Source organism: Nicotiana tabacum, chromosome 15 (assembly GCF_000715075.1).
Source record: "Nicotiana tabacum cultivar K326 chromosome 15, ASM71507v2, whole genome shotgun sequence".
In the NCBI taxonomy this organism is placed as follows: domain Eukaryota; kingdom Viridiplantae; phylum Streptophyta; class Magnoliopsida; order Solanales; family Solanaceae; genus Nicotiana; species Nicotiana tabacum.
This window is the reverse complement of record NC_134094.1, coordinates 34525352-34597440: the sequence shown is the minus strand read 5'-3', so window position 1 is coordinate 34597440 and position 72089 is coordinate 34525352. Positions and strand designations below refer to the sequence as shown.

The 72089-nt window shown below is 39.7% G+C and overlaps 1 protein-coding gene and 1 pseudogene across 1 annotated transcript; one reads left to right on the top strand and one right to left on the bottom strand.

Annotated features, from left to right (window-relative positions):
- Window positions 1–34504: 34504 nt before the first annotated feature.
- LOC107813948 (uncharacterized) lies at window positions 34505–36401 on the bottom strand. Its single transcript, XM_075231457.1, has 2 exons — window positions 35079–36401; window positions 34505–34930 (listed from the first exon to the last, which is right to left on the bottom strand). The coding sequence occupies exons 1-2, from the start codon at window positions 36399–36401 to the stop codon at window positions 34505–34507; spliced, it is 1749 nt and encodes a 582-aa protein (XP_075087558.1).
- A 2648-nt stretch (window positions 36402–39049) lies between these two features.
- On the top strand, window positions 39050–44538 carry LOC142169577 (acyltransferase Pun1-like; annotated as a pseudogene).
- The last annotated feature ends 27551 nt before the right edge of the window (window positions 44539–72089 follow it).

Genomic DNA, 72089 nt, shown 5'->3' with positions numbered 1-72089 from the left:
CTGGAGGCACCTGAATGTTACCCTCTCCCACAGCTGTATTAAGCCGTTTACTAATCGCTTGCGTCCTAGTCGAAGGTATCGCTAAAAGAAAACAAGGTGAATATTAGATATGAACACTTACGACTCAACTCTACGAACGATCTAGAGTCAGGAAGAAGGTAACAACCCTAGATGTCACGTAGCCTCCTGATTATAAATGTGGCGCGCTACACATCCATAATCAAAACTCTACTAGACACGGCTCATAGACAACCCCTAGGATAGACTTGCTCTGATACCAAGTTTGTCACGACCTAACTGGAGGGTCATGACTAGCACCCGGGCCATACTTGCCGAGCACCAACGTACATTTTATCTAACCTTCCTTATTACCTTTAAGGGCCGACAAGATCAATATAAATGGTAGACATGGATCATGAACATCCAACAATGAAAGATAATGTCATGAACATACATAACATGGGATGACAAGACTGTCAAGAAACTATATATAAGGTACGAGCTACCATGAGTCGACACCTGTCTATGAGCCTCTAAAAGAACATAAGTTCTACAACATTGCCGGAACAGGGCCCCGACATACCCATAATGTCTATAACAAAAATGCATACCAAGACCACGGCAAGTCCGGAGAAGGGATCTCGCCAATAACCGCTGAACTGGACAGCCTACTATGGTGGGGGAGCTGTGTCTACCTGTCTATCAGGACCAGCAGCACGACATGCAGCGTCCACAAATAAAAAGGACGTCAGTACGAATAAAGTACTGAGTATGTGAGGTAGGAAAGCATAAGTAAGAACAGTAATGTAAACAGGGATAGGGAATATACAACCTGTGACATCTGGGTACCTCTGAGGGCTACTGACATGAAACACATGATACATACATATATATACATAAACTTTTAAAACATACGCCTTTGTGGGCATCACCATCATCATATCGTACCCGGCCGTAATAGGCTCGGTAAAACGTACCCGGCCATCATAGGGCTCGGTAGAATCGTACCCGGCCACGTGGAGCTCGGTAAAACCCAACTGATCAATGGTTGCACAATAGGTGCCGTACCCGGCCGACTATAGCGCGGCTCGATAGAGTAAAATAGATACATATATATGATGTATGCTGGACTCATTGGAATCACATTTTGAACCTTTCGGAGTGACATAAGGTTGGTATCCTTCGTACACGTTATTAGGATTAACTCTTCATCAAGAATCTTATAAGAATCAGGAACTACCAACAACATTGATAATATAAGAATAAGAGAAGTAACATCAATATCAATCGTTTCATAAGAAGGGCAGCAATGTAAGTACTACTAGCTTCTAAGAGTAGAGTATCTTTGGGAGCTCGTTCATTACATTATGTACAATCGGAGTCGTGCAAAAGAATGAAGGGGATAGCCTCACATACCTTGTATATACTGCCCAACCTCAAGCTATGCAAATGTCACGACTCCTTAGTCTACAATAAGACAAATGACACTATCATTATCATTTAAGCGTCGTAACTATTATGTATCGACCACAACCTATTTTACGATGAAACGGATAGCACCTCCCCTATTTATATGACTTCCCACAAGTCAATACAATCACCAAACAGCCCAAACAACATCATTAATAATCATATTGAGCCTCCAAAACAGTCCACCAACCAACAACATTACTACCAAGCCTTTCGATTTATATTTCACAAGTTCTAGCTTCAACGACTTAGCTGCAACTTGGATAATCTTAAATATATATAGAGTAAGAGGTTCCTTACCTTTAAACAGAAAGAAGAACTCCAATTTGACCTTAATTTTTCATGAAATATCCCTTCAATTCTGCCACAAGAACAAGGAAGCGAAACTAGCAATTAATTCGGGTTTTTCGGCACTAGAATTACTTTAGAAGACTTGAAATCACCTAGGGTTGATATTAAAAACTTGAAGGTGTATTTACAGGACATAAAACACTTAAAACAACCTCCCACACGAGCTGGAACAACACAAAAATCAGCAACAACAAGAAGAACAAGAAACTTACTAGCGCCACGGGATTCCCGACATTTGATTTGTGATGTTTGCCCTTTGTTTGGGTCTTGGATCATGAGAGAACCTTGAGAGACTGTTTTTAGGGTTATAAGGTCTGAATATACTGAAAAATAATGACTTAAAACGGGGTTGAGGTATCTTATATATGTCCATATGTCTTAAACCGCCTTTGTGGGCCCCATAGAGAGCAGCTTGGCGCACTCTCGCGAAAACGCGAATATCTCTCTATTCCGAGATCGTATCGACGAACGGTTTAATGCGTTGGAAACTAGACTCATAGATATTTAATTTGATAGGTAGATCACCCCATAATTCTAAGCACATTGGGAGAAAAATGCAGTAACGTTTGACCTAAAGTTTAAGTAAAATTATAAACGTAAGTTGCGACAACTTTTATCGACTTTGTTTCATAACTCGCTTGACTTCAAGACTTATGATGCGGATATTATATGATTCAAATACATTAAAACAAGACCTCTTGGGAAAATTAATCACCTCTAGTGTTTCCCGAAAATACGGGTTACAACATCCTTGATTCGTTTAACTTCTAATACTTGTTAACCACTCTTATACACCCTTGTATCGTTTTAGACCAATAGGATTAACTTCTTATCATCTCAAAGATAATCTCTTCTTGGATTTAGGTCGACTAACTTACGGCGTGATCTATGGTACGCGAATTTGGGTTGTAACAGTGAACTGGATTGGGGCTCTGACTTCAGCTTGCTTAGTTACTCCGATTGACTTCAAATTTTGCACACAAGTCATAATTGACATGACAGGCCTATTCCAACTTCGGAAATCAGATTCCAACCCCGATATCAATAAAGTCAACTCTCGGTCAAATTTTTTAACCTTCCAAACCTTTAACTTTCCAACTTTCGCCAATTATTGCCGAAACGACCTGCGGACCTCCAAATCAACATCCGTACACGCTCCTAAGTCCAAAATCACCATACATAGCTATTTGAATCACCAAAACTCCATTCGAGAGTCTTCTACACAAAAGTCAAACTATGGTGAACTCTTTCAACTTAAAGCTCCAACATAGGGACTGTGTCCCATTTCACTCCAGAACTCACCCGAAACCAAAACCGAACACCCCCGCAAGTTATATAATCACAATATAAAATAGAGAAGGCAATACATATTGGGTCGGGGCTAAAACTCAAAACTATCGGCCGTGTCATTACAGTTTCGCTCGCTTAACACCATAACTAAGAATATTCTGAGTTAGAATATCCTGAAAAATACAAAAACAAAGGCCAAAAGGTTATAGTGCAAGCAAGAGTGGTGGTGATTTGGATAACCGATAAAGGTTTTATTTAAGGGATGGAACAATTAAGACCCCCGGGATCATGGTCCGCATCTGCAGGCTCGCAAATGCGGAAATCCCTCGCATATGCGCTCCCACACAGCCTCAATCTTTCGTCAAACCTGCACATAATTGACCGCTTCTACGGTATCCCATCAACGGCCGAGCCCTCGCAGATGCAAAAATCCTAGAACCTGTAAATCTTCAGCAACCTCACTAAGTCCACCATTGGTCCAATCTCAACCCGGAACATGCCTGAGGCCTCCGGGACCCCAACAAAACGCACCAACAAGTCCTAAAACACAATACGAACATACTCAAAACTTCAAATCACATCAAAAAACACTAAAATCATGAATCGCACTCCAATTCAAGACAATGAACTTCCAACTTTTAAAACTCATGCCGAATCATATCAAATCAACTCTGAATGACCTTAAAGTTTGCACACAAGTCATAAATGACACAACGAACCTACTCCAACTTCCGGAACCAAACTCCGAACTGGTATCAGCAAAGTTAACTCTCGGTCTAACCTCTAAAGCTTCCAAACCTTCAACTTTTTAACTTTCATCAAAAAGCATCAAATCAATCTTCGGACTTCCAAATCAACATCCAGACATACGCTTAAGTCCAAAATCACCATACAAAGCTATTGGAACCATCAAAACACAATTATGGGGTCGTCACAAAAGTCAAACTTCGGTCAATACTTTCAACATAAGCTTTCAACCTTGGGGCTAAGTGTCCCATTTTACCCTAAAACTATCTTGGAACAAATCCAACAACCCCGCATGTCACATCACCATAAATGAACATAAAAGGCAATAAATAGGGGGAGGGAGCTACAATACACTAAACGACCGATCAGGTTGTTACATTCTCCTTCTCTTAAGCATGCGTTCGTCCTCGAATGGGTCTAGATTCATACCTAAAGTCTCAAAAGGTGTGGACAACTGCTTCACATCTCCTGTTCTTCTCCCATGTGGCCTCCTCGATCAGTTGACCTCTCCATTGAACCTTTACTATTGCTTTATTTTTTAATTTTAACTTTTGATCATGCCGATCCAAAAAGGCCACCGACTCCACATCATAAGTCAAATTTCCATCTAATAGTACCGTGCTAAAGTCCAAAGCTTGTGACGAATCACCACAATACTATCGGAGCCTCGAAACATGAAAAACTAGGTGAAATCCCAATAGACTAGGTGGCAAGGCAAGTATGTAGGCCACATCTCCAACTCTCTCAATCACCTCAGAAGGGCCAATATATCTGGTACACAACTTTCCCTTCTTCCTGAGTCTCATCACACCCTTTATGGTCGAAACGCTTAGCAGAACCTTCTCACTCACTATATATGCAACACCTCGAACCTTTTGGTCCGCATAACTCTTTTTGTCTGGACCGTACTGTATGAAGTTGCTCCCTAATCACCTTAACCTTCTCCATAGCATCACAGACCAAATAAGTGCCCAACAATATAGCCTCCCCAAGCTTGAACAGACCAACGGACAACGACACCACCTTTTGTATAGTGCCTCATATAAAACCATCTAGATACTTGACTGATAGTTGTTGTTGTAGGCAAACTCTACGAGCGGTAGAACCTATCCCATAAACCCCAAATTCTATAACACAAGGACATAACATGTCCTATAAGATCTGAATGATACGCTCAGACTGTCCGACCGTCTGAGGATAGAATGTTGTACTAAACTCAACTCGGGTGCCCAATTCTCGGTGCATTGCTCTCCATAACTATGATGTAAATATCGTGCCTCGATAAAAAATAATGGAAATGGGCACGACGGATAATCTCTCGAATGTATAGCTGAGCTAATTGCTCTGAAGAATAGGAAGTCATCATCGGAATAAAGTCGGCAGACTTAGTCAACCGGTCCACAATAACCCAAACTGTGTCATATTTCTTCAAGATCTGTGGTAAGCCAACTACAAAATCCATAGTGATGCACTCCTACTTCCACTCCGGTATCTCCAATCTCTGAATCAACCCTCCTGGTTTATGATGCTCATACTTCATCGAGAGACATAAGCAACAATATATTTCTTCATTCTTCGCCACCAATAGTGTTGTTTCAAGTCATGGTACATCTTCGTAACACCTGGGTGAATGGAACAATACGAGATGTAAGCCTCTTCAAGAATAAAATTTCTCAACTCATCAACATTTGGAACACAAATCCATCCTTGAAGTCGCATAACACCACCCTCACCAATCACCATCTCCTTAGCACCACCTCGCTGTACTGTGACCTTCGACACCAACAAGTGAGGATCATCAAACTAGCGAGCCTTGATACGCTCCAACAATGATGACTGATTCTCAACGCAAGCAAGAATTAGGCTAGGCTCCGAAACATCCAATCTCAAAAACTGATTGGCCAAATCTTGAACATACATGGCTAGTGGCCTCTCTACTACCGGTATATATGCTAAACTGCCCATATTCTAAGCCTTCCTACTCAATGCATCGGCCACTACATTGGCCTTCCCCGAATGATATAATATAGTGATATCATAGTCTTTCATCAAATCAAACCATCTCCGTTGCCACAAATTAATGTCATTCTACTTTAACAGGATGCAATGCGGTACAGATAATGCCTCCAAATCTTCAGTGCATGAACAATGGCTTCCATCTCTAAGTCATGTACAGGATGGAATGCACTACAGATAATGCCTCCAAATCTTTAGTACGTGAACAATGGCTTCCAACTCGAAGTCATGTACATGGTAATTCTTCTCATGAACGTTAAAATGTCGGGACGCGTAGGCAATCGCCCTACCATGCTGCATCAACACCGCACCAAGCCCAATATGCGACACATCATAATACATGTGTAAGGTCCGCAACCTGTAGGCGATACTAACACTAAGTTGTTGTAAGGCCCCGTAAAATTTTGCCTAAAATCCGAGGTTTCGTGGTGCCGAGGTAGAGTTATGTGATTGAGGGTTGTATCGTGATACTAACTTTGTGGGTTGTACAATACGTCGCAGAGTTGAAAGAATTATTTTGTAGACCATGGAATTTCTGATGCGAGTGCAGAACCACTTTGTGGTCCGCAGATCAGCCGCAGAGTGAAGTAGAAACTAAGCTAATTTTGAGAACCATTATGTGGTCATTTATGTGGCCGCATAACCATTTCGCAGCCTCACAATGCATCGCAGCATGAGAAAACTCAGGAAGGAGGCTCTATGGTCCATTATGCGACCGTAGAACTGATCTGCGGACCACAGATCCATCGCACACTTGTCCAGCCCTGCCCAGTTTATGGGTCCCTTTTTGTGGTCTCTTTTGCGGGCCACATACTGTTTTGTAGTTGGGTGTGTGACCGTAGACCCCGCTTTATAGAATTTATGTTTTGGAAAATTTCACTTGATCCTATTATTATAAAAATAACTTGGGGTTTATTTTGTTTGGTTCTAACTGACATTTTAGAGAGAGGAAAGTTGTCTAGCGTGAAAGGAAGATTCCTAAGCTAATTGTTCATCAATCTTTGCTCAAGACTTGGAGAATTCACAAGGAAAACTCACAAGATCTTCATCAAAGAGGTAAGGTTCCATATCATAGTCTTCAATTTCGAGTTTGGGGTAGAAGATTGGTAATGTGGTGTGTGATTCTTAGGCATGGTGTTGTTATATGTGCATGTGTGTTCTGAAAGAGCTGTGGGAAAGTTGTTGAGCTCAAAAGGGTAGATATTGGGTTGTGTGATGAAGGACTCAACAAGAGGAGGACCTTGAAAACAAAATACACACCTAGTTCTTGATAAAATTCTTAAGTGCGCTGAACCTATGATTATCTTCCTAATTGTGGCTCAATTTTATTATGTCTCTAAATAGATTAAAGTAGCTAGGCTTTTCCGAGCTGTGTAGTAATTTAAGGTAAGCTCAAAACGAAAATATGTTGCCTAAACTCCTCTTGTAGAATCGAATCCATGATGTCCTCGTAAGTTGTAATTATGATTGGCTCAAGCTCTTATGTCTCATGTTCTGAGTTATTCCTTAAACATTTAACTATTTCGAATAAACTCTGTGTCGAAAGATATATTCAAAATGTTTTTCCGAATGATCTTATAATATTATGTTATCCTTCGAGAGATTGTATTTGAATGTGACCACGTGTCGAAGTATTATGAATTTACTTAAGTCTGAATTGCTAGTTATTATGCCAGATTAGATATGTCTTCTTGTTGATAATGCATGATGATATTTGAAAATGAAAGGGGTGAACATAAAATAGGAAATACGGCCAATATGCCAAGAATGATATTGCATTTGTGGCCACTAGTGCCAATGAAATGCAAGATGAGTAACAGACTATGCAATGAGCTGAAAGTCCTTTATAAAATAAACATTTAGGAGTATCGTTACTCACCGAGGAAGGGTAGGTTGAAATGACATAACCCCGAAACTACACGTGCCGGTGTAGGTATGTATTGTTATTATTTCCCTTGTTTGGGATGAGATTGATGTGATGATATTATTCCCCTTAAATGGGATGAGATGACTACTAGCAAAGGGTGATGTCGATCCACACGCCATTGTGGTGAGATGGCATAGCCGATGGGTTTGAGATCGGACGCCATGTTGCATACATGGTGGTGATTGTTCTTGTGATTGTGATTGAGATAATATTTGAGATCTTGATAGTGATTATGATTGTGGCTAATGTCGTTGGGTGAGACGACCTAGCCGATAGGGTCATGATTGGACTCTGTGCCAAAAATCACGATGATATATCGGTGCTAAAGATCTCCCAACCTAAAATATGGAAATTTACTTGAAAACTTGTCTTGCTCCTAACTTGATGTCTTGATGTTGTTAGAGGCTCCCATTTAATCTATAATTATTCTTCCTTGCTTTATTACTCGCACTATTAAGAGGGTGTTTAGTCATTCATACTAGTACTATTCTATATGTACTAACGTCTCTTTTGCCGGAGGTGTGCATCTTTAATGGATGCAGGTGATTCCATAGCAGGCGGATTTCATTAGTGATAGCGGTACACCTTTTTCCCAACTAACTTGGTGAGCCCCACTTTATTTCAGGGTCGTGTATCTTTTGTTCCTTATGTATTGTGTTTTGAGGTATAGCCGGAGACTTGTTGTCGGTACTATCACATTACTCTTTTGTATCTATTGGAGGCTTCGTAGACATAGTGTGGGTTGTATGTTGGTGTTGCGAAAGTCAAACTAGTAATGATGTATTTGTACCACTTGTTCCACTTCAAACTATGAAAGTGTACATATTTTGAGAACTTATAAATGATGTAACTAATGGTAATGAATTGGTGTTGCTCACATGATCTTCTCCTGGTCTAATTAACGAAATATATCTTCTCTTTATTCATGGGTGAGTTCGGATAGAAGGTATTGCGCATGCTTGTTCGGCCAGATTATCTCGGTTGAGCGCCTGTCGCGCTCCCCGAAATCATGGTGTGACAAACTTCCATCCACAAATGGATGATCAGGTAGAGCAGACTATTCAGACGCTCGATGATATGTTGCGGTCTTGTGTTCTGGACTTCAAGGATAACTAGGATGATCATTTGCCGCTCAGAGAATTTGCCTACAACAATAGTTATCATGCTAGCATTCAAATGGTACAGTTCGAGGCTTTATATAGTATGAGATGTAAATCTCCCATTGGATGGTTCCAGATTGGGAAGCACAGTTGATACGGCCAGACCTCATGCATCAGGCTATGGATAAGGTTAGGATCATTGCAGAACGGTTGAAAACTACTCAGAGCCGGCAGAAGTCTTATTTGAATGTGCGTCATAGGGATTTGAAATTCAAAGAGGATGATAGGGTATTCTTGAAGGTTTCCCCCATGAAGGGTATAATGCAGTTTGGTAAGAAGGGAAGTTGAGTCCGAGATATGTCAGACCGTACAGAATTACTCAGACGATTGGTTGGGTGGCTTACAATGTTGAAGAAAGTGGTTGGAGACCCATCACTTATTGTTCCAGTTGAGACTATTGAGGTTAATGAGGAATTGACTTATGAAGAAATTCCAATTTCCATTCATGATAGGCAAGTCCATAAGCTAAGAAATTAAGAAATTGCCTCCATGAAAGTGCTATGGCAAAACCAACAGGTCGAATAGGCCACATGGGAGGACGAGGAAGAAATGAAGAAGAAGTACCCTCATTTGTTTGAATAGCTATGTATTTATGAAGTTGTGTTCTATAAAAATGGTAAGAGTTTACCTTCTATGAATTATGTTTCTCCTGCACAAATGATTCTAAGGATGTTCCTTTTTGGTAATATACTGCTCATGAGGCCACGGTTGGTGTTGTTTTCATGTTATGTTACGTCGTTGGATTATGTATATATTGTTAGGTTTGGTTTCTAGGATTCTTAGACAGGTGGACAGGCTCAATTATAGGAGAGACTCAAGAAAGATATTTGGAATTTTAGGGAGTTAAGTAAAAAATATGGAACTATTGTTGAGTGAAGTAATAGTTGAGTTACATTGGATGCTAATTGTGAACTTTGACCCTCATCCGAGGATGAATGATCTTACGTGGGGGAGGATATAAGGCCTCGTAAAATATCACCTAAAACCCGGAGTTTTGTGGCGCCGAGGTAGAGTAATGTGATTAAGGACGCGGTACGGTTTTTGTGGGTTTTATAGTATGTCGGGGAGTTGAAGGAATTATTTTGCAGAACATGGCATTTCTGCGGTCCACTATGTGATCGCAGAACCACTTTATGGGCCGCATATCAGCCACATATCGAAGCAGAACTTGAGCTAATTTTGAGGACCATTATGCGGTCTCAAACCATTTGTGGGCCGCACAACCCTATCACAGATCCAGCCTGAGAAAACGTCGGCAGGAGGTTCTGCGGTCCATTATGCGACTGCAGATCCACCACAAACCTATCCAACCCTTCCCAATTTTTGGGACCCTTTTTGTGGTCCCCTTTGCAGGTCGCATACCTGTTTTGTTGTCTGGTCAGCGGCAGCAAACCCGGCTTCGTAAAGTTTAAGTTTTGGAAAATTTTTCATGATCCCATTTTTATAAAAACATCTTGTGGTTTATTTTGGTTGGTTCTAACTGACATTTTAGAGAGAGGAAAGTGGTCTAGATTGAGAGGGGGATTCATAAGTTGATTGTTCATCAATCTTTGCTCAAGGCTTGGAGAATTCAGAAGGAAAACTCACAAGATCTTCATCTAAGAGGTAAGGTTCCATACCCTAGTCTTCCATTTCGAGTTTGGGGTAGATGAGGAGTGTGATTCTTAGGCATGGTGGTGTATCTATGTATGCATGTACTAACAGAGTTGTGGGAAGGTTGTTGGGCTCAAAAGGGTAGATATTAGGTTGTGGGATGAAGGTATCCACTATAGGAGGACCTTGAAAATACACTGCACACCTAGTGCTTAATAAAATGCTTAAGTGAGCTGCACCTATGATTATCTTCCTAATTGTAGCTCAATTTTATTATGTGTCAAAATAGATCAAAGTTGCTAGGATTTTCGAAACTGTGTAGTAATTTAAGGAGAGCTCAAAGCGAGGAATGTTGGCTAAACTCTTCTTGTAGAATCGAATCCATGATGTCCTCGTAAGTTGTAATTATGATTGGCTTAAGCTCTTATGTCTCATTTTTTTGAGTTATTCCTTATAAATTTAACTATTCCGAATAAACTGTGCGTCAAAAAATATATGTTTAAAATTTTTTTCCCAATGCTCTTATCATATTGTGCTATCCTTCGAGATTGTATTCGAATGTGGCAACGTGTCGAAGTATTATGAATTCACTTATGTCTAAATTCCTAGCTATTATGCCAAATGTTTTATGAAAGCGCAATGTGACTAAGACTCTTGTTATTGATAATGCATGATGATATTAAAAATTTAAAGGGTTGAACATGAAATAGGAAATACAGTTGACGTGCAAGAATGATATTACATTTGTGGCCACTAGTGCCAATGAAATGAAAAAATGAGTAAAAGACTATGGAAATAAGCTAAGAGTCCTTTACATAATAACCATTTGGGAGTATCGTTAGTCACGGTGGAAGGGTAGGTTGAAATGACCTAACCCCGAAACTACACGTGCCGGTGTAGGTGTGTATTGTGATTATTCCACTTGTTTGGGATGAGATTGATGTGATGAGATTATTCCCCTTAAATGGGATGAGATGACTGCTAGCAAAGGGTGATGTTAATCCACATGTCATTGTGGTGAGATGACCTAGCCAGTGGGGTTTTAATCAGACGCTACGCCGCACACAAGGTGGTGATTGTGCTTGAGATTGTGATTGAGATAATGATTGAGATCTTGATAGTGACTGTGATTGTGGTTGATGTCTTTGGGTTAGATGGACTATCCGATCGGGCCGTGATCGGACTCCATACCAAAAATCATGGCGGTATATTGGTGCTAAAGATCTCCCAACCTAAAATATGGAAATTTACTTGAAAACTTGTCTTTTTCCTAACATAATCTTGATGTTGTTTGAGGTTCCCATTGAATCTATAATTGTCCTTCCTTGCTTTATTCCTCGTTCTACTGAGAGGGTTTAGTCATTCATACTAGTATTATTCCATATGTACGAACGTCCCTTTCGCCGGGGGCGCTGCATCTTTAATGGATGTAGGTGGTTCCATAGCAGTATACCCTCTTCCCAACTGACTTGGTGAGACTACTTCATTTCAGGGTCGTGTACCTTTCGCCGGGGGCGCTGCATCTTATGTTCATTGTCGGCACTATCATAATACACTTTTGTATCTATTAGAGGCTCTGTAGACATAGTGTGGGTTGTATGTTGGTGTTGGGAAAGTCAAACTAGTAATGTTGTATTTGTACCACTTGTTCCACTTCAAACTATGAAAGTGTACGTATTTTCAGAACTTATAAATGATGTAATTAATGATAATGAATTGGTGTTGCTGACATGATCTTCACCTGATCTAATTAACGAAATAGATCTTCTCTTTATTCATGGGTGAGTTTGTATAGAAGGTATTGCATATGCTTGTTCGGTCGGGTTATCTCGGTTGAGCACCGATCGAGTTCCATGAGGTCGGGGCGTGATAGTTGTAGTCAATGCAGTCTTGAGCTTCTGAAAGCTGTCCTCGCATTCCTCATACCACCTGAATGGGGCACCCTTCTAGGTCAATCTAGTCAAAGGTGTAGCAATGGACGAGAAACCCTCCACAAAGAGGCGATAATAACCTGCCAAACCGAAAAAGCTCTGAATCTCTATAGCTGAAGATTTTGTTGGCCAACTTTGACCTGCCTCAATCTTCTTTGTATCCACCTCGATTCCCTCACTAAATACCACTTGCCCCAAGAACACCACCAAATCAAGCCAAAACTCACACTTGGAGAATTTAGCATATAGCTTTTTCTCCCTCAAGGTTTGGAGTACGATCCTTAGATACCGCTTATGATCCTACGCGTTCTGAGAATATACCAATATGTCGTCAATGAACATGATGACAAATAAATCAAGATACGGCTGGAATACATTGTTTATCAAGTGCATAAAGATTGTTGGGGCATTGGTCAGCCCAAAAGACATCACTAGAAACTCGTAGTGACCATAACATGTCTCGAAAGTCGTCTTCGGAATATCTGAATTCTGAATCTTCAACTAGTGATACATGTACCTCAAATAAATATTTGAGAACACTCTAGCACCCTGATGTTGGTCAAACAATTCATCAATGTGTGGCAAAGGGTACTTGTTCTTTAGTGTAACTTTGTTCAGCTGCCTGTAATCAATACACATCTGCATAGTACCATCCTTCTTCTTCAGAAATAGAACTGGAGCAGCCAAAGCGAGACACTCGGTCTAATAAAAAACCTTATCAAGAAACTCTTGAAGATGTTCCTTTAATTCTTTTAACTCTGTTGGTACCATACGATATGGAGGAATAGAAGTGGGCTGATTGCCCTACGCCAGGTCAATACCAAAATCAATATCCATGTCCGGTGGCATGCCCGACAGGTCTGCAGGAATCATATCTGGGAAGTCTCTCACTACTAGAACTTACTCAATGATAGGAGTATCAACACTAACATCCCTCACGAATGCCAAATACATGTGACATCCCTTCTCAAACATCCGTTGAGAATTCAAATATGAAATCAACCTACTAGGAACATAATCCAGGGAGCCTCTCCACTCCAAACTCGGCACTCCTGGAATCGCCAACATCACGGTCTTAGCATGATAATCAAGGATAGTATGACATGGCGACAACCAATCCATGCCCAAAATCATGCAAAAATCAACATGCTAAGAGTAAAAGATCAACTCTCATCTCATAACCCTCAATAGTCACCACACACGATCGATATACACGATCCACAATAATAGAATCACCCACCGACATAGATACATGAATAGGCATAACTAAGGAATCACAACGCATATCAAAATAATGAGTAAAGTATGATGATACACACGAGTAAGTGGAACGAGGGTCAAATAATATGAAGCATCCCTTTGGCACAATGAAATAATACTTATGATCAAGGCGTCAGAAGTGACTGCCTCTAGCCTTGCTAGAAATGTGTAGCAACCAGCCAGACCACCACTTGATTGACCATCCCCTTTGGGACGACCTCGAACTGCCTGACTTCCACTCCTAGCTGGCTGTACGAGTGGTGCAACTGCTGGTGCCGAAATCATATACTGCAAACTCTACATTGCAACACTGCTAAAAAGTCGGGTAATCCCTCTTGAGATGACTCAAGCCCCCACGCTTGTAACAACCCCTCCTTAGAGGAACTTGATGACCTGAGTAGCTGCTCATAGAACCTTGAACTGATGGAGCACGGTACGAACTCTGTACTAGCAATACCCTAAATAATGACTCAGCTGGGCGAGCACTGTAAGAACCCTGGCTAACTAAAGCACCATTATGAACATGATGAGCTACTTGAGTGGGCCTATACAAATGACCTATGCTATAGTGGGAGTGGCCTCCAGATAACACACTACTGAACCCACCTGAACCACAAGGCCTCTTGGCCTCCCGCTCCTCAAGCTCAAGATAGCAAACTTGCTCTAAGCGTCTAGCAATATCGGCCACCTGGTCAAACTTTGCATCTGTCCAAGCCTCTCGAGCCAAAGTGTAATACAAACTATAGTTGAGGACATCAATGAACCTCCTGATCTTCTCCCTCTCAGTGGGAACCAACCATATATCATGACGTGCCAAATCTTAAAATCTCATCTCATACCGGGTCATAATCATATCCCCGTGGCATAGCTGCTCAAACTCCCTACAAAACTCCTTTCTACGAGTCTGTCGAACAACCTTCTCTAAAAATAGAACTGGGAACTCATGCCATATAAGTGGTGTTGCGCCAGCTGGCCTGGCTAACTCATAATCTCGCCACCCATCGTTAGTATGACCCTTTCACCTAAAATTTAGAGAAGGCAATCCCATAGATATTCACAATACCTGCGGTGCGAAGAATCCGATGACACCGATCCAGAAAATCCTGAGAATCCTCTGACTCTCCTCGGCCAAACTCGGGCGCATCAAGCCTACTAAACTTCTCCAACCTCTTCTGCTCTGCATCAGAGATATATGGATCAACCTCGGCCCATGCAGTAGCAACCAACTAAATTGGTAATACCCTTGGTGTCTGATGACCCGGAGTTAGCTGCTTTGGAGTACGGGTAGCGGGAGTCTGGGCACTCCCCCAACCTGCGAGGTAGCTGGTGCAACTGGAATCAAAACTGCCTGAGCCAGGCTCATGCACACAGTCAAATTCTAGGCCAAGGACTCTTGAAGGCCAGGGATAACAGTGGACACTACTGGCGCCTGAGTTGGTCCCACCTGCTCAACAACATCTAGTACTTGCTCCTTAGCTGGAGCAATTGGTTGCTCCGTAGGTGCTGCTTTGGATGTAGTACGAGCCATACCTTCGCCTCTACCACGGACCTAGCCTCTCGCAGCCCTAATCGGTAATACTGGTAGCCGGTTTGCCAGATCCAGCCACACGTGTCCTCACCATATGTGAGAAAACCAAAGACTCAAGGTTCAAATATCAAAACTAACAAATTCGTATGACAAGAATGCAATAAAGTGAAGCTTCCTAATAGTTTGGTAGCCTCTCGAAGGTAAGTACAGACATCTCTATACAGATCCGTAAGACTTTACTAAACATGCCCATGACTCGTGAGACCTAAGAAACCTAGTGCTCTGATACCAACTTGTCACGATGCAAAACCCAACCCGTTATGATGGCGCCTAACACACATGCTAGGCGAGCCGGATATAATCATAAAGAACCATATAAGCAGGATATACAGAACTAACATAAGTCTTAAACATTAACATAACATAATAATGCCATAAAAAAATAAATTCCCTAGATTTGGTAACTATAAAGTCATGAGCTCTAATACGGAAATACAAGTCTGAAATGATCAAATATAATACTATCTGAAATAAAGACAACAGTACATAAGAAAAGAGATGACAAGACTGCGGACGAGAATGCAGGTTTATCTCGTCTCTCGATGCTCAACTCACTTAGCAACCCCGCTACTTATGACTAATCCCAACACCTAGATGTGCACATTTAGGTGAAGAGTGTAGCATGATTACAACCGACTAAATGTACCCCATCAATTATCATAACTAACCTCGGCGAGGAAAAAGAAGCAAGAAATATAAATAATATGAGCTATAACTTGTACAGTTTCATAACTTAAAAAGTACAGAACAGTCATGTGATAAAGTCGTAAAGCACATAAAGAACCATTTGCATGTGTGCACAATTACTCAAGTACTCTGCTCAGTTAATGATCCAGCACATAAAGATGATATGCAAATAAATTAGGCAAATAACCATGGAAATTTCAAGTAAATATTAAATGCAAAATCCAACTCAAACACTTGCCAGATTTTCCTCAATATTTCCATATCCGTACCAAACCAGTTATCTGTTTTCCTCAGATCCGCTTGTACATAATAAAGAAGGCACATGAGAGGGATGACCCTAGGGGGATGGATCTATATCCACACGCAAGCACGGCCAATTCAACATGCTACCAGCCTGGCATGGTCACATGCTCAATGTAACGACCCGAACAGTCATTTTGTGTTCTAGCGCAGAGTTCGACGGTTGGAGGCCTTGAGCAGCTTAACTTTAGATATTATAACTTGCACGTGTGGTCGGAATTGAAATTTGGGAAATTCATAATGGATTTGGAAAGAGAATTCTCATTTCGGAAGCTTAAAGTTGGAAGGATCTAACTAAGGGTTGATTTTGAGTAAAAGACCTCGGAATCGAGATTTAAAGGTTCCAAAAGGTTTGTATGATTATTATGGACTTGGGCGTATGTCGGGATCGGGTTTTGGATGGCCCTAGAGCATTTCGGCACCTTTGGTGGAAGATTGGCATTTTGAAAGAATTTCATAAATTTGGGCTGAAGTGCATTTCAATGTTATCAATGTCCGTTTGGGATTCCGATTCTGGGAATAGCTCTGTATGGTAATTTTGGTATTAGGAGCGCGTCCGGAAGTGGATTTGGAGGTCCGTAGGTCATTTTGGAGTCATTTGGGGGAAGTTAGAAATTTGAAGGTTTTTGAGAAGTTTGACTAGAAGTGGACTTTTTGATATCCGGGTCGGATTCAAATTCCGGAAGTTGGAGTAGGTCCGTAATGTAGAATGCGACTTGTGTGCAAAATTTGAGTTCAATAGGAAGTGATTTGTTATGTTTCGCCGTCGGATGTATAAATTTGAAGTTCTAAAGTTCATTAAGCTTGAATTGGGGTGCGATTAATGATTTCGACATTGGTTGATATGATTTGAGGCCTCGAGCGAGTTCCTATAATTTTTTGGGACATGTTGGTATAATTGGTTAAGGTCCTGAGGGCCTCGGGTGGGTTTCGCATGGTTAACGGATCAAGTTAAAGCTTAAAGGATGGCTGGAGTGCATCGGTTCTGGTGTAAGCGCACCTGCGCAAGTTTGACCGCAGAAGCGAGGAAATTGTCGCAGGTGGGTCTGGGCGAAGCTGGATAGTGATCACAGTTGTGAAGGGTTGTCCGCACCTGCAAGGTCGCAGATGCGGAGGAGTGTCGCATGTGCGAGAATAAGAGAGGAAGCCTGGGGTGCAGGTGTGGGAGTATATGAGCAGATGCGGATGCGCATCTGCACATGGTTGACCACAAATGCATAAATGGGCTGGAAGCCCTGGATTGCAGAAGCGATAGGAGACCCGCAGAAGCGGGACCGCAAATATGGTCAAGTAAGCCACAGAAGCGAGAACTGGGCAGAACATAAGGGGGTCGAACTTGGTCATTTCTTCATTTTCATTTGAGATTTTGGAGCTCTGTTCTTGGGCGATTGAGAGGAGTCTTTATCACATAACACAAGGTAAGTAGTTTATCACTTGTTGGAAGCTAAATGTAAATTTTATATGTTGATTTAAGGAGGAAAATATTTGAAAAGTTGTGGGGGTTTTGGTAGAAAACCTAGAATTTGCATTTTTGGATTTTGACCATGAATCTGGGTATGGAATTGAGAACAAATCATATATTTGAGTTCATATGATTATGGGTAATGTTTATCTTTGAAACTTTCCCGAATCTAGGCACGTGGGCCTGGGGTGAATTTTAGAAATTCATAAAATTGGGTTAGAAAATCACCTTAATGGTTAGGATGTAAACTCTTGAGCATGCATTGACTATTTTATATATAAATTGACTAGCTTCAGGTCGTTTGGCATCGAGTGGAGGATTGGAAACACAATTTTGGATCGGAAAGTGAGCTTGAGACGAGGTAAGTCTCTTTTCTAACCTTGTAAGGGGGAATTAACCCCATAGGTGAATTAAGTCAATATGTGCTATTATTGGTGGGGGCTACGTGCACACGGTGATGAGAGTCTCTGCGTAGCTACTATTATGCCTAAGACCGGGTAGTCTAGGACCCAAATCATGCAATACTTGCAATGTCTGTAACCTTATTGTTAATTTAAAATACTTAAATCATATCGAACTTGGTAAAGGAATTTTTAAAAGGTTAAACTTCTTTTTCTTGACCGTTAAATGAGAATTGGCATTTCCTTGGATAATTTCTCCTTAATGAATTATTCATTTGAATGTTTGAATGTGTTTTTCTTTCGTGGAGCGGGTCGAATGTCTCGGCAGATTAAATAGATGCATCTATGGTTCACGTCGTTCGACTGTCGATAGTGCACATTTTACATTTACATGTTGGAACGGGCAGTACGACCTCGACATGACTTGTGCATGAAGATCTTCTGAACTAATAATAATTGATATTGTTTCCTTGGCTTGAGATATAAATTGTTAAATGACGAAACCAGAAATGGAGACTTCCTAAATAAAGAAAGATATGCTTATCTACTTCTTGATTATTTGGCTTTCAACTGTTTCGTATAATTCTTGTTTAATTATAATATCGGCATTTTAATGATAGCCCATAGTGAGTGTCGGATTCGACCCCTCGTCACTACTTCTTCGAGGTTAGACGGGATACTTACTGGGTACGCATTGATTTACATACTCATACTACTCTTGCTGCACATTTTGTTGTGCGGACACATATATAATTAGTGGCCTTGTGGGTGCAGAGGCACGGTTAACGCGGGGACTTAGGGGAGCTATATTCCACATTACGACCCGCAGCCAGCAGAGTCTCCTTCAGAGTATTTATATTTCTTTCCTGTCTAACTTGTATTCTGGAGAGACGTTGTATTTTATTTTATTTTCTAGTTGATGCTTGTGCACTTGTGACACCGGGTTTTGGGGTGCTTAAAAACAGTATGATTTACTCTGAAATTTCCATCTCCTATTATTTAATTGAAGAAAAATTTAATATTTCAAAAATACTACAATGAGAACCAAATTAATTATTTATTGTTGTCTTGCTTGACAGCGGTGTCCAGAGCTATTATGGCCTTTAATGAATTCTGGGTCGTGACAACATGGTATTAGAGCACTAGGTTCACTTAGGCCTCACGAGTCATGAGCGAGTCTAGTAGAGTCTTGTGGATCGGTACGAAAACGTCTATACTTATCTCTGAGAGGCTACATGGTTGTTAGGAGTACTTCCTTTCGTGATTCCTCATCATGCGATTTCATTCCTTAAGGCCTATACCTTCACTTACTTCATATTCAATCTCATGCGACGTGAAGCGCTTGTTATAAATTGGCATTCGAGGGATTGCAATGGTACTACAGGTGTGGTGTATGATGTTTCTCCCTGCATATGTGATTGGACTATTATCGTTGCCTTGCGAAAGGCCGTTCTGTTGTTTCAGTTCATTAGCAGTATTACCTAAGGTTTTGCGATTTGGCATCGATTGGTATGACGATTAGTGCGTTGCTATCGCACAGTGTTTGATGTGATGGTAGGATGATTTTATATGTGTCGGGGAGGTGAATGACTTTAAGGAAGGTTTTATTCTATGCATGATTTAGAGGTTTAGAGTTTTATTTCCTCCGGAGGAAAGGCGATCGGGCTATGAGTGTTAAAGTTGGGTGGATGGATTTGCGAGACTTGGTGTTTCAAGCGTGGTGGAATTGTCATCTGTGATGTCGTGTCGTCGTCCTTGTTGAATGCGTTAAAGTTCTTTGATATTATGGCCTTCTTCAATTTGCCTTCAGGGCAGGGTATTGGGAAATGGTGCCTGAGATGCGGTTGTTAGAGATAGTGGTGTGTGGCGGCTTCGGGATAGAGTCAGTGCGTCTAATGTTGATGGTTCAAGAAAGATGATCTCCGGGGAGGCTTAGAGTTGGTAGTAATTAGCCAGACCACGTGCCACAGAGATGGATTTTGTTTTGAGGCGGTATTTGGGCAGCGAAGATGAGGAAGAATATGTGGGAGGTGTCTTGCGGTGGTTAAATTTCTAGAAGGCCAGGGGTAAGAAACGGGAGTCGGATAGTTGTTTAAAGAAGAGGGTTTGACCAAAGTGGGAGAGTGGTAGAGTAGCATATGGGTTATGTGGTAGGATAGCCGCACGTCTTGAGCAAAGTTAGAGAGATTCGAGATTCATAGTGGGCAGTGACTAAGTCTACAGACTTAAATTGGAATGTTGGTTGCTATGCAAGGAAAGGTTGGATACGACGGAGGGAGTTTCTTGATATGAAAGAGGATACAACATGATTTCGGATTGGAATGTGTTGTCGCACCTTTAGTTGATGTCCATGAGGAGTAAACGGACTTGTACAACTGGTGAATGAGCACGGTCTCACGATTATTTACTGATTTCATAATAATTATACCCAGTGTAGCGTCATTGGATGATGTCGGCATGGAGTTTCCATAGGTGGGTTATCACCTGTGAGCAGGTTAGTGGTTGCGTGGTGTTGACGAAGCTCATACGAAGAATTTCTACAGACTATCCACTAAGAGGTCGAATATGTGCATGTGACTAGTGATTCAGAGTGTACATGAAATGTTTAACCGAAAGGTTTCGAGAATTTTGGCAGGTTGATTGTGCAAGATCATGTCAACGACAAAGAAGGAATCTTGGTGGGTTCCAGAGATATGCAATTGTAGCTTCGATCTAAGTGGAGAGCCCCACCATCTAAGGATTGATTGCGTGGTTGTCTACCTATGAGGTTTGTGGTTATCGGAATATTGGTGAGTTATTACGACTAAGGAAAGAGAACATAGTGGTAAACTGAGCAAAGGATTTGAGGAATGTGTCCTATAATTGGCCTTATTGACTCATGTTCAGGCTTTGGGAAGATTCATGATTTATGCTTCGTGTAGAGGTGATTTACAAGGAAAGTGATTCAGCCGGGTGCTTCCATGAGAGGGTGTTAATGTTCTTGTGCTAGCGGAGCCTTAGAGTTGGTTTATATTCGGGATCAAATCAGAGGGGGTGACGCTCCACAATGGTCCTAGTAGAGCCAAAAGTTGAAGTGTGGTGCCTAAGGATTTCGAGTCTGTAGTATGGTTGAGTATCGAGCTTTTGCAGTGGATTATGAAGAGGGGCTTGGACTGTTCTGTGTTATCTTTGGTCTACGGTGTAACATTGGATGAATGGGATAAAATGACTTCGGATTCATAGGGGAACTATCAGAATGGGTGTACCAATTGGCGATGTTATTGTGCGCTTTAGGAGGACGTGAGATGGTTCATGGGTAAGGAGACGACATGGTCTCGTGAAATAAGGTCACCCAGTATGAGTGTATATTTGGGTTCGTGATGTTCCGAATGGGGGCTATTATTATTCCTAAGGTAAGCCCAGAGTAAATTAGAAGGGGTCGGATTAGTTAGCAGCAGTTGAATTGGCATGATGGTGGTAGTGATCAGTTCTTTCAGCTTGTTAAGTTATATACATGAGTTGCGGCAATATGTGTGAGTCTTGACGACCGTCGTGATTGATTTTGTATGGAGGCATTCGAGTATTATGGCATGTTATGTGTAGATGGATCCCAAAAGAATTATGGTGGGTTAGACCACAATTCGAGGTATGTATTTTCTGCAGTTATGGGAATTCAGTCTTGTGTCGCAATGGTTCTCCTGGAATGAGTAAAATAAAATGTCTCTATATGATGAAGTGTGTATCCTATTAGTGGTTCAGGATTTATCATGAAATTCCTGGGCTCCCGCGTATTGGTAAGATAGGTGCGGTGAGCGGCTTGAGATTTGGAGGTTGAGGATCAAGATTTCAGTTTGGTGTCGACAAGAATGTCAACTGCTCAGATGAGCGGGAAAGCATTCAGATGGTTAGAGTAAGTTGATATCGTCTTTAGTGGGACCTGAGATCGGTGTCCTGTGTAAGAGGCTTGGTGTACTGGTTGCGGATTCTTGATTTTCTTTACAGCATTAGTGCGGCCGGTGGCATGGGTGTGCGGACTTGTTACCTGGTGTGGAAGGTAGTGGGAGTGTATCCCACGGGAAGCTTTTATAAGTGTGACATGTAGTCACTTAATTGATTGAAGATTGAAACCAAGTATGGAGATTTTAGTACCATCGCTAATGTGATAATTTATGCCTGGAGGGCGCTCGGTCCATTTGGTTGTGGGCTGTGGAAGTTGTTTCCAGATTTGATGGTTATTCTTGTGTGTCATGGGAAAAGGGGGTTACTATGGACCCCCGAAAGGTTATTGGCCCAATGCGGTACGATCGAAAACAGCTTGAGGTTCGTAGATGGATCTAAATGTGAATGTGGGCTCTATATCAGGCCGGATGTGTTCATTTTTAGCATAGCATTGTTTATAGAGGAGTATTCGGGCGTTGGATGCTATTTCATCGTCAACTATTTCATGTAATACTCTATTGCGCCGTGTGGGTTGTGAGGTGATTTGATTATTTGCACTCGTATTGAGATCCCGTGTAGTTTGTGGTATTATATGAGCAGGATGATTCTCGAGATGCAGGTCATTTATTGCACCTTAGTTGTGCTTGAGTTTTGTGGCGTATGACGTTGTCTGTCTCCCCAGGGATGGTATTAAGCACTTGGCGTGCTTGTGGTCGATATTTGGGTATTTCGTAGTTATGAGCATTTTAGCTCGGTATGTATTTCCTTATAGATTATTATATGTGGATCGGGTGGCACGCCGCCACGAGTATGTTGTTTGGATTGGGTTGCACGCTGCAACGGTATCATGTATGGATTGGGTTGCACGCCGCAACAGTGTGATGTTGAGTACAGTTTCCTATATCTATTACTGTGTGTTTTGCTTCTCATTTTCCGAGGAAGGTTCATAACACCTTTTCGGTTGTTTCAGTTAGTTACGTGGGTTGAGTAGTTCTTTCCAGAGTTCGTTTCTTTATGTATCGCATTCGAGTTTGTAGCTTGTTGGCACATGGCATAATATGAGATTTTTGGCAGTGTCTGAGGTGGCTTATTGCCTGGACAACTTATACTGGGTAAGACAAGATTATTGGATCTGGGATCAGTGCGATCGGATTATATGAAGCTCATTAAACAGAAAATATCGTTATTTGGTTCATAATGAGCTAATAGTTCTTATCAGGATAAGAGACTCAATGATTTGTTGACTTGGCAGTTGGTTATGAATTTCTACACATCTCTTCCGTCGTGGCAGTATTGCAAGAGTTGGGACATGACTTATATGTGTCATGGGGTGTGTTGTGAGCATTAGATTCGTGGAATTGTGACATCTCTTCCGTCGTGGCAGTGTTGCAAGAGTTGCAACAGGACTTATATGTGTCATGGGGTGTGTTGTGAGCATCAGATTCGTGGAATTGTGACTATTATTGTCAGAGGATGTTATTATGGTCAAGTGAGTTACACAGTGCATGGTATGAATTCAGTAAAGGTATGCAATCATGTATTGGTGCATCGTGCAGTGATGGATACGGTGTTCTATGTTGGAAACGGACCTGGTAGAGGATTTCAGATGTTGGAATTTGGCTCTAAGGCTTATTTGACTAAATAAAAAGGAGAAATTGCGAGTTTGCTTGGGCTGATATGCTCAACTGGGTTGTGGTAGCACAGGTAGGTGCACGAGGTGCTAACTAGTGATTTTGGACAACTCCAGAGCAGTTCTTAGCACGTTCAAGGACGAACGTATGTTTAAGTGGGAGAGAATGTAACGACCCGACCAGTTATTTTGTGCTCTAGCGCGTAGTTCGGCAGTTAGAGGCCATGAGCATCTTCACCTCAAGTATTATAAATTGCACGCGTGGTCAGAATTGACATTTGGGAAGTTCGGAGTGGATTTGGAAAGAGAATTCTAATTTCGGAAGCTTAAAGTTGGAAGGATCTGACTAAGGGTTGATTTTGAGTAAAAGGCCTCGTAATTGGGATTTGAAGGTTTCAACATGTTCGTATGATGATTATGGACCCGAGCGTATGTCCGGATTGGGTTTTGGATGGCCCGGGAGCGTTTCGGCACCAAAGGTGGAAGATTGGCATTTTGAAAGAATTTCATAAATTTGGGCTAAAGTGCATTTCAATGTTATCGATGTCCATTTGGGATTTCAATTCTGGGAATAGCTCCGTATGGTGATTTTGGTATTGGGAGCGTGTCCGAAAGTGGATTTGGAGGTCCATAGGTCATTTTGGAGTCATTTGGCGGAAGCTAGAAATTTGAAGGTCTTTGAGAAGTTTGACCGAAAGTGGACTTTTTGATATCTAGGTCAAATTCTGATTCCGGAAGTTGGATTAGGTGTGTAATGTAGATGCAACTTGTGTGCAAAATTTGAGGTCAATCGGACGTGATTTGATAGGTTTCGCCGTCGAATGTAGAATTGTGAAGTTCTGAAGTTCATTAAGCTTGAACTGGGGTGCGATTAATGATTTCGATGTTGGTTGATGTGATTTGAGACCTCGAGCGATTTCATATCATGTTTTGGGACATGTTGTTATAATTGGTTAAGATCCTGAGGGCCTCGGGTGGGTTTCGGATGGTTAACGGATCAATTTGAAGCTTGAAGGATAGCTAGAGTGCACCAATTCTGGTGTAGTCATACATGCGCAAGTTTGACTACAGGTGCGTGACCGCAGAAGCAAGGAAATAGTCGCAGGTGCAGTCTGGGCGAAGCTAGACAGTGATCGCAGGTGCAAAGGGTTGTCCGCACATGCAAGGTCGCAGGTGCGGAGGTGTGTCACAGGTGCGAGAATGAGAGAGAAAGCTTGGGAACGCAGGTGCGGGAGTATATCCACAGATGCAGATGCGCAACTGTGCATGGTTGACTGCAAATGTGGAAATGGGCTGGAAACCCTGGATCGCAGAAGCGATGGGAGATCCACAGAAGCGGGACCGCAAATGCGGTCAAATAAGCCGTAGAAGCGAGAACTAGGCAGAACATAAGGGGGTCAAACTTGGTCATTTCTTCATTTTCATTTGGGATTTTGGAGCTTGGTTCTTTGGCAGTTTTGAGGAGTTATCATCATGTAACAGAGGGTAAGTAGTTTCTCATTTGTTGGGAGCTAAATGTAAAGTTTATATGTGGATTTAAGGAGGAAAATTTGGTAAACATTGTGGGGTTTTTGGTATAAAACTTAGAATTTGTATTTTTGGATTTTGACCACGAATTTGGGTATGGAATTGAGAACAAATCATATTATTTAGTTCATAAGGTTATGGGTAATGTTTATCTTCAAATATTTCCAGAATTCGGGCACGTGGGCCCAGGGGTGAATTTTAGAAATTCTTCAAATTAGGTTAGAAAATCACCTTAATGGTTAGGATGTAAACTCTTGAGGATGCATTGACTATGTTTTATATTATTTGACTAGCTTTGGGTCGTTTGGCAACGAGTGGAGGATTGGAAATAAAATTTTGGATAGGAAAGTGAGCTTGAGACGAGGTAAGTCTCTTTTCTAACCTTGTAAGAGGGAATTAACCTCATAGGTGAATTAAGTTAATATGTGCTATTATTTGTGGGGGCTACGTGTGCACGAGGTGACGAGAGTCCGTGCGTAGATACTATTATGCTTAAGTCCGGGTAGTCTAGGACCCAAATCATGTTATACTTCTGATGTCTGCAACCTTATTGTTAATTTAAAATGCTTAAATCATATCGAACTTGGTAAAGAAATTTTTAAAAGGTTAAACTTCGTTTTCTTGACCGTTAAATGAGAATTGGCATTTCCTTGTATAATTTCTCCTTAATGAATTCTTGATTTGACTGTTTGAATGTGTTTTTCTTTAGTGGAGCGGGCTGAACGCCTCGACAGATTAAATAGATGCATCTATGGTTTGCGTCGTTCGACCCTCGGCAATGCACAGTTTACATTTACATGTTGAACGGGTCGTACGACCTCGGCATGACTTGCGCATGATAGATCTTCTGAACTAATAATAATTGATATTGCTTCCTTGGCTTGAGATATAAATTGTTAAATGACAAAACCAAAAATGGAGACTTCCTAAATAATAAAAGATATGCTTATCTACTTCTTTATTATTGAGCTTTCCGTTGTTTCGTACAATTCCTGTTTAATTATAATATCTACATTTTAATGATAGCCCATAGTGAGTGTCGAAGTTATCCCCTCGTCACTACTTCTTCAAGGTTAGACAGGTTACTTACTGGGTACGCATTTATTTACGTACCCATACTACCCTTGCTGCACATTTTGTTGTGCAGGCACATATATAATTAGTGGCCTTGTGGGCGCAGAGGCATGGTTAACACGGGGACTTAGGGGAGCTGCATTCTACATTACGACCCACAACCAGCAGAGTCTCCTTCAGAGTATTTATATTTCTTTCCTGTCCAACTTGTATTCCGGACAGACATTGTATTTTATTTTATTTTCTAGTTGATGCTCATGCACTTGTGACACCGGGTTTTGGGGTGATTAGGAGTTGTTCAATATTGAAATTCTTAAAAACATTATGATTTACTTTGAAATTTCCATCTCCTATTCTTTAATTGAAGGAAAATTTATGATTTCAATAATATTAAAATAAACTAAGTATTAGTGTTGGCTTGCCTGACAGCGGTGTCCGGCGCCATCATGATCTTTAATGGATTCCGGGTCGTGACACACAATATCATATTCTGACCGGCGTGGTCACACGCATAACAATACAATTCGCCTAGCGTGGTCATAGGTATTACAACACAGGTTGCCCGGCATGGTCACATGCATATCCACACAATCCGCCCGGCGTGGTCACAGGAATATCAACCCAATTTGCCCGGCATGGTCAAAGGCATATCAACGTAATCTATCTGGTGTGTTCATAGGCACTCAGTGTAAACCATATTACACATAAGAAAATATACAAGAACACATGTATATGATGAAAGAATATCAGATTTCATGTTGCTGGACTTGTATCAATGACTTGCTAAAGTGTAGGCATAGGTAAAGTGTGCTATCATACCTCAAATCAGTAATTTCATTACATAAATAACAATTATCAAGTTCACTAATGGATTTAGCCTCTATGTAACCCCAAACATGGATCAAATTATTCACAATAAGGTTACAAATATGAGAAACATTACATCTTAAATTTTAACAGTCAATTCAAGGCATATTATAGCCTAAGCACTATCCCGGGTATGGATAAATACCTCGGTGCTCGCACATGAGTTCAAACCCCTCACATGTGCGCACCCATAACATGTAGCTATCATAAATAACTCTGGAAACTAGTGCCTCAACCAAGTTTAGGTACGATACTTACCTCAAGCCAACCAAATCAGTACTCTAGGAAGCCCTTCCCTCGAAAATCAACATCTCGACAATCTGAATCTAGTCAAAATAACTTAATACCATTAATAAATGCCATAGGAAGCGATTGCAAAAGATAAAGATATGATCTTTAACTCATATAAAAAAAGTCAACCGCAAGCTTGCACCTCGGAACCTGACAAAATTCACAAATTCCGGACAACTATTCAATTATGAGTCCAACCATAATGAAATCATCTGATTCCAACCACAAATCGACCCTCAAATCATCACATCTCACTCTCCAATAAACACAGCCCAAAATTCCCCAAATCCCATCTTAGATTCATGAAACTAAGGTGTAATAATCAATGGGTAATCAATATCTAACAACAAAAGTGATTAATCTTCTCTTACCTCCTCAATTATGGTGAAACTTGCTCCAAACAATCGCCCTTAGCCGAACTCCACAACTCCAAAATGAGAAAAATAGCAAACCCTTATACATATATAGTCTACCTAGCGAAACCGAACCTACAGCCGCGAAAAATCATTTATCCCCCATCATCAGCTTCTGCAAATCACACTTCGAACCTACGCTTCTTCGTCCGCTTCTGCGAACCTTCATGCCCAACACAAAGTCCGCACCTGCGCACACCTCATCGCACCTGCGCATCCGCTCTTGCATTCCGTGGTCCCCATCTGCAAACTCACAGATGCGGAAATCCCCTGCACTCTCAAACAACCTCTACCTTTCTGCGCACCTGCACACTTGGCCGCTTCTGCGGGCGAGCCCTCTACAGATGCGAAAACACCAGAACCTGTGAATCTTCAACTACCTCGCTAAGTCCACCGTTGGTGCGATCTCAACCCAAAACATACCCGAGGCCCCCGAGACCCCAACCAAACGTACCAAGAAGTTCTAAAACACAATACAACATACCCAAAGCTTCAAATCACATCAAACAATACCAAAATCATGAATCGCACCCCAGTTCAAGTCTAATGAAATAATAAAATTCCAATTTCTAAAACTAATGTCGAACCATATCAAATCAACTCAAGTCACATCAAACCAATTTCGCACACAAGTCATAAATAACACAAAAGACCTATTTCAACTCCAGAAACTAAAATCCAAATGCGATATCAAAAATGTCAATTCTCGGTTAAACTCTCAAACTTCCAAACCTTCAACTTTCCAACTTTCACCATAAAGCATCAAATCAACGTAAAGACCTTTAAATTAATATCCGGTCATACATATAAGTCCAAAATTATAATACAAAGCTATCAAAACTGTCAAAATACCATTCCGGGATCGTCTACACAAAAGTCAAACTCCGGTCAACCTTGAGACTATGTGTCTCAATTTACTCGAAACCATCTCAGAACCAATCCAACCACCCTAGAAAGTCACATAACCATATATAAACATAGAAGAGGTAATAAATACGGGTACGGGGCTACGATACATAAAACGACCGGCTGGATCGTTACGACGATCCTTTCGTGTTGTGGAAAAAGATCTCTAGTTCAGTTCAAAAAGATAAGTTTCATCCGATCCATCATAAAAGGTTTTTGATATAGCCTCTCATAATTCCTTTGCTGTTGGAAGACGGATGAAACATTTCACTAGTGATGGACTCATTGAATAAATGAACCAACTTTAAATTTTTTGATTTTAGTAATTGATGTCACAAGATTAGGGCTTCATCTGGGTATTTTATTCACTTTTCCAGTGAAATATACTGCCTTACTGTGAGCACCAATGCGCATCTCCATAAGTTGGGACCATAGCGGATAATTTATTTCATTCAATATTGTAGAGGTAGGAAAAATAGAGTTATCTTGTTGGATAACAATATTTTATGGTGGGTTTGGAACAACAAAAGATGAATCTGCTTTTTGTATAAGGTGAAATAAAGTATTTGACTACTAACTTATATTGTAGAGGTAGGAAAAATAGAGTTATCTTGTTGGATAACAATATTTTATGGTGGGTTTGGAACAACAAAAGATGAATCTGCTTTTTGTATAAGGTGAAATAAAGTATTTGACTACAAACTTCGGGTATAGGCTTCACAGTACGAAATTCGATGCTTAGTTCGATAATTCTTTCTCATAATTGGAACTGCTCTAATACCATATCGAACAATGGTATTCAAGCATATTTGTCCACTCCAATCAGAGTCGATATATAAATACAGACTTTAACCTAAACTAGAAAACACTTAATCTAGAAGAAAACAAATCCAAAAGCCTATACAGAAAATCAAATAATTAGAATACTAAATATTCTACATACAAAGAAAACAAATAATACTATAAAATCTGTAATGACCCGACTGGCCGTTTTAAACATTTAAATTCAGTTCGGTGCTTTGAAGTCTTTAGAAGTTTCATATAGTGTATTAACTTGCGTGTATCGTCGGTTTTGGTCTTCGAGTTGTTCAGAATTAATTTGGAAGAATGATTCTTAAATAGAAAGCTTTAAGTTAGAAGAGTTGACGAAGTTCGACTTTCGTGTATTTGACCTTAGAGTAGAGTTTTTATATAGCATGTTTGGCCAAGATTTTTTTTTTTTTTTTGCCTAATGGATAATATATAAATAAAATCCCAAAATGGGTCCAATGCTTACAAGATGTCCAAACTAAAATAGAAGTTGCATGAAGCTACTAGCTAATAAAAAAGATAGAAAAACTAAAATCTAATGAACTAACTATTACAACATGATAAGTTGAATGCTTCCTTCTCCTATTAGTGTACGTGAATCCAATTGTCATTGACAAATACCAACCAACACCTATCAAGCTCTCACCAGGCGCCAAGGTATATTATCCATAGGCTAAAATGAATTCCAAGCATCTCCACCGCAGAGTTGAAATCCGCATCGTCCTCCAAGTGTCGCTACTATATGATCTCCATATACAGTGGACTGATTTTGTTCAAGTATTAATCATGTGCTCACTCATCAAGATTAATGTGTAGAGAGGCGCCTGGCTCTAGGCAGGCTTTGCTAGACAAAAGCCAGGCTTGAGCTGGCTTTAGGTAGGCTTTACAAGGCAAAGGCCAGGCATGTGCTGGCTTTAGGCAGGCTTTGCAAGGCAAAAGCCAGGCTTGAGCTGGCTTTAGGCAGGCTTTGCAGGCCAAAGGCCAGGCGTGAGCTGGCTTTACGCAGGCTTTACAAGGCAAAAGCCAGGCATGAGCTGGCTTTAGCCAGGCTTTACAAGGCAAAAGCCAGGCATGAGCTGGCTTTAGGCTCGCTTTACAAGGCAAAGGCCAGGAATGATCTGGCTTTAAGCAGACTTTGCAAGGCAAAGGCCAGCCTTTGAGAATGTGCCTTTTTGTGATCTTGTAAGCTCAGATCCTTCCCTACTAGAACCTTTAATGTAGACATCATTCAAAACATTGCTAAACCATCCTCAGATTGAGCTTGAAAGCATGCTAATACCACTGAGAAATGATTCAACAATCTCCAAAAATACCATATGATGGGTTCAGCATCTTCCTTAGCATTTGGACATATCAGTTTCAGAGTCCAATATTGTGAAGCCATCAGTCTGGGGTTCTTCTCTTTGCTATCCTAATCCTAAGGTTAGGTGATTGAGATTTGTCTAGATTGATCAACCTCCTCCCTGCACTAGGCAGTTCAGAGAATGAATGAAAGTCAGATGTACCTGCAAAAGAGAACACAATGTTAGCTATAAAATCCGCCACTGAGTTTCCTTCTCTGAACACATATTGAAAGATCACATTGAAGTTGTCCTTCATCTCTATAATTTTCTTCACATCCTGTGCAATTACCCAAGGAGGATCACATTCCCCTTCTATCGCCTTCTTCATCACCAATGAATCAGTCTCGAGTATGAGAGGGTGAAAATCATGCTCCACACAATATTCCAACCCTTGAATAATAGCCTTAGCTTCACCCACCATATTAGTTGTCACTCCCAGGTCTACTGCCCTAGCATACACCACATCACCTTCATCATCCCTCACACAAAATCCTAGGGAGCTAGGTCCAGGATTGCCCTTTGAAGCTCCATCAGTATTACATTTGTACCAACCATGACAAGGAAGCTGCCATGTTACTCTTGTAGTGATCAATATAGGTTTATATCCTTCAAAGTATTGAATCATGTCTGGCCATAACAATGGAATATTAGGGATCCAAGCATACCTCACCCTTGCTAGTTGATGCAATGTCCTATTTATCTCATGAATCACCCTATTTGTGGACATTGAACCACCATGTTTACCTGCATTTCTTCTCTTCCACAGCTCCCAAGTGATGATAGATGGTACTGCTTGAAATAGTGACTTTAATTTCGGACAACACTGAGCATACCACCAATGCCTTATAATCTGCTTCAATTGAATCAATTGTACAGAAATTCCAGCAGCCCCCATGAACAAGTTCCATACCTTAGAGGTAGTAGGACTTGTGACAAATATATGCTCAATGAATTCCTCTTGGGACTGCTGACAACACCAACACCTAGACATAACCATTTGCCCTTGCCTCCTCCACATGTCATCAGTGGCTATTTTCTGCCTCCATAATCTCCACAAGAAGAAAGATATCTTGATTGGCAAACCTTTAATCCACATTAACTTGAATTCCTGATTAGGATCTGCCCTATGCCTTAATATTTGCCAAGAACTGCTAACACTGAACTTGCCTGAAGGAGTTGGCATCCAGTATGGCTTATCCCAATAACCCTCATTGCCTTCACAGTGCACATTTAGCCTTATATGTTCTGCAATTTCCTCATTGAAAGTTTGATCTAGCAGCTGATCATCCCATGTTTCCCCTTGCGACAGTTCTACCACCTCCTGAAGACCTTCATTGATTGGAAAGTCTTCAGGTAATACATGATAAAGTGCACCCAATCCAGTCCAATTTTCATGCCTAATATTAGTTATTCCACTCTTCAATTCCCATACGATCTCATGTTCTACTTCTTCCCTAGCACTCAGCATTTGTCTCCAAACATGAGACCCTCCCCTAAAATGCACCACAGTTGGTGGCTCCTTCTTGCAATATGTTGCGACCAAACACACTCACGCAAGTATACGCGGTCGTCAAGTAATAAAGTGACTAAAAGTCGGATGTCGAACCCACGAGGACTTATGATTAACTATTAACTAAATTAGACTATCCTAATTATCTAAACAAGAATTAAACCTAAAAATATTTTATTCTAAACTAATTAAATAAGAAAATATAAATAATGAACTTTGAACAGAGAAAGAGCAGATTTTAATGATATCAATGTAATGAAAACGATCTAGGGTTATGGGCTATCTAACAATCCTATTGTATTCTTCAATTGAATTGACCGACTAATTTATCTAGCTTATTGGTTGACAGGGTTAATATTGCTCATAAGAATCTGTCGAGTTCTTACTCGCCTATTCAAGCTAACCTAACGCCTATATGTCTATGGAGTTAGAATCAACAAGAACGCATTTATAATTCCTGTAAATCAACCAAGCAAGGCAATTAGGTATATGTCTATCCTAACCACGAATCCGTTCCCCGATGCCCGAGTTCAAGAACTTGCCCTACTTAATCCTATATGCAATATAGAATTCCCACTTTCGAGTTCAATTCTAGATTCGTAGATAATATTCAATTGGTGATCAAGCAATTAAATAATTAAGTGCAAGATTGAATAAATAAACTAATATGATAAATCAAGAAGTCAAAATCAATATCCGAATAACAATAGTCATGAAAGAACCACAACCCTAGAACGTGAAGTTTAACTCCACATAGACATGGTAGCCAAACAACAAATCATACAAAGAAACATAAAAATTACTAAGTTTGGTGGGAGAAAGAAGAAACTTGATGAATTCCGGCCTCCACAGCTTTGTTGTGGCTTTTTCCCTCTTCCCAATATGTTAGATGACCTAAAAGAGGCGTTTTTGGCTTATATATTGCGTACCAAAGTCGTGGGCCAAAGTTCTCCTATTTCTAATCCAAATCAGCTTCAGGGATTGATGCTAGGGTGGATGCGTCGCATCCACCTCGTCCTCCACTTCTCAGCTTCGCATGCTAGGGTGGATGCGACGCATCCACCCTTCTCTTCTACTTCCCAGTCTCGGATGCTATGGCGGACGCTATGGGCCGACTTCACTGCTAAGGGTGCACGAAAGATGTAGTTTTTCTAGGTTGGATGCGACGCATCCAACCCTTCTTCCTCTGGCTAGACCACCTTTTCTTCATATTTTGCACTCCAAACACCTTAAATCATCACACATAACTTAATTAGTCATAAAACCAATAATTAAACCATGTTGGGAATTTTAAAGATCAAATAACATCAAGAAGTGGTTAAAACATGGGTAAAGTAACATCAACACATATCGAAATATGCCAAACATCACAATACTTATTCCACATGAAATTAGACCACAAAGATTTTTTGGTCCTAAACCTCCACCATAGTTTAGCAAACAGTGCCTTTGAGACATCATTTAAGGACCTAAAACCTAGCCCCCCTTCCTATTTAGGAAGGCAAAGTTTTTGCCATAAAGCCCAGTGTCTGCTTCTCCCTTCTTCCTTTGTGCTCCAAAAGAACCTAGCAAAAGTCTTATGTAGATGCCCCAGGATGCTGTTTGGTGGATCAAGGACTGATAACATGTGAACTGGCATACTTTGCAAAACACTAGAGATGAGTGTTTCCTTTCCTCCAAATGACAGCAGTTTTCCTTTCCATGAATGCAACTTAGCCTTCACCTTCTTGATATGATCCTCATAATAGTCCTTCCTCCTTCTAGTGTAAAAAATAGGACACCCTAGATATGTGAAGGGGAATTTACCTCTTGCAAATCCTGTAATAGCTCCAACTGCCTGAAACAATCCATTAGCAACCTTTGAATACATGTAGTATGAACTCTTATCTTTGTTGATCATCTGACCTGATATCTTCTCATAGTTCCCCAACACTGCCATAATCTTGCTCAAAGAGGGAGGATGAGCAGATGTAAATATTATCGTATCATCAGCATATGCCAAGTGGTTTAAAGAATCAGACCACTTAGGCATTCAAAATCCCACAAATGACTTGTCTTCAAAAAGCTTATTCAAAGACCTGGAAAGTACCTCAGCTGACAGAATGAACAATGCTGGAGATAGGGGATCCCCTTGTTTCACACCCCTTGTCAACTTAAAGAACCCTGAGGACTGCCCATTCACCAGTACTGAATACCAGTTATTTGACATCAAGTTCCACACCATGTTGATGAAGTGTTCAGAAAATCCAATCTTCCTTAGCATATGCAATAAGTACTTCCATGAGACCCTATCATAGGCCTTAGCCATATCAAGCTTGATTACCACATTAGCTGGCTTTCCCCTTAACCTTATGTCAGTGATAATTTCTTGAGTCAATAAGATGTTCTCAAATATACTCCTACCCTTTACAAATCCGGATTGATTAGGAGCTATTAGAGATGGCAAAAAATCTCCAATCTATTATGTAACACCCTAGACAAAACCTTGTTAATGAAGTTGCTCAAACTAATAGGTCTTAAGTCAGAGAAGGTCTCAACTCTAGGTTTCTTGGGCAGCAACACTAGATTGGTGTGAGTGATGGATTTAGGCAATGCAACTGTAGCACCATGTTGTGTAAATCAGCACCAATAACATCCCAGCATGTTTGATAAAACAAGCCAGTGAATCCATCAGGGCCACTAGCACTCTCCCCACTAAGCTCAAAAACTACTGCCCTTACTTCTTCAATTGTTGGCAATCTGCTAAGTTCCAAATTCTGATCCATAGTGACCATTGAAGGTACATTATTGAGCAAGGAAAATTCGAAAGCAACACCTTCATTTGTGAACTTTCTTTGATAGAAGTCCACTGCAGCTGTAGCCAATTGCTCCTGGTCTTCAATCCATACCCTACTGCCACTTTTGATCCTCTTCAGTTGCAATTTCTTTCTTTTGCCATTGACATAGTTGTGAAAGAAACTTGTATTCCTATCTCCTTCAGCAAACCAAGTCATCCCAGCTTTTTGCTTCCAATACTGCTCCTCAATATTCAAGTATTTCTTCAATTCAGATTGAGCCTTTTGAAGCACAATCCTATTCTCAGTTGTAGGCTCTTCTTTAAACAACATCTCCTTCACCCTAACAATGTCCTCCAAAATAGCCAATTGCTTGAAGATATCACCAAATGTTTCCCTATTCCATTTTGAGAGTGCTACCTTCACCCTCTTGATATTCTGCTTGAACATCAAAAACTGATCCCCTATGAAATCAGCTTCCCAATTCTGCCTCACCACAGCCATAAATGTAGCATGCTTTGTCCAAAAGTTCAAGAATCTGAAAGTCTTGACAAAATTGGTTGTCTGCACCCCACATGTCATTAGCAATGGTGCATGATCTGATCCAGATCTGATTAGATGCTCAACTTCAATAGTTGGCAACATGTTCTGAAATGGTAAATTCACAAAAATCCTATCCAATCTCTTGAATATACACTCAGCATTGGATCTCCCATTCCACCATATGAGTGGACTTCCTTTGTACCCTTGCTCAAACAAACCACAAGAGTTTACACAAAATGCAAAATCCTCATATTTAGGAGGGTGTATTGGAAGTCCCCCTATTTTCTCATCTTCATGAAATATCACATTGAAATCCCTTCCTACCAACCATGGTAATTCCATATCACTTGCTAAATAATACAAGTGATCCCACAAATCCAACCTCTCTATTGCTGAACATTTTGCATAAACAAATGTCATCATCATGTGCTGCCCCAGGTCATGGTGAAACACTCTCACAGTCACCTGTTGTTCAATATCCTCCACTAATTCCCATTCCACCACTGCATCGAAGAACAACCATATTTGCCCATTAATATTTGTATAAGCAGACTCCATATTCAACCTCTTTTTATATCTATCAATGAGTCCCTTATTTTGAAAAGGCTCCATCAATGCAACTACACAAAAATTATGCTCCCTATTCATATTTATCACCCTAGGAAAGGCCTGTTGTGTATTCACAGACCTTATGTTCCATATTAATGTTTTGATCATCATCTAGATTAGAGAAGCTGCCCTCCTGGCATTATTCTTGAAGGTTGTGGTGGATCTTTACTCTGATTCTTCTTAGTTTTTTACCTCGTTTAGCACTAGTTGTGGGTGATAAATCCCCTTCCCTAGCCACTTGTTTGAAGTTTTCGACAGCTGGTTCATCATCTCCTTCATCCTCCATTGGATTTTGTCTCAATAAGTCTTCATCAATTGGTGTCACATTATGTGTAACTAAATCATGTAAATGTTGTAGAGGAGTCTTAGTTAGAACATTAAGATGTAGTTGCATGGTTTGATATGTGCCAGATTCCATAGGCACTTCCTCTATTTCCCCATATGCTCTTGGAACAATTGCCCGCTTATAAGCATGTTCATACTCCTTGAATTGTAGCTCATGGACATACGCCGGAACACCATCTACATAGGCCAAAATCGCTCCAGTGGCTCTAAGGTTGGGGTTTATTGTAGCTGCCTCATCAGGTGAACCTGGCTTTAGGCCTGGCGTCGCCCGCCTAACATCTGGGGAGCCTGGCTTTAGGCCTGGCATCGCCAGCCTATCGCCAGGTGAGCCTGGCTTTAGGCCTGGCATTGCCAGCCTATTGCCCGGTGAGCCTGGCTTTAGGTCTGGCGTCGCCAGCCTATCGCTAGGTGAGCTTGGATTGTTGTCCTTCTTCACCTTGTCTTCTATTGTCTTTATTTTGCCCAGCTGATCATTCTTAACCTCAACTGCATTGCTCCATAAGACCTTTGTAGAGTTTACCTCATCAAGATCCTCCATCTGCCTAGAATCTTTAAAAGTTTGAGATAGAATCGCATGACAAGATTGGTTTGTGGTCACATTGAGTTGTTTTAGCTCCTCTTTGCTAGTCCCAAACCTTCTATGAACCCAGTCGATTGTGGACTGAATCCCTGAAGGAGTAGGATCATCTTTAGAACTGAAGACTGTTTTTTCCCCCACCAAAACCAGTTGGTTGTTCTCGTTTATATCACTTTGTTCCTCCTCTAATACTGCAAATATATTCCTTATTTGAACCTTGTTTGTCTTATCTTCTTCGACCTCCATCAGTGCAAAGTTATTGTGCACCTGCTGTACACCAGCATTCACTGGCACGATTGCATTGCCAGTTTGCCCTTGTACTTGGGTTTTGTTATTTTTGTTGGTTCCCCGATTATCTCGAACTTCCTTCCACTGTGCACCTATGTTCCCGACTACTTTTCCACTCGTGAGAATCATTAAAGGGGTAATGTAATTTTTGGTTTTTCCTTGTTCATCAGCAACAGAATTCCAGTTGTTCAACTCAGCAAGATCATTCCTTTTCTTGCTGCTTCGGTTCTCAATAAGCTCGGGGTGCAAACGCCAACATTCAATTTCATCATATCCTTGTAGTTTATACTCCTTACAATATTTTGGTAGCATGTCATACTGAATTCTCACCCATTCTGTTCGAACACCACCAGAAGCTTCGTCATCAATATCCAATCGCACCTTTTTAGGTAGTTCGGCCAACAAATCGATAAGAACTTTTACTCTTGCACAACTCGGCCTAGTTTTGTTTGTAGTTGCCACGTCAAGACACACTGGCCTTCCCATAGCTGTAGCCAAAGAAAACAGAGTTTCCTTTACAAAAAAGGTAGGCAGCAGTCCAGGAAAAGAAATCTACGCCATCGCCATCGGAGTTTCTTCACCCGCCTTAAATTTTGCATTGTAGATAAGAGTACGCAATTGGTATTCGTACCCATCTTTGGCTTTGATGTAGAACGTATTCTTCGATGTGAAATTGAGGAAATCTTGCCATAGAGTTAATCTAATTAACACATGACGATCTCTAAGGAATCCGATATTACACTCACCTTTGATACCACATTGAGTTGGAATTATTCGGTGAAGCTCGTGAATCTCCGGAGAACCATATGAAAGCTTGCCAATGACAACATATTGGAGGCCTTCAATCATGTTCATTCTTAGAGTAATCTTAGATTTAAATATATAAAAAATTATTTAACAAGTATAAAAGCATTCATCCCAAAGCTAGCATAAATTATAAAGCCACCCTAAAAATAAAAAGAAATATTTATATATTAGGAGAGTTCAATAATATAATCTCAAATTCTAAGTATTAGGTTTAAAATAAGTAAGGTTATTTTGATATATACCATGTTGTGTTAAGGGTATTGTTGATAAGAACGAAAGTCAAAACTGTTTCTGCTTCTGCTTCCGGGGAGAAGCTACTTTTTTCTGCTCTCTAAAATTGCTTCTGCTTCTTTCCAAAAGTACTTTTTTCCCCACAAAAGCTTAGCCAACCACCTCAAGTTGAGAAAAAAATGCTTTTTGAGAAAAAAAAAAGAAGCGCTTTTAGGGTGGGAAGATTCTTGGCCAAACAACTTCCCAAAGCTAAAGAAACAAATTGTCAAATAACGTCGGCAAAAACCCTAAACAAAAAATTCTCTCTTTAATGACCAGTGAATAGTGCCAAACAGTACCGTGAACAGTGACTTCATCACTGTTCATCGCGGACAAGCTAGAGCTTTAGGCTTCAATGACCATAATGGCCGGCGACCAGCCGGATTTTCCGGCTGGTCTGCCCTCCCCCAGTGTTGCACAACAACATAAAACAACTAACGCCAACCCTCCAGCGATGAAGGCCTCCAATATTCTAAGATTTGTACCCCACAAGTGGTAGTTCCAAATGCGATTTAGTGGCCGCAAAAGCGGATTCACAAGCAGATTTGTATATATTCGAAGGGTTGGTTCATTTGATCACATTTTGGGATTTAAAGCTTGGTTTTGAGTGATTTTTGAGAGAATTTTCACCCATGGATTGTTGTAAGTATTTTTGACTCAATTTTGATTATTCTACATATTTTCATCTTCGATTTTGGTAGTTGTACTCATACTACACTTCTACACTTTGCGTGCAGATCTTCGAGCTGATGTTGTTGTATCTGGCGGGCGCTGACATTAAAGATGTAACCATTGTCCGATTATGGCTACCATTTGTCCTTGGTAGTTTCAGAATTGAGTTTTGTTTGTTTATATTTCATACAGATGTTGTATTTATGTTCATACCATCTTTGTAAATCTATGTCTTAGTACACTACTAGAAAACTGCCTAAAACCGTCCAGAAATACCGACCGGAATCGGTCGAAAAACTGGAAAAATCGACCGACTTTAATTAGTCGAGATTAGGCTGGTCAGTAATAAATAACGACCGAAATCGGTCATAATTTCCTACCGTTTTCGGTCGGTTAATAAAATTTCACAAGTGACCAAAAAGAAGAAAAAAAATGCACCGTGTGTGAATCATACCGGGGTCTATACTATGGCAGGATACTATTCTACCACTAGACCATTGATACATTTTGGTTTAAGACTATCTTTTATTCTATTTGTACTCTTTAATTACATTTTTGCACGAAAATAACCAGCTGATTTCGGTCGATTTTATTAAAAATAAAAAATTGCCTACCGAAATCGATTGATTTTTTAAAAGGAGAAATAACCGACAAAAGTTGGTCAGTTTCTTAAGAAAAAAAAAATCCTCTGGACGCCAAAATAGTTTCTCGCATTTTTGCGCCAAACAAAAACCGACCGAAGTTGGTCGGTTTTGTTAAAAAAAACTAAAAAAATAATATATTTTTAAATACCGACCGACTTCGGTCGGTTTTTTGACCAACCTAAGTCGGTCAGTTTGCCGCGGTCGGTTTTGGCCGAATTTCTTGTAGTGGTAGCTCATAACTTTGTACTACCAATCCTTGGGATTTTGTATAGAAGTTCTGTTATTTTACTCTCTTAGCTCTTACTATTCTCATTTTAGTTATGTTGAATGTTATTTGGCTTATCTAGTGAGTTGAATTAGGTGTTATCATGACTAGATGAATTTTGGTGGGTGACAAGATCTTACATACTAGGAAATACATTTTATAGGAAAAATCAACTTACACCTAATATATGGCTCAAGCTGACACTTAGAAATTTCATATAATTTATTCATGAACATGCATTATTCTGTATTTTGAGACGAGCTTTGTCCTTAAACCAAGTTTGCACCCCCCCCCCCCCTCCCCCCCTTTTTTTTGATTACCATGTTGGTTGAGTCAAAAAAAAATTAAAACATGGCTACTATAAAAATTTTATTGGATTTTTAAGTTCTCTGGTTAAAGAGAAATAACCTGCTAGCTATAACTGGTTAAATTTAATCATAGTATAAACATTATTTGTACAGTCAGAGCATATAACTTAAATAATCCAAGCACAATCTTTTTTTTAACTGAGATCATGTGCAAAATGCGTGAGATAGCAGAAAACTTTCCTTATTAGCCTCCTGGATTCTCTAATAAGTTAGTAAACAATACCTTCATCTGCATGTGGAATGTTTATTAAACCATTGCTTCTTGAAGATAACACTCCACATCAATTGTCCTCGTGAAACTTAATTTATCGTTATGATTGGAATAATTTATAGCCAACTTGTTTCCTTGTCATCGGTTCGCAATTTCGAATTCAATTTAGAGGCAGAAATCCATAAATAATGAGTGTCTCAAAAATATTTCCAACGCATTTGATCAAGTCCAAACACACACTTACATGCCCCTAGCCTTTTTCTACAACCAAAAACAACTTGATTCATCCTCTAAGTCATCACCTTCTCAAATAACTCATCTTCTTGAAAATTCCTTATCCAAAACTCTCGTATCTTATTATCCATATGCTGGCACAGTTAGAGATAACTCAATTATCGAATGTGACGATGCCGGTATTCAATTTTTAACCGTTCGAATGGAATATCCTATGTCAGAAGTTCTCAATTCCCTAGACTCGAAAATCAAAGATTTAGTCTTCCCTATAGGGTTACCATGGTCAAATTATAGTTTTGGTCCCTTAGGTGTGGCCCAATTGACTTTCTTTAATTGTGGAGGAATAGCAATTAGTTGGGGCTTTTGCGTCTATACCTGATTTTGGGGTCACAATTGAACTTATACCCACTTTGCAAAAAAGTTTGCAAGCGTATCCAATTTACGATCAAATTCAGCTTGTCGGGTCTGAAGTTAAAAGAAAAAATGCCTGAAGTGAAAAAATTATACTTCAAATGCACTTAAGGCCAAATAGGTCTGAAGTGCAACCAATGGTTTCATCCACTTAAGGCTGATAAGTTTGAAGTGAAAAATTGCACTTCAGATGCACTTAAGGCCAAAAAGTCTGAAGTGCAACAAACGTTTTCATTTACTCAAGGGAAATAGGTTTGAAATGAAAATTTGCACTTCAGATGTTAAGGCCAATAAGTTTGAAATGAAAAATTGCACTTCAGATGTACTTAAGGCCAAAATGTCTGAAGTGCAACAAATATTTTGTTAGACTTAAGGCCAATAAGTCTGAAGTGAAAATTTGCACTTCAGATGCACTTAAGGCCAAAAAGTCTGAAGTGAAAATTGCCGAGAAATAGAAATTTATTTTTCGAATTATAACAATCCAATATACGATTTAACACCTAAATCTACTCCAAATGAAATCAAATTTGAAACATAACCTCCAAATATCATCAGGAACAAACCTCAATCATCAATTTGTCAAAACAACAATAAATATAATGAGCCCATTTTACAATTAAGAAAAATAAGAAGAAGAAACCCTAAGAAATAGTAGAAAATAAAGCATTATAACAGCTCACCATTGTAAACATCATAAACTACATTAAAATTTATTCACAACCACCATATAAAATCATTAAGAAATATAAAATCATTAAGAAGAATAAGAAGAAGGAGAAGAAGAAAACGAAGGAGGAGAAGGGGAGGAGAAAGAGGCACGAAATTGTTTAAAAAATGGGTACAAATTAAAATATTTTTAAAAAATGGATATAGATTAAATATGGGCGACCAAATAAGACGCTCCGTGCAATTTTTACCGATTAGTTTGTGCCTATCACACAAGCTGAGTGATGCATGCAATTATTGCCACTTTTCTAGTGATTGGGCCGCAATAACTAAAGATCCAAATCTAAAACCTTCTCCCCCTTACATTATTCAAGATTCATTATTTCCATCACCACCAACTGGTCCTTTGGATTCTCCAGTAGTTTTGTCCTGCTTAGAAGGTTGTGTTGATAAATAGATCTTATAATGAATTTAATTCTCGATTTCTGTTTTAGAATTATGTAATTTTTAGAATTATGTAATGAAGGGACTCTTCTTTTTTAAGATTTTTTATGATATTTTCAACCTTAGAGCATATATTAACATTTCCTTTTCGATCGTTTCAATTGTAATTACAATTCATTTGATAACCCTTTTAGTCGATGAAATCGTAAAACTATATGATTTATTAGAAAAGGGCATAATAGTTACTTTTTCTGTATTACAAGATTATTAGTTACTCATTGGATTTCTTCTGGACATTTCCCACTAAGCGATTTATATGAATCATTAATTTTTCTTTCATGGAGTTTCTCCCTTATTCATATAATTCTGTATTTCAGGATGAACGCTTTTTTCATTCGCTATGCGCTGACTGGATGCGTACTCGCGTGATCAATCGATGGACGGGGGAATTGCGTGAATGATGAGACCGGCCTAACCTAAAGTCAAGGCTCTTCCCTCTCTTGATGGAGAATCTTGATTGACTGATACTAGGAACCGATTCGGAGAAAGAAGAAGCATGGCATGAGATAGGCGGCAGATCAATTTCCGATAGCGAATTACTTGACTCGATGGATGGAGGGAGAGCCCTCCAACTCAAGCATGAAATCAATATTGAGTCAACAATCATCGAGAGGGGTACCACCAAGCGAGATCGAGACAGCTCTAACTGTTTAAAGGTAAAGGAAAGAAAGCTTATGTTGAGTGGCAATCCAAGCTATTGCTCTACTCCCTCTCCTTATGTTATGGTAGATTTTGAATCCCTATTGAATTTCTTACTCCAGAAAAAAGAGAGAAATCAACAATAATGCACACACGTGAAAAGGCTTACCCCGCAGAAGGCAGCGGCTGGGAAAGGGAAGGGAATAGGAAGACCGGGAACGAAGTCACTCGACCAAAAGAAGGTCTTATTTGAGTTCAAAGCGAGGAGCGAGATAGAGACAGATTGCAATAGCAAAAGCCAACTCTAAGAAGCAGCTTTACTTTAAAGAGGGGCAAAAGAAAAGCAAAGGAGAGAAAAAAAAGGGAGCTTAACATATATAAATCGGTTACACATTAAAGGAAAGATAGATTCTAGTTATCCTACCTGACTACACAAAATATTCTACATGTGGTTAACAAAAGAGTCACTGGTTATTGGCCTCAAGATAGAGACGAGCTGACTAGAATCATAAGGTTAAGATAGGGCTAGGCTTTCTCTCATGGACCTTTTTATATTATATTACGATATACGACCGTTCCCCTACTTTGACCTGAAGATACTCGTTTTCCACCTCTAACTTAGCTTCCCTCAAGGCACTAATTGCTGCTGAATCAAGAGTACAGAATATCACATGTACAGAAGTTGTTAGTGCACTCTTATTCAAGTGTGCTAATAAAGCAGTAAAATCAAACTCGGGGTTTTTCCAACCATCTAAGTTGATCCAATACGCAGATTTAAGACAAATAATTTCGCCACGTCTTCCGAAATCCTTCGGTAATATTCTTTCACATTTTTCTACAATAATAGATAATGAAGGAGACATGAAGTTACATCATATAGTAAGTGAGATGAGAGAGGAAAAAGATAATTTTGTCAGCAAAGATCATGTCAAAGAAAATTCATGGGTCTCAGAAATAATGGAATTAGCTAAATTGGGAGGAGAATTGCCACTACATACAAAGGAAATTGATGAATACACTTGTAGCAGTGTGATTAAATTTCCATTCCAAGATGTAGATTTTGGATGGGGGAGACCTGCAGCCGTGACTATAGCAAATGGTCCGTAAACTAAATATTTCAATTTGCTGAGCGATCAGAATGGTGATATTGAAGCATTGGTAATGTTGAATGAAAAGGACATGTCAGTATTTGACTAAGACGAGGAGCTCCTTGAATTTGCCTCTCCATCTCAGTATTAGCTTCAATTAATATTTTGTTATAATAAGCAATACTCTATTTATTAAGTGTTGCATTGTACTCTTTCATGTTTGTATGTTCGTTTGTGGAGAATATGCGGTATTATGATAAATGTTATGATATTACTGATCTTCCTTTTGTTTCTTTTGTTTGTTTCTTTGCTCCTCGGTATATAGTGGTTTGGATCATCATCATCATCATTATTATTATTATTATGTCAAAAAATACATATAATTTAACCATTGTTATATCATATTTTAATATTTTTAATCATCTTTTGAGTATTAATTATATTACTTAATACTTAATATTATATTTTAACTAAGTAGGAATAAAATGGTGTGAAGATAAAAGGATTTGGAGCAAAATTAAATAAAATACAGGAAAAAAAGGAAAATAAAATAATAAAAAGGAGGAGACAAAAGGGGACATCCTTTGGTGTTTGTCCCCAAAGTAGAAGAAAAGCAAGTAAAGAAATACAATTCTAATACTGTGATGACCCGAAAGGTCATCTCGTGTTTTGAAACCTAATTCTGTTATCCGAAATCTTAAAAATCATGTTTTAGCCTTTCTCGATTTATGTGCGCCATCCGGGCGGGTCCCGGTGGGTGTTTTGACGGCCCCGGTGGGTCCGTATCTTAATTTGGGACTTGGACGTATGCCCGAAATCGAAATCAGAAGTCCCTAGCCCGAGATATCGAACTTTGTCGAAATTTGATAGTTAAAGGCTAAATGAATTGGAAATGTTTCACCAAAGTTTGACTTTTTGGATAACGGGTCCGTATTTTGGTTTCGGAACCCAGTATAGATCCAATACCACATTTATGACTTTTCTGTGAAATTTGGTGAGAAACAGAGTTGGTTTGACGTGATTCGGACGTCCGGTTGTGAAAAATAGAAATTTCAAAGTTTTCTTGAAAATTTCATTTGATTTGTTTTTCAATTCGTAGTTCTGGGTGTTATTTTGGTGATATGATCGCACGAGCAAGTTCGTATGATATTTTTAGACTAGTGTGCACCTTTGGTTTAGAGCCCTGAGGGCTCGGGTGAGTTTCAGATAGGCTACAAAGTGAATTTTGACTTGGTGAAATTGCTGGTGTAACTGATCTTGTTGCAGGTCTCTGATCTCGCATTTGCAAGATCAGGCATCTCAATTGCGATATTTGAGAGTTCCGCATTTGCGAGCTTCTCATCGCAAATGCGAAGAGAAGCTGGGCCACGCAGGTTTCATAATTGCAAAATAACCTTCACAATTGCGAAGTCGGTCTGGGGAACGTAGTCTTCGCATTTGCGACGATTGTGTCGCATTTGCGGTCATCTAGAGTTTGCATTTGTGAACCTTTCTTCGCATTTGCGAAGCCCAGGTCGCAAATGCGACATCTGCAGCTGATGAAATAAGAGTTAGACGGGATTTTTGGTCCATTTCCTAAATTTTCAAACCTAGAAGCACAAGCGGCGATTTTTCAAAGAACGTTTCTTCCCCAAATCATTGGTAAGTGATCTTAGACTAATTTGTTTCAATATTTCACTACTTTTTCTAAGATTTCAAGCTAAAATCTAAGGTTTTCATGGTGGAATTGGGGTAGAAACTAGGGATTTGATAAATTGGGGATTTTAACCTCAAATTGAGGTCGGATTTCAAAATAAATTATATAACCGGCCTTACGGGTGAATTGGTAATCGAGTTTTGGTCCGAATTTTGGGTTTGGACCAAGCGGGCCCAGGTGTTGACTTTTGTTGACTTTTTCAAAAAATGGCCTAAATTGAATTCTTTACAATCGTGGGTAGTTCCTAAGGCTTTATTTGAATTGTTTGGTTAGTAATATGCTAGATTCTATTATTTCGGAGGCTTGTTTGAAGGGAAAAATTGTGATTGAACTTTGAGTTTGGCCGTTGGTACGAGGTAAGTGTCGTGGCTAACCTTGACTTGAGGGATTAGGACCTAATTATCTATTTGCTACGTGTTTAGATGTTGGGTACCACGTATAGGTGAGGTGACGAGTACCTATGCATTGTTGTCGAGTTATAGCCTGCGGGTGGGTCTTATTCTTGTAATTGTCGCTTTCCTTGATCATATTATTCATGCTTAGACTAGTTAATTGGGATGTTGATCATTATTATCATGTTTACGAAGTTTTGTATTGATTGAGTGTTGAATCAAGTTGAGGTTGGTATTGTGGAACCAAATGTTGAAGTAAGATCTGATCTTGTTGTTTCTATCTCCTTGTTGTCATTGTTCATTGTTTGGTGAGGGAGAGTGTTAATGCACGAAAGGTGATGCCATGCTGTTTCTATTGACTTTATGTAAGGTTGAGAGTGTTAATGCATAAAGGATGATATTGTGCCATATTGTGAGTGTAATTCACGAAGGGTGATGGCGTGCCATGTTATGTGAGTTAATGCACGAAGGGAAATGTTGCGCCGTTTCTATTAATTTTATGGTGAGGATGAGAGTAAAAGCACGAAGGGTGATGCCGTGTACGTTTCCTTTACTGTGTTCATTGATTCTTATTGGTTCATAGTATATTTACTGTTCAAGTTATCTTTCTGCTGTGATTCCTTATCTCGCATTTTCCCTCAGCATGTTTCCCCCTCCCGATATTACCTGTTTAGTTCTTTACTGCTATATGTATATACATTGTTAAACTGTACATGTTTGATTGTAGGTGTCTTGTCTTAGCCTCGTTACTACTTCATCGAGGTTAGGCTCGACACTTACTAGTACATGGGGTCGGTTGTACTTATACTGCACTCTGCACTTTCTGTGCAGATTTTGGTACTGGCTCGGGTTGATCGAGAGTTTAGGTGTTGGACCCTCTATCCGGAGACTCAAGGTAGATCTGTCGGAATCCACAGACCTTGAAGTCCCCGTCTATCTTTCTAATTTTACTGTTTCTTTCATTCAAATAGTTATACTTCTTTCAGACTATTACTTGTAGTAAATTCTAGAATGCTCGTGAATTGTGACACAAGATCCGGGTAGTAGTAAATGATGAAGTTGTTATAATATTCGCACTCATTATAGCTTATTCACTGTTAATTACTGTAATGTACAATAATTGACTTCTTAATACTTTAATGTCGGCTTGCCTAGAAAGTGGGATGTTAGGCGCCATCACGATCCTGATGGTGGAAATTTCGGGTCGTGACAAGTTGGTTTCAGAGCACTAGGTTGCCTAGGTCTCACAATTTACGAGCGAGCTTAGTAGAGTTCGGGGGATCGATACGGAGTGTCTGTACTTATCTCCCAGAGGCTATAAAGTTTAGGAACATATTTCACTTATATTCTTCTTTGTCGTGCGATTTTGTTTTCTTAATACTGATTGGACTCTTCTACTCTTATTCTATCACAGATGGCGAGAACGCGTACCACTTCTTCAGCTGTGCAACAGCCAGAGCCTCCAGTTGTAGCTTCTACGAGGGGCAGAGGTCGAGGCCAACGTCGTGCCAGAGGCCGAGGTAGGGGCATGGCTCAGTCCAGGGCCCCAGCAGTGGAGCCTCAGGTAGCGTTTGAGGAAGAGGCTCCAGCCCAGACTGTTTCTGCCGGGCCAGCTCAGGTTTCAGAAGGGTTCATTGCCACTCCAGTGCTTCAGGATGCTTTGGTCCATTTAGTGGGCCTTATGGAGAGTGTGGCCCAGACTGGCACATTTCCCATGGCACCGGCCGTCTCTCAGACTGGCGGAGGAGCACAGACTCCTGCTACTCACACTCCGAAGCAGATGGCTCCCAAGTTTCAGACCCCAGCAGCTCAGGCAGTCAGAGTAGTTCAGCCAGTTGTTGTGGCACATGCCGGTGGAGATTGGACATGTCTTCTGAGGCTTTGTGGATGGCTATGTCTTCTGAGGCTTTGTGGAGATTGGACAAGTTCACCAAGCTCTTTCCAGTTCACTTTAGTGGTGCATCTTCAAAGGACCCCCAGGAGTATCTTGACAGCTGTCATGAGGTTCTTCAGAACATGGGTATAGTGGAGACCAATAAGGTCGATTTTGCTACATTTCAGATAGATTATTTGCTGACCAGACCAGCGGGGTCACCTTCTCTTACTTAGGACCAATTCTCTCAGCTCTTTCTATAGAATTTTCTCCCTGTCACATTGAGAGAGGAGCATCACCGTCAGTTCGAGCATCTTCAGTAGGGCAGTATGACTATTACTCAGTATGAGAACCGTTTTTTTGATTTGACCCGTCATGCTCTTCTTCTGCTTCCTACCGAGAGGGAGAGGGTGAGGGGGTTTATTGAGGGACTCGCTCTGCCTATTAGATTGAAGATAGATAAGGAGACTGGGAGTGAAATTTCTTTTCAGGAGGCAGCCAATGTCGCCAGGCGAGTCGAGGTGGTTCTTGCTTAGGGAGGTCAGGGGTCTGACAAGAGACCTCGTCATTCCGATGGGTTTAGCGGTGCCTCATCTAGAGGCAGGGGTACTTTTGGTAGAGGCCATCCTCCCAGGCCATTTCATTCAGCACTCCAGGCATCCCACGGTGCTCCAGGTGGTCGTGGCCCTCATATGACTTATTCTGATCAGCTAGCCTATAGTGCACCACCAGCTCCTATCAATGCACCTCCACTCCAGTGTTTTCAAGGTGGTTACTCAGGGCGACAGGGTCAGTTTCACGCCCAACAGTCATAGCAGCTGATGTCTTGCTATACTTGTGGTGATCCGAGGCACATTACTAGATGTTGCCCTCGTGCATCGAGCAGTTCTCAACATCAGGGTTCTTGTGCCACGGTCCCGACACCGGGTGCTGCACTGCCAAATCAGCTAGCTAGAGGTAGGGGTCATGCAGCCAGAGGTGATGGTCTGACCATTAGAGGTGGAGGTCAGGCTGCTAGAGGTGGAGGCCAGCCAACCAAGGGGCGTCCTAGAGATGTAGTTCAGAGTGGTGGGGCCCAGCCCCGTTGGTATGCTTTTCTAGCCATGCCTGAGGATGAGTCATCTGACGCCGTTATCACAGGTACTGTTTTGGTTTGTAGTAGAGATGCTTCAGTTCTGTTTGATCCGGGATCTACTTACTCCTATGTGTCATCTTATTTTGCTTCATATTTGGTTGTGCCTCGTGATTCTTTGAGTGCCCCTGTATATGTGTCCACACCTGTGGGGGATGCTATTGTTGTAGATCGTGTTTATGGTTCATGTATTGGGAGTTTTAAGACTAGTGTAGATCTCCTACTTCTCGATATGGTTAATTTTGATGTCATACTGGGTATGGATTGGCTGTCACCATATCATGCTATATTGGACTATAACGCCATGTCAGTGACCTTAGCCTTATGGGGATTTCCTCGATTAGAGTGGAGAGAGACTCCTGGCCATTCTACCAGCAGAGTTATCTCTTATATGAAGGCTCGGCGTATGGTCGAGAAGGGCTTATTTGGCTTATGTTCGTGATTCTAGTGCAGAGGTTTCTTCCATGGATTCCTTGCCAGTTGTTCGTGAGTTTCTAGAGGTATTTCCTGCAGATCTGTCGGGGATGCCACCCGATAGGGATATTGATTTCTGTATTGATTTGGCTCCGAGCACTCAGCCCATTTCCATTTCGCCATACCGTATGGCCCTGCCAGAGTATAAAGAATTGAAGGAACAATTGTAGGATTTACTTGATAAGGGCTTCATTAGACCTAGTGCCTCGCCTTGGGGTGCATGGGTGTTATTTGTGAAGAAGAAGGATGGATTAATGAGGATGTGCATAGATTACCGACAGTTGAACAAGGTCACTATAAAGAACAAGTATCCATTACCGAGGATTGATGATTTATTTGATCATCTTTAGGGTGCCAAGGTATTTTTGAAGATTGATTTGAGATCTGGCTACCATCAGTTGAGGATTAGGGCATCAGATGTCCCTAAGACAGCTTTTCGGACTCGACACGGGCATTATGAGTTTCTAGTGACGTCTTTTGGGTTGACAAATGCCCCAGCAGCATTCATGGATTTGATGAACCGAGTTTTCAAGCCTTATTTGGACTCTTTTGTGATTGTGTTTATTGACGATATCTTGGTCTACTCCTGCAGTCGAGAGGAGCATGAGCACCATCTTAGAGTTGTGCTTTATACTTTGAGATACGGCCAATTATATACCAAGTTTTCGAAGTGCGAGGTTTGTTTGGATTCAGTCGCTTTCTTGGGGCACGTCGTATCGGCTGAGGGCATTCAGGTAGATCATAAGAAGATTGAGGTAGTTCATAACTAACCTAGACCCACTTTAGCCACGGAGATCAGGAGCTTCTTGGGTTTGGCGGGTTATTACCGTCGATTTGTGGAGGGGTTTTCATCTATAACAGCCCCGTTGACCAGGTTGACCTAGAAGGGTACCCCATTTAGATGGTCAGATGAGTGTGAGGCAAGCTTTCAGAAGCTCAAGACAACTTTGACTACATCACCGGTGTTGGTGTAGCCCACAAGTTCAGGATCTTACACGGCATATTGTGATGCTTGCCGTATTGGGCTCGGTGCAGTATTAATGCAGGAGGGCATGGTGATTGCATATGCATCGCGACAGTTTAAGGTTCATGAGAAAAATTACCCTATCGATGATTTAGAGTTGGCAGCCATTGTTCATGCGCTGAAGATTTGGAGGCACTATATTTATGGTGTGTCATGTGAGGTTTTCACGGATCATCAGAGCCATTAGTATTTGTTCAAGCAAAAGGATCTCAATTTGAGGTAGAGGAGGTGGTTGGAGCTATTGAAAGACTATGATATCACCATCTTGTACCATCCCGGAAAGGCCAATATGGTGGCCGACGCATTACTAGGAAGGCAGCGAGTATGGGCATCCTTGCGTTCATTCCAATCGGTGAGAGGCCGCTAGCATCAGATTTTTAGACCTTGGCCAACCAGTTTGTGAGGTTGGATATTTCAGAGCCCAGTCGCTCAGTCTTCTTTGTTTGAGCGTATCAGAGATCGGCAGTTCGACGACCCTCATTTGTTGGTCCTTAGGGACACAGTACGACACGATGGTGACGAGCAGGTTACTGTTGGAGATGACAGAGTCTTAAGGATGCATGGTCATGTTTGTGTGCCTAATGTGGATGGTTTTCGTGAGTTGATTCTTGAGGAGGCCCACAGTTCCCGGTATTCTATTAATCCTGGTGTCGCAAAGATGTATCAGGACTTGCGACACCATTATTGGTGGAGGATGATGAAGAAGGATATAGTTACTAATATAGCTCGGTGCCTAAATTGTCAGTAAGGGAAGTATGAGCATCAGAGACCTGGTGGTTTGCTTCAAAAGATAGAGTTTCCTTAGTGGAAGTGGGAGTGTATCACTATGGATTCCGTTGTTGGACTCCCATGGACTCAGAGGAAGTTCGATGCCGTTTGGGTTATTGTGGACAGGCTGACTAAGTTAGCACATTTCATTCTTGTGGCAGTTACCTATTATTGGGAGTGATTGGTAGAGATTTATATTCGCGAGATCGTCCATTTTTATGGTGTGCCCGTGTCTATTATTTTTTATCGAGGTGCGCAATTCACCTCGCACTTCTGGAGGGCAGTACATCATGAGTTGGGCACGTGGGTTGAGTTGAGCACATCGTTTCATCCTCAGACAGACGGACAGTTCGAGTGTACTATTCAGATCTTGGAGTATATGCTCCGTGCATGTGTTAAAGACTTCGGAGGATCGTGGGATCAGTTCTTACCCCTTGCAGAGTTCACCTACAACAACAACTACTAGTCGAGCATTCAGATGGCTCCCTATGAGGCATTATATAGTAGGTGGTGCCGTTCGCCAGTTGGGTGGTTCGAGCCGAGAGAGGCTCGGTTGTTGGGTAAAGATCTAGTACAATATGCCTTGGATAAGGTCAAGATTATTCAGGATTGACTTCGCACAGCTCAGTCCAGGAAGAAGAGTTATGCCGACCGTAGAGTTCATGATGTTGTATTCATAGTCGGTGAGAGAGTGTTTCTCCGGGTATCACCCATGAAGGGTGTCATGAGGTTTGGGAAGAAGGGCAAGCTGAGCCCTAGATATATCGGACCTTTTGAGATTCTCGAGAGAGTGGGAGAGGTGGCCTACATGCTTGCGTTGCCTCCGGAGTTATTAGCAGTTCATCCGGTATTCCATGAGTCCATGCTCCGGAAGTATCACGGCGATCCGTCTCACGTGTTAGATTTCAGCTCTGTCCAGTTGGACAAGGATATAACTTATGAGGAGAAGGCGATGGCCATTCTAGCCTGGCAGGTTCATCAGTTGAGATCGAAGAGTTATCCTTCAGTCCGAGTGCAGTGGAGAGGTCATCCCATCGAGGCAGCAACTTGGGAGTCCGAGCCGGACATGTAGAGTTGATATCCCCACTTATTCACCAGTTCAGGTACTTTTCTATGTCCGTTTGAGGACGAACGGTTGTTTTAGAGGTGGAGAATATGATGACCCAATAGGTCATCTCATGTTTGAAACCTAATTCTGTGATCCGAAGCCTTAAAATCATGTGTTTATCCTTTCTCAATTTGCTGTATCGTTCGAGCATCTTACCGGAAAGCTTTTATGTTAAAAACTGATAAAAATAAGAAATTTTACCTAAAAACTTCATTTGAGTTGACTTCGATCAACATTTTTGGTAAACGGGCCTCGATTCATGTTTTGACAGTCCCGATGGGTCTTTATCATTTTTTGAGACTTAGGCGTATGCTCGAAATCGAAATCGGTATTCCCTAGCCCGAGATATCGGACTTTGTCATAATTTGATAGTTAAAGGCTAAATGAATTGGAAATGTTTGACCAAAGTTTGACTTTTTGGATCACGGGTCTGTATTTTGGTTCCGAAATCCGGTATAGGTCCAATACCACATTTATGACTTGTCTGTAAAATTTGGTGAGAAACAAAGTTGGTTTGGCGTGATTCGGACTTCCGGTTATGAAAAATAGAAATTTCAAAGTTTTCTTGAAAATTTCATTTGATTTGGTGTTCAATTCATAGTTCTAGGTGTTATTATGGTGATTTTATATGATGTTTTTAGACTAGTGTGCACCTTTGGTTAGAGCCCCGAGGGCTCGGGTGAGTTTCGGATAGGCTACAGAGTGAATTTGGATTTGCTGAAATTGCTAGTGTAACTGATCTTGTTGCAGGCCTCTGATCTCGCATTTGCGAGATCAGGCATCGCAATTGCGACATTTGAGAGTTCCACATTTGCGAGCTTCTCATCGCAAATGAGAAGAGAAGTTGGGCCACGCAGGTTTCGCAATTCCGAAATAATCTTCGCAATTGAGAAGTTGGTCTGGGGAAGGTAGTCTTCACATTTGCGAAAATTATGTCGCATTTGCAGTTATCTAGAGTTCTCATTTGCAAAAAATGCAGAAGTGTGAAGGACTTCGCATTTGCGAAGCTCGGGTCACAAATGCGACATCTGCAGCTGATGAAATAAGAGTTAGACGGGATTTTTGGTTCATTTCCCAAATTTTCAAACCTAGAAGCACAAAAAGCGATTTTCCAAAGAACCTTTTTTCCCCAAATCATTGGTAAGTGATCTTGAACTAATTTCTTTCAATATTTCACTACTTTTCTTAAGATTTCAACCTTAAATATAAGGTTTTCATGGTAGAATTGAGGGTTTTTGGGTAGAAACAAGGGATTGGATAAATTGGGGATTTAGACCTCAAATTGAGGTCGGATTCCAAAACCAATTATATAACCGGGCTCGGGGGTGAATGGGTAATCGGGTTTTGGTCCGAATTTCGGGTTTGGACCAAGCGGGCCCAGGTGTTGACTTTTGTTTACTTTTTCAAAAATAGCCTAAATTGAATTCTTTGCAATCGTGGGTAGTTCCTAAGGCTTTATTTGAATTGTTTGGTTGGTAATTTGCTAGATTCTATTGGTTTGGAGGCTTGTTTGAAGGGAAAAGCTGTGATTGAACTTTGAATTTGGCCGTTGGCACGAGGTAAGTGTCGTGGCTAACCTTGACTTGAGGGATTAGGACCTAATTGTCTATTTGCTACGTGTTTAGATATTGGGTACCACGTATAGGTGAGGTAACGAATACGTATGCGTTGTTTTCGGGTTATAGCATGCGGGTGGGTCTTATTCTTGTAATTGTTGCTTTCCTTGATCATATTATTCATGCTTAGACTAGTTAATTGGGATGTTGATCATTGTTATTATATTTAAGGACTTTGGTATTGATTGAATGTTGAATCAAGTTGAGGTTGGTATTGTGGAACCAAATGTTGAAGTAAGATTTGATCTTGTTAATTTTATCCCCCTGTTGTCATTGTTTGGTGAGGGAGAGTGCTAATGCACGAAGGGTGATGTCATGCCGTTTCTATTGACTTTATGTGAGGTTGAGAGTGTTAATGCACGAAGGGTGATGTCGTGCCATAATGTGAGTGTAATGCACTAAGGATGATGTCGTGCCGTTTCTATTGACTTTATGTGAGGTTGAGAGTGTTTATGCATGATGGGTGATGTCGTGCCATATTGTGAGTGTAATGCATGAAGAGTGATGTCGTGCCATGTTATGAGAGTTAATGCACGAAGGGTGATGCCGTACCATGTTACGAGAGTTAATGCACGAAGGGTGATGTCGTGCCGTTTCTATTAATTTTATGGTGAGGATGAGAGTAAAAGCACGAAGGGTGATGCCATGCACTTTCCCTTTATTATCTTCATTGATTTTTATTAGTTCATAGTATATTTACTGTTCAAGTTATCTTTCTACTGTGATTCTCTATCTCGTATTTCCCCCAGCATGTTTCCCCCTCTCAATATTAACTGTTTAGTTCTTTACTGTTATTTGTATATACACTGTTAAACTGTAAATGTTTGATTGTAGGTGTCTTGTCTTAGCCTCGTCACTACTTCGTCGAGGTTAGGCTCGAGACTTACCGATACATGGGGTCGGTTGTATTGATACTGCACTATGTATTTTTTTATACAGATTTTGGTACCGACTCGGGTTGATCGAGAGTTTAGCTGTTGGACCCGCTATTCGGAGACTCAAGGTAGATCTGTCGGCGTCCACAGACCTTGAAGTCCCCGTCTATCTTTCTGTTTTTACTGTTTCTTTCATTCAAACAGTTGTACTTCTTTCAGATTATTACTTGTAGTAAATTATAGAATGCTCGTGAATTGTGACGCCAGATCCAGGTAGTAGTAAATGATGAAGTTGTTATAATATTCCGCACTCGTTATAGCTTATTTACTGTTAATTATTGTAATGTACAGGAATTGACTTCTTAATACTTTAACGTCGGCTTGCCTAGTAAATGGGATGTTAGGCGCCATCATGGTCCCGATGGTGGGAATTTCGGGTCGTGACAAACAAAACAACGAATTTGAAGGAAAACGTATTGATTTCAGCGCTCGGCCAACACTGGCCTTGACCCTGCAATACAGGATTTCTCCTATTACATCCAGGACAAGGTTTTTTCGGCCCTACACGATCCCAACTCGTATAAAGGGGATTGTAAACCTATTTTGTAGGATATCTATATACTTTTGGGAGGAGAACACACCACTTTTGAGGGGAGAATGCAAACCACGCTTGGAGGAGGCTTCCAACTAGTTTTTCTTCTCTTCTCTTCCTTTAATTTATAGTTTATTAGTTCTAGAGTTGTGGTGTGGTACATAAATGTTATAGTTTGAAACATGAGCTATTCTTATTAATTTGTCATATTGGTTTATTTATTTAATTTTGCTTAATTATTTGATTGCTTGATCACCAATTGATTATTATCTACGAATCTAGGATTGAACTCGGGAGAAGGAATTTTAGATTGCATATAGGATTGAGCAGAGCAAGATCTTGAACGTGAATTACGGGGATTGGATTTGCGGTTAGGATAGGAAAATACTTAATCGCCTTGCTTGGTTATTATACATGAATTATTAATGCGTTCTTGTTAATCCTAATTCCATAGGAATATAGGTTTTAGGTTGGCTTGAATAGGCGAGTAGTACTTCCGGAGAATACTACGATTAGTATTAATCTTGTTCATTTGTTTGTTTCTTTGCTCCTCGGTATTTTGGGCATTGCGATTTAACCTCGTGTTAATTCTATTTCCGCTTTTATATTAAATTCTGTCTTCTTATTCTTATTCTTATTATTATTATTATTATTATTATTATTATTATTATTATTATTATTATTATTATTATTATTATTATCATAATTTGTTGGTTTAATATCTTAATAGTAGTCTTCGATGTTTTTCTTCAAAATTATTGACCTTAAACCTTCATTCTATGTCTGAAGTTATCTATTATTTGTGCTCTGTGAAGATAAAAAGATTTGGAGCAAAATTAAACAAAACACAGGAAAAAAGGAAAATAAAAGAATAAAAAGGAAGGAGACAAAGGGGGACATCCTTTGGTGTTTGTCCCCCCAAGTGGAAGACAAGCAAAAAAAGAAATACAGTTTTAACACGGCGAGGAATTCGAAGGAAAACATACTGATATCAGCACTGGCCTCAACCTTGCATTACGGGATTTCTCGAATTACATTCGGGACAAGGTTATTTCGGCCCTACATGATCCCAACTCGTATAAAAGGGATCGTAAACCTAATTTGGAGGAGATCTAACATTCTTTTGGGATGACAATACGCCACTTTGGAGGGGAGAACGCAAACCACGCTTGGAGGAGGCTTCCAACTAGTTTTTCCTCTCTTCTCTTACTTTAATTCATAGTTTATTAGTTCTAGAGTTGTGGGTTTCTACATGAATGTTATAGTTTGAAACATGAATTATTCTTATTAATTTGTCATATTGGTTTATTACTTCTATCTTACTTAATTATTTGATTGCTTGATCACCAATAGATTATTATCTACGAATCTAGGATTGAACTCGGGAAAAGAAATTTTAGATTTCATATAGGATTGAGTAGAGCAAGATCTTGAACCTGAATTACGGGGAATGGATTTGCAGTTAGGATAGGGAAATACCTAATTCCTTGCTTTTTTATTATACAGGAATTATTAATGCGTTTTTGTTAATCCTAATTCCATAGGAATATAGGTGTCAGGTTAGCCTATATTTTGGGCCTCTCATGACCTGACCTCTTGGAAGTCTGAATTTGAATAGGGGAGTAAGGGTTGGTATTATGAGGAATATTATCAATTAAGGGAATATGCAAAATGACGTTGTTTACTAACAACGTTGGTGAATGATTGGTCTATGGAGAGAGTTGATCTTGCACAAGAAATTGACAGGTTTGCCTTGGTTGTGCACAACTTTGGGCATATTTGATTGCAAAGGTTGATGTGTGCAACACCCAACAATTTAGTGATGAGTTGTGTGAAGTTGAAAAAGATCTTCTAGGCCAAATTGAGGAGCTAAAACGAGAATATTAACCATCAGACCATGTTCTTGTTGATAATGTCGAGGTCGAGGGAGTATATATTATTGAGGATATAAAAAATAATGCAGTTTTGGAGTTGGGGCATGTTTATCCTCTTTTTCTACATTATGTTTGGATGGAGACATGAAGATCAAACCTTTGGAGAGATGTATAGATGAATAACAAGACCCTTACATTCTTAAAATTCACGATACCAAAAAGACAAAACGAAGTACCTCACTTAAGGGCCAAAAGGGAAAGATGCGATATTTATTGCTTGGTTCCTTTATTTTCATGCCACCGCCCAAGGAACATGACAGAAAAATTAATGCATAATTGGGGGCGAAATTCATATCCTCAGAGTGGAGAAAAAAGTGATAAAGTTGGTGTAAGTTGTGCCACGACTATAAATAAGGCGCTTGTTGGAAGGCAGCCAAATTCTATTGCTTTTTTTTATTGTGTTAGTTTTATAGTGTTATTTTTTATAATTTGCAGGAGTAGGAGCATGAAATCAAAGTTATTAGGCGTGTGCAAAAGCGAGCATAGGGTTGGAACTAAGTGTGGGGTTGATTTTGGGCATATTTCTATATGTTTTGATGTTACTTTACTCATGTTTTAACCGGGCTTTGGTGCTATTTGATGGTTAAATTTTCCAACATGTGTTTAATTATTGGTTTTATGACTAATTGAGTGTGTGATGATTTAGGATGTTTGGAGTGCAAAAATATGAAGAAAAGGTTCTCTAGCTATATGAGAATAGGGTGGATGCCTCGCATCCAACATATGAAAACAAAAGTGTATTTGGTGCATCCTTGACAGTGAAGTCGGGAGAAGGCATCCGCCTTAGCATCCGCACCTGGGCACATCAGGGATGAAGGAACAGAGAGTGGATGCGAAGCATCCACCCCAGCATGCGATGCTGAGAAGTTGAAGCTAAGGCGGATGTGAAGCATTCACCCCAGCATCAATCCATGAAGCTGAGTCGGAAAAGGAAAAGGAAAATCTTCGCCCACGAGTTTTGTATGCAATATATAAGCCAAAAACGCCTCTTTTAGGTAATCTAACAAACTTGGAAGCGGAGAAAAGCCATCACAGAGTTTGGAGACTGTGGAATTTTTAAGTTCTTTTTTTCCCTTCTTATGTTGAATTTTATGTATTCTTGGGAATTAATTGATATTGCTACCATGACTATGCGTGGCTAAACTCTTTTATTCTAGGGTTATGATTTTATATAAATATTGATATTCGAATACTAATTTGACGAGTTACTTTATCATATTGAGCTATTTATTCATATCCCGAGTTTAATTATTTTACTGCCTAGCTAACAGTGAAATACTATGCATGAATCATGAGTTGAACTTGAAAGAGGTAGTTCTTGATTGCAATAGGGGTGAATAGAGCACGATCTTGAACCTAGTCATAGGAGAATTAATTTACAAATACATATAGAAATATACCTATTCGCCGTACTCAGCCACTTGTGCAAGAAATTATTAATGCGTTCTTTTTATCTCTAATCTCAAAGAAATAGAGGTAAATTGAATAGACGAGTAGAATTTGTCAAATTTCTACGAGTATTATTATCCTTGCAGGTTAATAACCCAGGTAAAATAATGAGTCGAGTCGATTGAAGAATTCAACAGGATTGTTATCCAGTCATAACCCTGGAATATTATTTCTCATTGTATAATATTCTTCGTGCTAAGTGTGTTAGTTCATTAGTTTTTTATTTACTTGCAATTATAATTAGTATAATTAATCAAACAAAAACCAACTTGAAATTATTATTGTCTTGATAAATTAGAATTCGCTTAATTTAGTTGATAATTAATAACAAGTCCTCGGGGGAATGATACTCTACTCACTCTTTATTACTTGATTGGCCGTGTATACTTGCGTGTGAGATTTTGGGCAAGAAGTTTTTGGTGCCATTGCTAGGGACTTCGAAATTAATTGTTTCACTAGATCAAGCTTTTACTATCTATCAAGTCAAGTTTTAATTTTTAATTTTGTGTTTTCTAGTTTTAGTATAATTTAGTACATTTTTACTCGTGTGAGATGGCATATTTTAATAAAAATTGGTTGAATGTTGGTTATTCTTATTTTTGTGATCGTTGTCCATATTGTGGAGTACCACACTTATGGCAAAATTATAAAAATATTTTCGGGAACGAGTTGGGTGGATCATCTCAATCTTTTGCGTGAAATATTTATAATATATGTGGTGGTCAAGGTGGACATCGGGATGGCTGTCCTAATTCTTATTATCCTTCCCCGAGCTCTTATTATGATTTTTTTAATAATGTTTCTGAGTTTGATAGGAGCAATGATGTGGGGGATGTGGAGCATGTTGCCTGTATTATGGACATGGTGAGGCAAGTAGCCGAGCAACAAGATAAAAATCAAGAAGCTATAAAGAAAATTAGTGCAAAAATCACGAGAATGAAGGCCTGGGTGGAGTAATTAGCTGAAAAGAGCGAGTTCCCACAAGAAGATAACTTTGAAGAAGCAGATATAGTGAGCCAATCTTGGCTAAAGGAGCAAGCTCAACTGATGAAATTTCATGAGTTTCTCCGTAATGCTCTTTCAAACATGGCAAAACAGTTGATAGAAGGAAGAACTGAGCTCAGGTAAGAGCTAGACCAATTTGACTCAGATATCCATGACCTGCATGCTCAATTGAATAAAAAGGTAGAGGCGTTTGATGCCCAACAACCAATTGTTATGGATACTTGCCAGCTTGTGGAGTAAAAAGAGGAGTTCCAACCATTCATCAAAATTATTATTGATGACGCCAAGGTTGAGGAAGTTTGCAAAAGTGAGGATATCAAAAGTGGAGCGATTTTAGAGTTGGAGCATATTGGACCTCATTTTAACCACTTTTCAACATTACGTGGGATGATGATATAGGAATCGATCCTTTCGATCCTATGAAGGAGTCAAGGAATGAAGAACAAAGTGCATATACTCTAATTTCGCTAGGCCAAGAAGACAAAATGTCATTCCTCACTTAAAGGTCAAGAAATGCAAGATGCGGCATTATTTGCTTGGTTCTTTTGTATTCATAGCACCACTCCAGATCCATAATCGCAAGATTGACTCAAATTAGAGATACAATTTATATCTTCGAGGTGGAAGAAAAAGTGGTGAAGTTGGTATCGTACCCCTTTTTCTCGCGAAATTGGGTTTTGACATATTACAACTCTTTTGGATAGAAGATAGGGTATTAAGGAAATAAGAGTCACCACCTAACGATTATTGAGATGTGCTAGGGCACCTATTATGCAGATAACTCAGTTTGACTAGTCAGCATCACCAAAGATCGGGTAAGGGCTCAAATTACCTGAAAGAGAAGGTGTTAGACGCTCTTCGAGGTCCACAACTGTGGGTCCCGACCAAACTTAAAACTATGTGGATTACAAATAGGTAGGATAAACACATAGAGTAAGGATCAAAAGAATTCATTGGCACAATGAGAAGTGAGTATTACAGGAATATAACTATTATATCAATGTTAGATGATTAGACGAATAAAGGAGAGGAAATGGGGGGTCCTAAGTTTTTTAGCCTAAAGGATTACCCCGTGCAACATAAATAATATTTCGTAACTCCCTTGAAATAAGGATTTACTCATATTATTCAGCATGTACAAACTATCATCTCCTGCTACCCGATTACTATGTTTAAGTTGTTTACCTAAAGCGTTCTAATTCAATTCTAAGTCGTACCTTATGTGTGCACTACCCATCCCATGCCTACGGTCCAGGAGGCATTGGACCTCTATTTAGGTGGTTCTAGACTTTACTTAGGCTGCTCAAAATGATAAAAACTAGGCGACATACAAAACAGGTTGGACTTCAGGTAAGGACAGTTAAGGGCTCAAGTTAGCCTCCACACTTAAACAACAAATGCATGCAAACAGGTTCTCACATTAAGCGTTTAGACAGTCTCAGGACTGAGATAAAATTAGAGATCGTTAAGCCCTATAAACATGATTTCTAGATGACCATGGACTCAAACAGGCAGGCATTTTAAGGCGCCACTTATAAACATGATTCCTAAATTGAATGGTTATTGCATGCTGATTATTAAAGAAATAAGCTATTAAACCTATTTACATGATTTCTAAGTGATTATTCGCAGTAAAGGACAATGAATAGTTTGGAAAATACATAGCATTGCTAGTGCTTTCTAATAGTGACGTAGTTAAACGATAAACAACGTTTGAAGAGTTTAACATTAAAACGAGTGGTGATATCATATAAGCAGGATTTCTAAAGATTGGCGATTAGAACTGATTTCCTATATTTAGTCCCTATAGACATGTTCTTTAGGTGAGCATTATAATAGCAACAACGATCAATTGATTAAAATCCTACATGCATAATTTCTAATGCATTTGGAAATGGTTATGCAAATTAAAGGAGTTTTCCCTTCCTATAGGCATGCTATCTAGAAACACGTAGCAATAGACATAGAAATAGATGAAGCATTTGAACTCATGTTTAATGGTAGACGAGTAATGTTTGTGTGTGATTGTCCTAATGGCATGATTTCTAACAGTGCAACCAAAATTGAAAGGCATATATATAGCAGGTTGGATAAATAAATCATGTGAATCCTATAGGCATGCTGGCTACCCATTCATGCAAACATTAGGCATACCCGTTTTCTCATTTTACTAATACCCCAATTTTTTATTACGAAGTTATTACAGGCCCAGTAATGAATGTAATTACAAGGAATTATACAATAACAGTGGATCTATAACAGGTCCAAAAGAAATACCCAACATTGCTTGGGCCTTCAGCAAATCTCCTTCTTCACTAAATTAGCACACCCCAATTAGCAGGGAACCATATTCATTAGCACAACCTTAAAATTACAGGGAAAACCCAAGACAAAACAAGACAGTCTAAATTGACCGCATGACCAAACATTGGGTTGCCAAAAATTACTTTAACAAAATAGCTTGCACGTTCAAATAATAGAATAAGGAAAGAATTGGGTGTCTAAGATAACTCAGGTATCAGAAGTAAGAGGATGGCCAAAAGACCCCAAGCCTTACTATGTTAGAGTTCACAAGGGCCTCAAATGGACCCCGATCAGTGCTCACACTAAAGAGTGCAATAGTAAGAGCCTTGGTGGCCTTGGCTTTCAGCCGGCCAAGAATGCCAAACTTAGAATGATATAGCTAGCAAATGGGATTGAGAGAACATGACTCAAGTACATCATTTGAAGAGATGGACTCGCATTTCAGAAGCAGACATAGCAGAATTGCTCAAAACATAGAACATGCGAGTTAAGAGATTCAACAAAGCTTAGAGGACAGGTTCAACACTTAGAAAAATAACACATTGGCAGACAAGTATTGAAAGAGTCAAGGGAGAAATAGGTTTGCAAGATTACAAGATCAACGGGGTTATCATAACAAGTCTAAGGGGATTAAATATTAAGGGTCCAAGTTATGCTAAGGATTCATCACTAGATCATAAGACAACCATGTTAAACTTATATCATGAAGCAAAATAATATCTGACATGGTGAGGAAACATAAATTGAGGCGGCCATTCTAAAGGTCCCAAATAATCACTAAGGCTATAGAATTATGCAAACCAAAACATGCTGAAGAACACATTGACAGGGAAGCAAGTCAAATGTGATAGTGAAGACCTTAAGCTAGATTAGGACTAATTACATATGCAAGTCAGCCATTACAGGAATTCAAAACAGGGGGCAGGCAAGCTTATGTCAAATAGCATATGTAGCCATCAACACAGTAGACTATTACGAACTTAAGAAGGTCTAGATCATTCAAGCGAAGCATGTCCAGATAGCACACCTCAAAACTGGCTGCTTTTGGGGTAATACTAAAGAGGTTTCAACACAAGTGTAAAAAAAAACTAAAATATTTCACATATAAGTAGCTCGGAATACATTAGTTAATCGAACTTAAGAGAGTCCAAATTATTCAAGTTAGGCATAAACAAATACATATTTCAGAACTGGAAATTTAGGTAAAATCAATGTTAAAGAGGTTCAGATCATGACACAAGTTCAATGCCAACAAAGTTGTACTCAGAGATGGTCTAGAAAACATATTAGGTCACGAAATTTTAGAGATGCAAATCATGAACATAGGAGAATGACATTGCAAAAGCTAAGAAACATACCAGTTATTAGTTGAAAATAGACAAACAAGGAAGAAAAAATTCCATAATATTCTGAAAAACAACAAAGGACAGTAGAGCCCAAGATCTTAGTGCGTCAGAGTTTTCAAGGGCTTCGAGTGAACCCCGGGCAGTGCTCGCATCAAGAAAGTTGAAAAAATCGAATTCCGGTGGCCTTGGCTTTCAGCCGGCCAAGAGCCAAAGTAGAGAATGAGAGAATAATGAGAGAATAGAGTAACAACTTTTAGTTTTTAGTAAAACAAGTGGTAAAACTCTCAATTAATGTCTGTCCAAAAGGGGGATAGGGGAGGGGTTTATATAGTGTTAAAATTGAGACGGACGAACAAGGAAAACAGTCAATCAAACCTAAATAAAGAAATGAAATATCGCATGCAGTCTATAATAGAACCAGTAAAAGAAAAATTGGAATCCAAACCGTAGTTGGAATCGAACTTAGGGCAAATCACTCGCAAGCCCCAATCATGGCGGAATCAACAGAGATATACCATACATAAGAGAGATTTTTTCTTCTCCAGTGCATAGGACCACAATAGAACCCAGACCATAGAATCAAAGCTGGATCTGGCTTGCCATAAGTTAAATGGTAAAGAAAGTTACCATAAAATGAGTAATAGTAGCAAGAAAAAGCAAGTAAACCCGCGTATAGACGCGTATAAGGAAAGAATAAGAAGGGATCTCCATGGTCGGCTAGGGTTTAGTGTGAGAGTGGAGATGAAAGAATACATGGGCGGCTGGTGAGGGGAATGGGGTTAGGGTTTCTAGGTTGGGTTAATTAAAAAGGGGGAATAGATGAGGGCCGTTGATCTTGAGTGATCAACGACCAGGATTATAACTGAATGGGGCGGGTCATGGAGATGGGTACCGACCATGTTTTAGTAAAGGGGTTATTTTGTTTGGGCTTTGGAGGTTATTGAGCTAAGGTATGGGTATTGGACCATTGAATTGGTCCGGAATTGGCCTTATATTGGGCCAGTAATTAAATACACAAAATATTACTTAAAAATAATTTATACAAATAATTAATAGATAAAACAATACTACTTGTGCAATAAAATAATTAAAAAATAATAACTTAACATTATAAAAATATAAAAATATAATTTTAGCCCAAATAATGTAAAAAAGTAATTATGCATAGCGTATAGGCTATTATTGCAAAATTATGTAAATAGCCTAAAAATACAAAAATATAATTATATAAAATAAAGTAAAATATTATGAAGTATATATATGGATGCAAAATAATAAATTTGGATGGTTGAGTCATCACGAAATAATTTAAAGGGTAATTACTAAATATCTGAACAATTTAGATGCAAGAAAATTAATTTTAAAGCTTTAAATTATGAAAAATAAAATTGTGGAAAATGCTTGCATAAATCTTGTGAGTTGAATAATGATGCAAAAATGACATTTTGAAAGTATATATACTATTTGAAAAATATAAGGGCAAAATCTTGTGTAAGTCGGCCCACGACTATAAATAAGGCGCTTGTTGGGAGGCAACCCAACTCTACTGTCTTTTTATTTTATTTTTATTGTGTTATTTTTGTAGTATTATTTTTGTATTTTATAGGAGTAGAAGCATGGAATCAAGCCAGTAGGCGTGTGCAAAAGCGAGCGGGTAGTTGGAACTAAGTGTGGAGTGCCCGCACAAAGGACCATATCTGAAAGAAATCTGAGTATCCCGTGAGATGCTAATGCTTCGGCCGTTGGCCTTCCACAGAGTTCTGTTATTTATGGTATGCATTGAAGGCATTGCACAATTTTAGATGTGGGGTGAGGAGATTGTCTAGGTGATTTTCTATGCTATCTTTAGCTTATTTATAACACTCTTCCGTTGTATAGTTTGTGAAAAAAATCAAATGTTTTCGGACTTTTCCCGATGATGGATTTTGTGGGCAGCTTTCTTGAGGGATTAAGGTCCAATGAAAAATATTTCTTTTTGTTTTTAGTTAGTAGCAGATAGAAAATAACCCCTCTTGATTTTTCTTTGGGCATCAGTTCTTTCCCAAGGGGTTTTTGAGCCAGGTACTTTTTATTTTTAGAGTAGTGTTCGATATAGAAATTCAGATTGAATTCGACACATTTACCCCATGATGGATTTTGTGGGCAACTTTCTTGAGTGATTAAGGTCCAATGAAAAAAGATTCTTTTTGTTTTTAGTTAGTCGTAGTGACTTGTTTGATACCAACAGAGTTAGACGGGGCATGTGGATTATAACTCTCCCCATGAGTCTTTGAGAACTACATGTGCCTTGAAAAATGTAAAAGCTTGTTTTGTGACGCTTAGGCTCATTTTCTTGACTCTTGTGCTAACTGTTATGCCTTGTGCATTAATATTATGGCTTAACTTTGTAGTTGCTTTGATTGAGAGTTGGAAAGTAGACATCCTAATTGAATCGTGTGCTATTGTGTGGTGAGAATTTTGTCTAGTTCCGTGTATTACATTTGTGTCTAGAACTTGCCCTGCATGTGAGTTGAAGCGAAATCCTAGGTTTTGTTCGGTTTGAAATATGATTTTAGGCTTTCTTTGATCCTTTTTGAATTGTAATGCTACCACAAATACCATCATCCCTAGTTAGCCATATTGAGCATGTAGACCTGTTATTCATTGAAACTTTTGATCATTTTACCTTTTAACGCACTTTAATTGTGAAATGTGCGCTAAAAGAATTAAGGAGAAGATTTGGTGTCTTTCAAGTAGAACCAATGAAGGGAGAAAGGTGCACTTATTCTGTAAAATAATACACCACTAGTGAAAATTAAAAAAAAAAAGAATAGTTGAAAAAACAAATCTGACAAAAAAAAAAGGAAAAGGATATAGATGAATAAAGTGTTGTCTAGTTCTTGCTAGTGGGGTATAAATTGAAGTAGTGCTTAGAGAAAGATAGAGGGAATAATTTTGGGGAGTGATATTGTTTGTGAAATTGAGGTAGATTGAAGAATTGCGCTTAAAGTTTAGTATGTGATGTGTTAAAATGCTTAGGAGGATGAACCACTATTCCTAAATATATCCTACCCGTCCCTTAGCCCATGTTACAACCACGATAAAGTCCTAATTTATTTTAAACTGAGCAGTCCTACATTAGTAGAGATTAACATAACGGGCAAGCCTATGACACCTTTTGTGTGCATGATAACTTCTTTGAGAGAGCGGGTGATTTCTTCTATTGTTTGAAGTCCTTAGATTATGTCCGAGTTTTATTTGAGTCTGTGGACTATCTCTCTTTGTTTTGTGGTGAGGGTTCATATTTCATGATTGATAAGTGACTTTATTAGATTCTTCAGTCAGAGTAAATAAGTTTGCCTGAAAGTAGTTATGCTAGGGAGTCAACTTCTGCGGTTAAGATATCCTGAATTTGCTATTTGTTTGTTTTGAATTATTCAATATAGTTCTAGGAAAGGATTGAACATGGGGAGGTAAGTCAAAGAATGCATATGCAAAGGACTAATTGTTGGTATCAACCAAAGTCACGGGTGCTTGAGCTTAATTGAAAAGCGTGGCTTGATAGCGATAAACTTAATCTTGTTTGACCTAATGTAGGTTGATTGTACTTTCTCGAGGACGAACAAAGGTTTAAGTGTGGGATGGTGATGTTGGGCATTTTCTATATGTTTTGATGTTGCTTTACTCACGTTTTAACCACGTTTTGGTGCTATTTGATGGTTAAAATGCCCAACATGTGTTAATTATTAGTTTTATGATTAATTGAGTGTGTGTGATGCTTTAGGATGTTTGGAGTGCAAAAGTATAAAGAAAATGTACTCCAGCTATAGGAGAATAGGGTGGATGTGTCGCATCCAACCTAAAAAAAATAATTGTATTTGGTGCATCCTTGGCAGTGAAGTCGGGAGAAGGTATTCGCCTTGGTGTAGTGGTTTTTGAAAAAAAAAATTAAAAAAAGGCGAAAAAGAAAATTTCAGAAAATTTTGAACTTTCCCCAAATAATGGGTTTTTTTGACAGGTTTCTTGAGGGATTAAGGTCCAATAAAAAATGTAACAAAGATTTTCTTTTTGTTTCTAGTTAGTTTTAGTTAGGTAATAACCCCCTTGATTTTTCTTTGTACATCGGTTCTTTTCCAGGGGATGTAACTTGAACCGAGTATTTTTTTAATCTTTTTAGATTAAAGTAGGAGTAGGAAGGTCGAATGAATTGCTCTTAGAGGTCTTTTGGCGTCTTTGATGCTAGAATATTTAGGCCGAGGCATGTGAGTCATCTTCCCGACATTTTGAACTATATGATTCTGGGAAAAGTTGAATAACATGTTCTATGACACCTTTTTTGTACCTACCCGATCAGTCGTTTTGAGATCTAGCACGTCGTTCAGCGGTTTGAGGCCTTGATTAGCTTCACTTCATATATTATGACTTGTATGTGTAGTCAGATTTGAATTTCGGGAAGTTCGAAAATGATTTGGAAGGAAAATTCCTAATTTGGAAGCTTTAAGTTGAAAGTGTTGACCAAGGTTTGACTTTTAAGTATACGACCTCAAAATTGGGATATGAAGGTTCCAATAGGTTCGTACGATAATTTTGGACTTGGGCGTATGCTCGAGTTAAGTATCAGATGGTCGGGGAGCATTTCGGCGCTTATTGTGGAAAGTTGGTATTTTGAAGGTTTTAAAATTTCTTAAGTTTGACTTGAAGCGGACTTTGGTGTTATCGATATCCGTTTGGGATTCCAAGCCTTGGAATAGGTTCGTTTTGTGATTTGTGACTTGTACATAAAATTTGGCGTCATTCCGAAATGGTTACTAGTGATTCGGACGCGTTCGGCGAAGGATGAAGGTTTGAAAGTTAAGAGAGTTTAAGAAATTGAGTTTGATCTTTAATTCTTGGTTTCGATGTCGTAATATGTGTTCCAAGCCTTTGGACAAGTTTATAGAGGGTATAAAAACTTGTTAGAATGATTGAACGGGTTCTTTGGACCTCGGGTAAGTTTTGGGGTGGTTCCGAACAACTTTTAGGCCTTTTGGAACTGCTGATAACTGGTGTCGAGGGTGTGAAATGCGATTGTGGAGGTTTGGGACTTGATCGCGAAGCACAAAGTGCTGTTCTAGGCCTTGTGAGTCGCGATCGAGGAAGGAAGGTCGCGATCGCGGAGAAGGAATTTCTGTTGTCAGTGGTCTGACTTCGGGAGGTTACATCTTGCAATTTATAAGGAATTTTGAGATGATTCCAAAACAATAGTTATAGCCCTTTGAATCTAGTTTTGAGAAAATCAAGTCGTTTATCATTTGGATTTGCACATCGCGATCGCGTGATTTCGGCCACGATTGCGATGAAGGAAATGATGCTGGAACTTTTGTTCACCGCGATTGTATGGCTAATGACCGCGATCGTGAAGGAGGAGGCCTAACATGTGTATTAAATATCTAATTTCGGGATTTTGAGCCCATTTCTTCACTTTTAAGTTCTTGGAGCACATGTGGGCGATTTGGGTTGATTCTTGAAGATCATTTTCGCCGTATATGATGTGGTAAGTTATTCCACTTGTTGTAAGATAAATACATGGATTATATATGAATTTAAACATGGAATTTTGTAAAAATTGTGGGATTTTTGAAGAAAACCTAGAATTTGATATATTTTGATTTTGACCACAAAATTGGACATGGAATTAGGAATAAATTATATATTTGAGTTTGTGGTGTCATGGGCAGGTGGGCCCGAGCGTTGAAGTCGTTAGCTTTTCGAGCGGAGTTGGAAATTATTATAAATTGTTAAATTATGAGTATTGAAGTATATTTTGATTGGTTTTCATGTTGTTTGGATATTTTCGGATCGATGGACATCTGTTTGAGGTGTTAGAGAGGCGTTGGAGCCGGTTATCGAATTTCGGAGTGAGGTAAGTCTCCCGTTTAACCATGTGAGGGGAAAACTACCCCGTAGGTATTAAATTATTATGTTCTACTAGTTGTGATGCTACGTACGCACGAGGTGACGAGAATTCGTATATAGCTAAAAACATGTTTTTGTCTGGGTAGACTTAGGACTTTATCATATAATATTTGAATTATTTGAACTCAATTTGCTAGCTTAAATAATTGAATTTATAATTGAAATTGATTTGGAAATATATTAGGCCGAACATTATTACCTTGAGTTTTTTGGCGAGATATTTCATAAACGATAAAAGTCATGTTTACTCTGTGCTCCTGTACTTGTGTTGTAAGCACGTGGCTCATAATTTGATAAGTTTCTTCATTTCCTGTGGATCGGGCCGAACGCCTCGATAGTATATTGAGATGCATCTCAGGTTTGCATCGGTCGACCCTCGGTAGTGTACACACCACTCTAGATCGGGTCGTACGACCTCGACATAATCGTACGTGGTACCTCTAGGAGTCCGAATATTCATAAGATTCCCCTTTGATTGAGAGCTATCATTTATATGGTATTCCTTATCCACTTGAGATTTGCACTTGATATTTTCGAATCTGTTAAGATAGCATTATGAGATTTGAGAGATTTATATTGCCAAGAGAAATGTTGGAGGATCATTGTTACGACCCGAAATTTCCCACCGACGGAACCGTGATGGCGCCTAACATTTCACTAGCCAGGCAAGCCAACATTAGAGAATCATTAAACCAATTCCTTATTTCCATTCAGTAAATAATAATAATCAACTAAGATGAAATATAATAAGTGCGGAATATCATAAAAATATATTAATTACTACCACCCGGATCTGGAGTCATAATTCACGAGCATTCTAGAATTTGCTACAAATAATAGTCAGAAAGAAATACAACTATCTGAATGAAAGAAACAGTAGAACAGAAAAGATAGACGGGGACTTCAAGGTCTGTGAACACCGACAGATCTACCTTGAGTCTCCGGACAGCGGACCAATAGCAAAATCTCGATCAACCCGAGCCGGTATCAAAATTTACACAGAAAGTGCAGAGTGCAGTATCAGTACAACCGACCCCATGTACTGGTAAGTGTCGAGCCTAACCTCGACGAAGTAGTGACGAGGCTAAGGCAAGACACCTACAAATCAACCTGTACAATTTAACAGTGTATATGCAAATAACAGAAACGAAGAACTAAATAGGAAATGTCGGGAGGGGAACATACTGAGGGGAATACAAGATAAAGAACTACAACAAGATGATCACCGGAGCAGTCAATATACCATGAATCAACAAGAATAGTGAATACAGTAAGGAAAAATGCACGGCATCACCCTTCGTGCTTTTACTCTCAATCTCACCATAAAATTAATAGAAACAACACGACATCACCCTTCGTGCATTAACTCTCATATCATGGCACGACATCACCTTTCGTGCATTAACACTCATAATATGGCACGACATCACCCTTCGTGCATTAACACTCACAATATGGCACGACACTTCATGCATTAACACTCACAATATGGCACGGCATCACCCTTCGTGCATTAATACTCACAATATGGCACGACATCACCCTTCGTGCATTAACACTCTCCCTTACCATAATGCAATGCATAAATAACTACAAGGAGATAGAATAACAAGTACAAACCTTACTTCAACATTTGGTTACATAATATCAATCTCAACTTTGAAATAAAAACTTAATTATCACCAGAAAATCCCTAAACATGATAAGAACGATAAATTGAACAACACTAGTATAACACGTAGCAATTTGGCATAGGAATGAGATAATATAAGAAAAATAGAGAAACATGGAAAAATAGGTAAATTGGCGGCGCATAAGTACCAGTCACCGCACATATACGCCGCTTATATGAATTTCACTTAGAAAATAATCTAAGGTTCCTAATTCCCTCAAGTCAGGGTTAGACACAACACTTACCTCACTCTGAAGGCCACTTAATTCTCAATCACAGCTTTTTCTTTGGAATTCACCTCCAAACCACTCGTATCTATTCAAAAATGACTCAATAATATCAAATATTGCTAAAGGAATCAAATATATTGCATAAATTAAATTTCCCAAATTTTCCTCCAAAAAGTCAAAAAATCGACCCCTGACCCGCTTGGTCAAAACCCGAGGTTCGGACCAAAATCCATTTACCCATTCATCCCCGAGCCCGAATATATAATTGGTTTTGGAAT

What these genes read in the sequence shown, in the direction of transcription:
- LOC107813948 (XM_075231457.1), bottom strand. Translation starts at nt 36,401, where the DNA reads ATGGAGCCTTTTCAAAATAAGGGACTCATTGATAGATATAAAAAGAGG. An exon ending in GTGCTGATTTACACAACATG is followed by an intron (nt 34,931 to 35,078) that starts GTGCTACAGTTG and finishes GTTACATAATAG; the next exon opens with ATTGGAGATTTTTTGCCATC.